The sequence below is a fragment of the Falco biarmicus genome, chromosome 5 (assembly GCF_023638135.1).
Source record: "Falco biarmicus isolate bFalBia1 chromosome 5, bFalBia1.pri, whole genome shotgun sequence".
NCBI classification, from domain to species: Eukaryota; Metazoa; Chordata; class Aves; order Falconiformes; family Falconidae; genus Falco; species Falco biarmicus.
The window spans coordinates 36,258,877-36,330,965 of NC_079292.1; the positions used below are offsets into that span (position 1 = coordinate 36,258,877).

Here is a 72,089-nt window from a genome sequence, read left to right on the forward strand (position 1 = left end):
TTGAAGTGGACAGTTCATTGCTCCTTGCCTGGTCTTTTCACTATTGCTGGAGAGGGGATGTGGAAAGTATGAAGAAGGAAGCATCAACTTTGCTATTTCAACTCAAGGACCCTGGAGACCCGGCAAATTACAACAAGTCAAAGAGTTGTCTCAGGGGACAGAAGTAGAGCGAGAAAACCACAGTGAAAAGGTTCCTGAGTAAGGACAAACAGCAAGGTAGCCAAAAGCTGTAGAAGGCTGGTGCTGATGGGTCCAGCACTGTGCCACAGCAACAACCCCCTGCAGAAGAAGGGCTGCAAAGAAGACAAAGGCTTCTCTGAACCTGTGGGAGGGTGGAAGACAGCCCCTTTCCCCAGGGAGCTGGCCATGGAGCTATATTCCCCCACCCCATCTCCAGGAGGATCCCACACCTCACATGGGCCTCAGCTAATCTCCCAGTCCAGTTTTCTCTTGCCAGGATACAAGCAGTCCTGCACTTATATTCTTGGCAGGAAGACTTGCTTCCTAAACAAGTGTTTAAAAAGAAGAAGCAGATGCTCTCCTCCTTCAGTGCAACAACAGCAAATAGCATAATCAGGGGCTGATTACAAGACTGATTTCCGCTCTGTAATTTAAGACGTGGAGCAGGTAATGGCGTGTACTGCACACCATGTGCCATAGCTTGCGTGCTGATCATTCCACGCCATAACCTCAGCTCCTGCAAGGTAAGGCTTTTTCAACAGCATTTCTCATTTCTGGGCAAGTTCTCTAAAGGCTGTGAAGAGATGGAATAATGTCCTTATTCCGCCTGCAACAAAATGCGTGTTCTGAACACATTATCCACAGTCCACAGGCTAAGATCAGAAACCCAGGAGGACGAGGCAATTTTGCAGGCTCCACTGTGAAAATGTCAGCAACCGCACAGTCTGTTCCAATGGTAATAAGCTCAAACAGGGTATTTAAACATAGCGATTTTATCACCCCAATGATAACCCTCATTATATTGTGTAAACTGTGTCACAAGTTACGCTATGGCAGGAGCAGAAAGGGTATCAAAAAAGGCAGATAACCAAAGCTGTACTTTAAACACCATTCAGAGCAAAGGAATGCAAAAGACAAGGAGCAGTTTCAATGGGAAGTATCTGAGGTTGCTGAATAGAAATAGGCAATTACATAATAAACAAAATATAACCTGAGCACAACACGGCCCTGGCATAATAAGTCAAGCAGGGGCAAAGAGGCACAACATTTTTGAAGCTTGTCAGGCCATACTAAACAGCCAACTCATCCCCGGAGTGCTGCCAGCTTGCCTGGCACAGCCTGGCAGAGGGACCTGCATAAAATGCATGGGAGCTGCTGTAAGAAGCAGAAATTCATTGCTTGCAACCAGGCAGAGAGGCTGAGGGATGGTAATCTCACTGTGCAAGCTGAGAGGTATGCAAAGATAAACAAATTGTATTTAAAGAGAAAAGCTTTACGGTTTTGTTATATTTTTAAACATAAGGCACTTCCAATAGTTTAGGACCTATCTACTAAGCTTTAGCTTCATTCTTCACTTTCAAGGGGCAAAGGATTTTGTCAGGGTGGTACATCCTTTAGCATCTCTGCTTTTCCCCCATCATGGCAGGAACAGCATGTGGTCTATGTCTCTGGCCCATGTTCTGATTTCTTCTGCTTGTCCTTTCCACCAAAACCTGCTATTCAGGCTGTCTCTTACAGTTAGTGCTTCTTCCCGTGTAACTCCAAAACCATCTCCCCTCATCCTACTGGATTTTTACCTCTTCCACACTCTTGACTGTTACCTGCTCCTCCTCTTTTGCAATTATTCTGGAAACATTGCTGTCCTTTCCTTTGACATCATGACCACCACAAGCATAAAAAAAAATAATAAATATAAGTATTGCTGCTAAGCCCATTTTTACTATACTTCCTTCCTGACTCCTTCAAGTCAGACCTCCCACTGATTTCACTTTCCACCACCCCAAATGCCAGCTTTCTGTCCTACCTCTCAAAACCCTTTGGGATACAATTCCTGTCACATTGAATCATTTACAGAAGATTACTGTCACTCCATCACCAGGAGCATCCTCAGTCACCTGAATCTCCGTTTCTCCCACAGGCTCATGTTTGCCTTCTCCCACTTTTCCCTTTACTGTCAGCAAAATCTCTTCCAGCATGCATGGAAGCAACTTTCACCCACCCACCTCAAAGCTTACTTTCCCCACAAGCTATCCGGAAGAAACAATCTGAGGAAGGATGGTCGTGCGACAAGCTGGCGCTTCCACTCCCACGGGAGGAAAAGAGGGTTCACACTGCCCCTCTTCCTGCTTCCTTTTGTTTTGCACATTGCAGGTACTTGAAGACCGAGACTGAATTTTCTACACATAACGCTGCACAGCAAGACCCCTGCCACCTCTGGTTCAGGTAAGTACTATTACGTGAAAATACTAGTGGTACATTTCTAGTAATGAGGCTTATGACAAAAATTCCCCTTGCCTTTTACACCATCTTGCTACCTTGATCTAAATCACATTAACAATTTATATTTCCTTTAACTAGAGTTTGTGAAAGACTTCAGAACTGGAATCACAACCAATGCTGCCATGTGTATGCATCATATAGGTACCCATACATCAATGGTATGTGTGTGTACGCTCATGTAGGTACCCATAAAAACCCTCGATGTTTGGACTCACAGATTCTCTTATTAAAAAGTAAGACCAGTTTTTAATAAAGATTTCTCATCAGAATTCACCAAGATCATGCATAGATTTTAATATTTATTTAAAAACTGTGACCTTTTAGAGGCTTGCTCGAGGGCTTATTACATTTTTCTATCCAAAATGAAATTGCTTTAATTTTAAGGGTTTATTGTTGTTATAAAGATGAGGAATGGCAGGGTCCAGTCAATTGTAATACAGCAGAATGCAATAAATATGGTTTAGTAAAGAGGCTGACTGAAGTGACCCACCGATATCCAGTGCTGGGTGAAAGCAAGATTTTCAAGTAGAAAGAGTAACAACTAGCAGAAGTCTTCCAGTTCGTGAAAGAAGCGGTGAAAGTGCACTCTGGGTGTTGAATTTCCCTCGTTATCACCCTTCAGAAAGCTAATGAGGGAGAGGAAGGGCAAAGGCTTTCATCTCAGGGTCTGCTGTAGAAGCAGTACAGCAGGATGCACATGCCACTGGTTTGAGCAAGATTTACAGACATCCCAGTATCAGCATTCTCCAGGTGTGTTTGTGTCGGCATTAGCCAATTAATGTATGCACTGAGGTGTTTCATTAGATTTACAAAAAATGGTTTGTCAATTATTTTTTTTTTAATTCAATTTGGTTTCCTCTTTCTTTCAAAACACAGGATCCTAGGAGATCTGAGGCAGCCTGGCAGCAAGGCAGCCAGGTTTCTGACTGTGTTTTGCCAGAGGGTTGCTGACACATTTCTGCAAAATCTTTTCATTTTCCTGCAACATTGCAGGGTGGCTCTAACAAACTGCCAGCTTCTTGCTTTCCTTGCTACTGTCTGTGGATACCCAGATCCCTTGTGGAAATACAGAGGGAACGTATACTCGTCTGAGAGCAGGGACCGTGATTCTTTCCGGCTGCTGGCAAGGAGCCTTTTCAGGGGCAAAGGCTGTTGTGTCCCCTGGAGAAGTCTTCGTCATTGCAGGGAGCAGGCTGGCCCTAAGCAATACCTTGACCTCACCTCTGGCTCTTGCTGTCAGCGCAGCAGCTGGAGCCTCCTTCAGCCTGGGGGAATAGTTTCACTGCAGATTTCCAGGGCTGGAGAGCTGCAAGCGTATCTATTTACTGAATACTAATAACCTCTATGTGTTATGCAGCTTGGCTATCTAATGTCAGTACTCATTCAGCACAGAAGATAATAATTTGAAGAGAAGAGATCCACCTCTGCCAAAACCAACAACCAGAAATTCACCTCCTCTTCTGTATTACAAGCACAATCCCATATTTTTAAAATATCATCTCTCTGTCGGGATATTTACTGCATTCTGTATTCATCCCCATGGCTGCTGAGCGCTCACCTATCAAAGCATTTGTCTGTAAAGTGATAAAGAGATATCAATTTAATTCTGACGACTAAAGAAAGCGGGGGAAATGCTTAAGTGGCAGGCTGGATTGCAAACAGGACAAAGAGTCTTCACCCTTTAGACTGCCATCTCAAATGAGTAGCTTGCAGAGGTTTTTGGTGAACTCAATCAAACGTGCAGCAGACAATCAGGCAGGCTGCAGCAGCTGTGGAAGGGCTCTAGCTCCTCTCTCCCTGGCTCCTTGCTGGCTCAGGACTGCTCCGCGCTGAGCTGGGCTGCATCTCCACCCTGAGAGGGATGAGAGGTCCAGTGAGTAGCTGGGAGGTATCAGCCTCTAATAAAATGCAGAGTTGGGTCTTTTGCACTTACTTTCCAGAGCTCAGCCCAGGGGTCAAACAAGATCACAAAGAGAGCCTACGTGAGGGGACGCAGCAATAAACAAGTTATTGCCAGAATTGTTAATGCCTTCTTCCATTTCAAAGCGTGAAGCTTAATTTCCTCCTTACACCTATGATATAATTTTGCAGTGTTGAGCGCTCTATGGGGACTGCTGATATATAAATAGCTAATTAGATAAGGCTCCATTTATCTGAGAAAGCCACAGTCTTCCGAAGGCAGGCTCACAGCAGAACAGAGACTGTGTGAGTTTTATAATGCGCTCCTGGCTTTTGAAGGAAAGCCAGGCCAAGTCCTGTATCGCTTTGTTGACTGAAGGCATACTTTTCCAAAAAAATCAAAGCTTAAGCTGGATTCCCGAATCTGTGTTTAAGCTTCAGAAGCGCAGCTGGATTTTCAACCTACAAACACCCTTGAAGTCAGCGTATGCTCCAAGTATGCTGGAAGTCAGAGCAGTTATGCGGGAGCCAAGGTCTGGCAGCACGGCCAAGATGTCCAGAATGCTCTTCAGTGTTTCAGAGGCATGCAGGAGACCTTAGCTAAAAATCCCCGCCAAGACATGGGCAACCGTCATGTTTTTCTTCCCTTCCCTAATACAAGAAGTGTTTCAGTGAAAACAGTGCTCTGACTTTCTCGAGCCCTTGTTGCCCTGAGGAATGTCCATCTCTGCTGGTGATTAACATACAGGTTTTGTTCTCTGTTTTAGACTTGGTTAAGTTTTAGACTGGACACTGGAACTTTAAGTACACAGAGGGTGGGAGAAGGAAGAGATGGAAAAGCATTAGCTAAAGTAAAGAACTAGAAAACAACTCTGGCAGCCATATATTTACCTGTCAGAGAAGGGGTTTTCCTCATGAAAAACACTCAAAAACAGACTTGAGAAAGCCTAACTCCAACCATATGCCCTCTCTGTTGTCAGAAAACACTACACTGAGTAAGGGGAGAAAATTCCCCCGCCCCCAGGAAGGTACTTCTTACCGACAAAAAAATTGCTCTGATCATTTTTGTGTGTTGAAGGTTGACAAGGCAGCAGCAGAGTCTTGCTCTGGCCTTCACAGATGGGTCTATGACAGGAATGCCTGAAATCAAGGACACTTTCTGTCTGTGTCTCTGTCTCAGTCCTCAGAGATGAACAGAAATCAAATGGTATTAGACCCCAAGGGTGTCTCTTCCTAGAAAGGTTTTTAGATAAATCCAGAGGTGGGAAAGTGTCTCCAGGCAACCTAGAAAGACCACTTTTCATGCTGGAATCAGCAGTTTTGGGAAAGATGGGACACCCTTCTGCCAAAGGCAAGCAGCAGTGAAACATCCTGCACCTTCACTACAAAAAGCCTGTGCTGAGCTTGCCCTAGGCAACTGTCCAGGGTCAGGGCCTTATGGGTGAGAGTTTTATAGATGGACAGATGGAAACCTCTCTGGTCAGTTACAGTTTATTCTGGATAAGAAGGTTATCTCTGCTGGATTTACTTTTTTCTGTATGGGCACTGAACATTTACCCAGCCAACGATGTCCCCATGTGTCTGGTGTACTGCAGTGGCTATTGGCACACTACCTACCTTCTCAAATCCCCTGAATATTTCCTACAGATTTATTTTTTTTTTTATTTTGTAGTACTATGCTACTACTAATAGGGTGTTCCATCCCTTGTGCTTCCTGTTCTGCATCACTGCAGGATCTCTTGTCATCAAGACAAAGAACAAGGAAGTTAAAAGCCAAAGAAATGATAACCAACTCTGCCATGGCAAAATAAAAATAAATTATGACTAGAGTTGAACACGGTTGGACTGCAGACTCTGCAGTGATAGCTGTTGCAGGGGAGTCTGTAGGAACCCCATTTGTCCAGATGGTTAGGGGGAAAATATCAAGATAAAATTTGGTCCAAGAAGGCAGGTCCACCCTGCAGCAATCTGCGAGATGAAGTGTGTGCAATAGTTAGGGCCAGGATACGATGTTGTGTTATTCCTGGCACTCCTCAGAACAGCAAACGAGAATACCCATGCTTTGCAGAAGGTGGGCTGGTGGGTAGATGGGTTTCACACCAGGACTGCAACCGTTCTGTTCTCTTCACTGCACAGAGGTGTATGTGATGGGATGGGGAGCGTATTGCCAACCCCGTACTAGCTTAAGGGCTAGTGTTGGGCAAGATGGAGGAGACAGATGGGCTGGGAGAACGGGTCATGTCGCAAAGCACCACTTTGGCAGCAGTCGCTGGAGCTCGGTGAGTGCCGAGGGCCAGCCTCTGGTGTTCACAGAAGGTGCTGTGATGACTGCACTGGCAAAAGGCACCCCTCTCCTTAGCAAGGGATGAAACTCAGGGTAGACACCAGCAAAGCACTGGTGGCTGCTGGCAAGTTTCCCTTAGGTCTGCCTAGAAAGAGCTCTATTGGGCATGAAGGGGATGGTTTTGTCTGTCCTTTTAGTCCTTATCTTCTTTGCTCAGTCTGCTAGAAAGGTTACAAGCTGTTCAAACGACCTTGGCAGCTCTGTGACACAGGTGCCATTACTGGACTGAGACCAACAACTGATTTCAAATAGTCCAAGTAGCCCTACAGTTAAAGAACTTCCAATTTCACCCATACAGACACAGCAAATGGAGCCTGATGTCACACTGCATGAAGGTTTTCATCCAGCAAGTTTATCCAGACAGTGGACATGAGTTGCAACAAAAGAAATTTCAATTAGACATTAGGAAAAAACCCATCACCACTAGGATAACAAACACTGGACCAGGTGTCCAGAGAGGCTGTGGAGTTTTCATCCTCGAAGATATTCAAAAGCCAACCAAACACAGCCCTGAGCCACATGATGTAAGTTAGCCCAGCTCTGAGCAGGGGATTGGCTCAGATGATCTCCCGAGGTCTCATCCAGCCTAAATTATTCTGTGATTCTGTAATCCTTCTATAATTTCTTAAAGACTCGTGATAAAATTACCCAGGCTTAAAGTAGACAGCTTGGGGATATTGGGGCTTTCCTGTGCTCCTTTTGATAGGCCCAGCATTAGAGAACACTGTCCAGCCCAAAGGTAGTTACGTGAGGAGAAGATCCTAGAGAGCTGTTTTCTCCTGAAAGCTTGAATGATGTCAGATAGAGTGAATTTTGGCATTTTTATATAGATTTCTTAAACAGGCATGGCTGTTGTCAGAATCCATGCAGGCAGGTTTCCCCTTGGTCAGCTGCATAGCCCCAGAGAACCAGAAGGATGAGTCAGAGCCTGGAAGATGCACCATGAATGATGCCAAATCTGCATCGAGCAGCTCAACCAGCACCCCATGGAGGGTGGGCTGTAGAGCAGCTGAGTGTGGGGATGGGGGCAGTGGGTTGAGGGGGGAGGCAGAGTGGCAGCCTCCTTCCCTTCTTCCCATCAGAGGCCAGGGCACATGGAGCGCACCACTGCACCCCATGTTTCTGGAGAGACAGGGGAAGGGTACTATGCCTTGAATAAGTAGGTGCAGGACACAGTAACACAGCAGAAATGCAGAGTTCTCAGCTGCATTGAAGCTTTTGTACTGTTCTTTCCAAACCAAGTTCAGTTTTGTATGGATTTTAATGTTTCATCTTGCTTTTAATATCTCAGAGACAAGATCTGAATACACTGGGAATGGCTGAATAAAAATCATCAGCTCCATGCATCTGTGGTAAAACAAACACAAGTTATGCCAGGTGGGAGAATCAAGAATTATCATTTTTAGAAGTATGCTGTTACAGAGTGTGAATGTTGATGGGACAGTGCCTTCAATGTTGCATTCATCATGTAAGTCACTGCCTCTTATTAAAAAAGGGGATAGGAAGGAGAGGGTCCCAAAAGGAGGAAATTACTTTAGTTATCACCTTTGGGATGGTAATATGAGACTCCATGTGAGAGGAGATTTAACAAGCCACCCACCAAACCAGGGAGTACACCTCCCACTGTCACTCTGAGGTGCCTGCTTGTCACAAAATCTGCCCAAGCACAAATTCTGCCAAAATGTGGTTACCTCTGGAAAAATCAGCATTGTGAACTATTTTGTTTGGAGAAGAGCTAAAGGAATACAAAACAGTCACTGATTTTTTCCATTTTCCACGGTAAAGGGAGGTAGGGGGTGAGGGGATGGGAATGTTTCATATGAGAGGAAAACATAGTATGATTTTTTAAAAGCCCACGTACATCTTGACATGACTTCTGTTCCTGTTTGCAAAGGGCAAGCAGCACAGAGACATCCTGCACCTTCAATACAAAGCCTGTACTGTATACAGTTAGTGAGACTGAAAGGAGGGTTAGGATTTCTTTTTAAAGATGTCATTTTACTTTAAAAAAAAACATAATTAATTGATTCAGACCTCTGCACAGAAGCATGACAACTTATAGTCACGGAGGAACATCTGTGCAGAAAGAGCTACAAAATGCTACTCGGTTTTGGCCAAAGAGTGGGTTTTTTTATGCTCACTGCCCATTTTTCTCCCATCCTCATGACCAATACTTCCCACCTCCAAAGTTAAGGATCAGCAATGCAAGTGTTGTAACAGCACACATGAAATTATATACAGGACTCACAGAGTTACAGTTACTAAATTACTTGATTACAAAAACCAGCATGAACAGCCCCTAGATGATGAAATCCATTCCAGCAGATCTGTGCCAGAAAGCTAACGGGGACTTGATCTGAGCAATTAAAGCAAGCCACAACATTGTTTTACTGCACTTACCATCCTCAAAAGATTCAGCTCAGTTGCTACAATGATTGCAGTTCTCAAAGGGTGAGAGTATATTTTTTTCTTCTGCAATTAAGAAGTCTTAAAAACAAAAGTTGCTCTGTGCCACTGTCTCATGTACTGCTCCAATTCCACTCATTATTCACTATTAATATATTCATTAATTTATACCGATCTTAAATTATATCAACCAATGAAGCAGATTTGCAGTTAACTTATTCAAAATTGGTTTGATAAATTAAGAAAATTAACTTAATTTTGTGTCACTCCTAGAAGTTTGTTTCCATTTAGTATCTTCAGAAAGTAAGATGTCCTGAGCTTAAGTAGGAATTCACTGCAACAGACAGTCATCAGATCTTGGTTTTCTTGGGTTTGTTGTTATTGACATTGGATTCATGTTGTACTGGTCAACAGTATACCTACCTATAAGAGGGCCTGAGCTTGGTGAAAAACAACTTTGTCAGATATATTCTGGCATGAAAATTCTATACTTCTATACATTTCAGTAAATCAGAGAGGGCTATTGTTTTATTGGTGTCGACTATCTAGCATTTTAAAACACTTCTGATGCAAAAATATTGAGGCAGATTGCAAAAGTGTAGTTATGTAAAGTGTTCAACATTCAATTGTGCTGTCTTTTACATATGATAGTAATGAGCAGCTAGATATCAGAATGATTGAACGGTGTCCAAAGTTGCTGCTTGCCAGCGGAGAATTACATTCCATATGAAGTTTTTTTGTGCTAGCTTTATCATCAGAACACTTTTAAAAAGTGGTTAATACCTTCCATAGTTTTGCTTTCCTTTTTCTTATCATCTCCTAAGAGAAGATTATATTCACTTTCCATTGTTACGTCCTAGTGATGATTATTTTCATGACTTCTGCTGTTGTTTTACATCTCCCCCTCTTTTTCATACAGGCTGGTATGTACTTACATTAGAGAAGCCAAAGTCACTTGGGGTGACCCACAATCAGGTCACCCAGCTGGGTTTGGCAGGACTCAGGGAAGCTGAAGGCAAGTAAGTGGAGCCTATCCAAGCTCTTGTGCTGTCTGTCACCCTGGGACAGTGAACACCGTGGACTCCAAAGCTGGTGGCAGTACTACAGAGATGAAGAAGTAGGTAAGAGTAGTTGGATGTTCCATAGCTGTAGCTTCACATGAAGTGCTTGTATTCCACGTTGAAAATAAGCACATGCTGAGCATGGTATCTGTGGGGAACTCTGATATAAAGCTAAATATCTACAAAAGGTTCAGTATAAGATACAAGAGTAATGCTTGTATTACTCTGAAACACAATCAGATTCCTAAACCCTAGGCATTGATTGCTTTGCAGAATGACGTGCAAAACCTCTGAAGTACATATCAAACTAGCCCTGGGGGTGAAAATAAAAAGTAATGAAATGATGCTATCTGGGGGGAGGCGTGCGCGTATTCAGGTCACCCAAACCAGTGATCTAGCATTCTGCATGGCACTCCAAGAACCTCACCCAGTTTCAGATAAAATGTTGCACCACATTGCAATGCAGATTTTCTTGTATCATCTTTCAGCAGCAGCAGCAGGAGGCACTGAGAGAATCTGCAGTCCAGTTAAAACTACTCAATATCTAACAGAGTACTCTATTATATCCTTCCTTATGGGAGTCTTCTGTTAATCATTTGAAATATAATGTATTGCCTTAGATAAATATGTGATAGAAATAGGGAGTTATTAATGCATCCTAAAAAGTCTATTCCAGCAAGAGACATTACCTTATTAACTAGGAATAGCAATCCTGAAGATTCAGTTATTTATATGATTTTAATTTAGTTCCAATTCTAAACAAAAGTTTAATTATAATTGCACCTAATTCACCCAGAGGATGAAAGGGCCCATTTAACAAAGGACATTCTGCCTTCATTAAATGATTACAAAGGGAACTAGAAATTGATGATATTTTACTGTATTCCAAATCCCAGGGGATTTGCATCAGATATGCTCCATAACATTTAAGAAAATCAATTCTGGAACCCCAGTAAACGAATCCATAAATTGCACTTTAATATCTCAAAGTGCTGCCTTCCTCAGATGGAATTTGTCACTCCCAGGATCAATACAGAGAGTACAGGGTTAGATGACCTTTACGGAGAGCAATTCATGCAACCGCATCATTGTGTCTCACGTCGCCAACACATTCATACCTAAAGAAGCAGGCACCCTATCCTTGGAGTGAAGTCTAGCTATAAAAATTTCCTACAGGTTAATCCTCTGTTTCAGAGGAAATAATGGAAATTAATGTTAATCAAACTTGACAAATGCATGGGGAAAAGCAACACCCACAAAAATGATCGAAGCACTTAACACTTCGTAGAGTGGCGGTTGTGGTCTTGGTGCACAGAAATCAAAACGAACGCTCCTTTTTAGCTCCAACATATGGAACTAGTATCTCTCTCTGGAGAATTAGATGAGCAAAATTGCCCTCTAGTAATGTCCAGATATCCTCAGCAAGTAGACAGCTTGTTTAAACCCCACACAGGGAAAGGGTTTGTTTAACTACCCTGGCAGTGAGAGCAGAGCACTGCCAGCATTTTATTCGGTGGGAGTGTCAGGTTTTTGGTGGGTGCTCTTGTACTGGGACTCTGGACCAAAGCGCTCACTTCAAAGGCGTTTCATGTGGGTAATGCTATGGGACCTCCAGAGAGGCCAGTGGGACCTGCTGCCATCTCTGTGCCAACACCGAAGGTCGGGCAGCTGGCAGCAAGGGAGACATAAATAAAAACGTAAGATGTATCATATGCTGCAGCTAGGGAGTGCTGGTACACATCCATGTGTCTGGCTGTGAAAAGGAAAAGCAGCACTATATTTTTCCACTATGAGGGCAGGAAAGGAAAGGATGTCCAGGGATGGAGAGGCAAACTGAGAAAAATACTTGTTATCTCACTCTTTTATGATTTTGTGGGTGGAACAGTCCATGTTAGCAAGAGCCATGGTCCAGCAGTAACCTACTGCTGCTGGGAGTCCTACACTTGGGTTATAAGCATTTGGGGGTTTCTACTGTGGACTGGACACAGCCCATGTCTTCTGGGACCCCCTGTGCATGTGGTGGGGCGTCCTGGTGGGAGGACACCTGCCTCACACCGACCACAGGAGCATCTCTCCACCTGCTGTTGCTCATTCAAGACCTCACAGAAAGGAAACCCCTTTTCCTCCTCTGACTCCCGCTCCTGGCTCTTTTCTGCTTGTTTTGGTTCAGGGCATTTACAAGCAATGGTTCAGTGCCTGCTAGCCCGAGGGCTCGCTGGCCGAGCCAAACAGCAGGAGACCTGTGCAAGCTGTCTTCAGTCTTATGGCAATGGCAGCAGCTGGGGGGGACCTTGGCCCCTGCCCCATACACTGCGGGGTCCTGCCACCGCCCCTTGCTCCATCAGGGCCACACTGTGATTTCTAACCTCACCCCTTGCTCTTCAAAAGGAGAGAGAATTAATGGGGGCAGACAGCAACAGCCACAGCTGGGCATCACAGGAGATGGGCAAAAGCTGGCACTGTGCTGCCTTGTGGTACGAGAGCTGAAAGTTTCCATTCTTTATCCTCATGTACATCTGCAAAACTGTCAATCAATGCCGGGTTTGTTGCACAAGAAAACGTGAGAAGAGCTCACTGGTATGTTCCCAGCAAGCGGCCTTGTGTAAGCACTCTGCTTCTCAGACTCCGCTACTTGCTCAGTCAAGAAAACATGCTCTTCTTTGGCAACGGCTGGCATCCCTCGCACAGGGCTCAGCCTCCTCTTGCTCTCTGAAAAATGGTGCAGCAGCTTTTCCTCCTTCCTTATTTTCTAGGTTATATCACCACGGAAGTGGTGCACACTTCACCTAGTGGATTAAAAGGAGTGGTTCTGAAGCACACAGAGTAAAAGGGGTCGCTTGGTTGTTCCCACCGTAGCATCAGCCTGGACAGACACCAGCATCCAGCCAAGGGCGCGTCCTATTATGTGCCACAGGGCATGTATTTATCATGTCATTCCTTCTCATCCAGCTCTGGCAATTTCAGTATAACTGACAGTAGAAGCCAGCTTTTCTTTTTTTTTGTCTTAAAGGAAAAAAACCCACCAAACCTACAGAGTCCCTTGTGTTTTTTCAGCCTCCTTCAACACTACCTGCACCTGGCACGTATTCAGTAATAAGAGAGAGGATTAATCCTGCAATCAGCACAATTCACCAGGGTATCCTTCCATTTATTTTTGGAAACTGGTACTTCATTACCACATGCACATCCTTTTTCCCTAAATCACAGCAAAACCTCTGCGTATAACAGAGAACAAAGCACTTTAACTTGTTATCTGATCAGAAAATGAGAAATGCCTCCATGTGAAAAGGTGCAAGCAGGCCAAGGGAAAACAAAGTGAGAAAGCAGCAAACCCTGCCTTTCACCAGGTTAGCACACAAAAATTTTTAACATTTTGAATGTTTTATTTTCTGATTCCCCTCACCCCATTGTGTTCAAAGAAAATTTTCTCTGGGTTACTCAACAGGAGTAAGAGGTACCAAACTGATTTTTTTTTCAGATGGCATCATGTACAGTGAGGTACCTTCCAGCCTCCTGGATTTCTGTAACAAGGGATGATCCTTCTCCCACATTTTTTTTGCTTTAAATTAATTGAGGTGATTTAAGTGTCTCTCCTTTTATTCTCATTGCTGCAGTCTGCAAATGATTATACAGGAAAATAAAGTCTTAATTTTTTTTCTTTTTATTTTTTTTCCCGCTGGGTCTGGATAGGAAGGAGACCTTTGATCTAAGGCAATATCGAAGTCCCTGGAAAAGAAAGTTTCCCACATTTAGGGAACGATGTGGAAAACATTTTATATGTGAGACCCAGCAGTTCTTAGACAGTGACAAAATGCGAATCCAGAATAGCACAAAACAAGGGCTGCTCTCTGCAACGAAGCAGACCAGCCTGGAGAAGTTATTCTGGGGACCATAAAGTGTACATGCTCAGACTCAGGGGCAGGCAATATCTCTGCATGTCAGCCTCCAAGTGACTAAATTTGGATACCCAAAATTAGAGGCCTTTTTTGAAAATATGAGCCTGGGTGGAAAATTTTGCACTGCACATAAGCAACATGTCATTTTCACAGGCTTATAACAACTTATACCTAAGCCAGCATTTCTTCAAATATGACAAAAACACCCCTCTGGTCCAGATGAAGTTAGCTGACGAGTCAGAGTTCACAAACTAAGGCAAACGTAAACCCCAAATACAAACAGTTGCCTGGTATGTGGAAAAATAGTCACCTTGTGCTAAGCAAGCTCAGAAAGAGCTTCACCAAGAAATGTTTTTAAAAGCAGTCCCAAAGAAAGAGACTTTACATTTGCTCAGCTGAGGCATTGCTGTTTTTCCTTGGGGAACTCTGAGCTGCATGGGGCATGACGGCTTTCCTCCTCCTAGAAAACCAGCCTCCAAGGGCATTTTTGGAGGTAGAAGCTGTGCTGTGGGAAACCCAAAGCCCCTCACATTGGGATGCAGCCCCAGAAAGGCACCAGGCAATGCAGCGCAATTTAGTCCATGGCACAGGCAGCAGGGAATGGCTTCAGCCACCCTGTGGGTTAGTCCCTTGCAGATGTCACCTGTGGGAGCCACAGCAATGTCCCACACTGGCACTTCCATCCTTCCCACACAGGCAGACAGCATTTCCTTACTCAGAGACATAACATATTTGGGGGAGATGAATCAGCTCCTAATTACATGTAAGTTACTGAGCTGATTATTAAGAAAACAGTCTTCTGTGTGACTCTATGATATATACATTGTGCAACAGCATGGGCCGGTGACAACTCACTCTGCTGATGCCATTACCCAGCAGGTCTCTAGCACTGTTATTCAGCACCAGTTTCAGTTACTGACATTTCTTTAATCATCCCTCCTTTTTTTTTATCTTTTGTGTCTCTTACTATGGTTCCGGCTAATTGGAACAATGTTATATTCTTAATCTACATTTAATTTTCCTGTATCCCACCCCTTTCCACCCCCACCCCACCCCGCATAGTTTGTACAAAAGCAGTCTGTCAGTTCCTCCCTTAGAGAGTTAACATTCAGGCTTTCTTCAATTTCTTTTGACCCCTACTATAAAATTCATTTTGATGAATTATTTATGTCTGGAGCTCCCCAAGGAATTATCATTTGTATCGTCTATAGTTTCTGCCTGTCACTGGCTATTACTGAATTACATCAGCTGGACAGCAGCTGCCAGGCATCAAACCAGGTTCCTTCTCCACCTTGGCTTTTTGCATCACCCAACGGACACAAACCAACCAGCTCCTGGAGCAGGTTATTTTACAAGCCTGCTCCCTTGCCCATTCTGTAGGCTAAAGTTTGGTTGATTTTATTTCCTTAGCAGGAAATATTTTCTAATTAAAAATAATTTTTAAATTATTATTAAGCTAAGCAAGATTATTACCTTGGTATGAAAGGCAGCAATAAAGAAAAAAAAAAAAAATAGATGCTGTTACTTCTGTGCCTTTAGGTGGGCAAATAATGCCAAACCCAAAATCTATCCCAGCCTCAGACCAGAATATAGTTGTATCTCGTTCATTGTCAACTAGAAACAACTGTATTGTCCTAAACTGACATAATCAAACATAATCTTCAGGAAGCAAACATACTCACAAGCTCCCTAAGCCCTCCTTGAAAAATAAAGCAAACCCTTGGGTGTGAATGTTTATACTTATTCAGCAACAGGCCTTGGTTGTCATCTCCTCAGTCATTCATCCAAAGCCAGACTGTAATATTGTCCTGTTTTCCAGCCACCACAAGAAGTGGGTTCTTCTGGCCTTAAGGTCCTTATTGTTAGATCTCAGAGCTGTTAGAAGATTCACAGAAGCCCTTTGAACATGGTTTCTAATCTACCCTGGCAATAATAAATGTTTCTGTGTATTAAGCTAAACAGGCAATAAAATCTTCATAGGACTGGAGGTTTAGTCAGATAAAACCTCTGTGTAGAGAAAATCCAAATGTAGACCTGTTTAATCTAACCAATTTTTTTTCAGTTTATTTTCTGTGTGTCTGAAAATGAAAGCTCTATGCAAAGTTTTTGCAGTGTTTTCAGTTTCCTTTAAACTGCCTTCCTCTGGCTTCTCTCACTTTTAATCTGTTTTCTCTCTCTCTCCGGGTTCCTGTGGCAAAATAAGTGAGTGCCAAAAAGGAAAGAAAGAAAAAATTGCGAAGCACGGGAAGCAAAACAAAAGCAATTCCTAACACTTAAAAATTCATGCTTTTGACAATATTTCAAAATAAATGTTCAAAATGTGCTTGAAAAATGTTTTTTCCAGCTTTAAAGCAGCCATCCATAATGCTTTCTTGCCCTTCCATTCACTGTATTCTCTCAGCTTGTCCAGGAAACCTTGTACTGAAGAGAAGAGAAGAAACAATCCCAAGCAGAAGTCTTCCTTTGCAAGAAAACTCCATTCTTCTGTTCAGAAGGGAGTTCGCTGTTACATAGAGTGAGAAGGATGGGCAGTAAAGATTTACACTGAGTTTTCCTTCCTGGTCATCAATGTGGGCTTTGATTTCTTTAGAGAAATCCCTACATTTGGGATATACATCATCCAGAACAGCTACCACTAGGGCTCAATATAGTCTAAACATACCGCCTTTGAAAACAATGCCTTCAAACCTTGACTTAAAGTCATTAGTGAATGCTACTGAAGCCCACAGTTGGCACATCCAACCCTTCTCACCAGCTGCAACTTTTTATGCGTGACACAGAACTAGGAATTGGCAAAGGCAGGGGCCAGCCTGTACCTGGCTTTCTCATGACCCATGGTATGAGCATGCGCTATGAAGTTCAGCCTCGTTATTCATTCCTCATTGGCAATAAATTCACCCCAGCAATTTTAAATATTCCCTGCTTTCCACAGCTGGTTTACTATTATCATCTTCCTTCTTTGTGCCATTTCAAGAGGGTAAGAACAGTGTACCTGAGCACTCAGTGTAAGACATTTTGATGCAAGATGGCCAGCTGTGGCACAACAGCACTACCACGTGTAGCTTGATGTCTCTCCATAAAGAAACTCTTGATTAAGTGTGTAGAAAACCAGGATTTTTGCTTCAAATCACACTACTTCACATGCTTTTGATAGTACTGAGGACTCTGAACACTCAGAAAACCTCAGCAATATTGATACATGTCCTGCAAATTCATTAGTTTAGGATTTAAATCTGCTTTTTTGTTGTTGTTGTTTTTTCTAACCTGTTCCTTTTAACTTCATAGGAATTGTTCTCTGGATTTGGGGTATAAAACATACTTCTTTCCAGATACAGCTCTGAGACTAGAAATGTCTATTTGAGTAAAGGTCAGAAAATGTAACTGTGTAATAACAATTCTAGGAGTGAGGGAAAAACACCAGTTGAAATCATGAAAGCTGGCAGCATAACAGTAAAAACATCTTTACTATTTTTTTTGGTGTAACAGCAACACCTTGATCCATCGGTGTTGATTAGAGCCAACTGCATCACATCATGAAACGTATCTTTGAAAAATGAATGCTGAATATGATTATTTCTTCTTACAGTCACATAATTTCTAATGTTTCCCTAAAAGTTCTAGCTTCTCAAATTACATAGACTCATGAGAATCGCAGGGTTTCATTTCTCATGATAAGGCAATGGAGATCTAATAGAACAAAGCCAAGCAGTTATATACCAGCCAAGAGAAATTTTGCTGTAATTTGCATCTCATCAGCTGTACAAAGCAGAAGGAAGGAGAGGCAAGGGAGCAGCCAAAGGACTGAGGAATGGCCCTGAGCTGCCGGCATGACACAGAGAAGAAAAATCCTGGGATGCACGGAGTGAAGTACCACAGTGGGCAGGAAGGGGTGTTTTTTGTACTGTATTACTCCTGGTGGGATCGCAAGCAGAATGCCATCCACAGCTCTAAGAAAGCTGAACTCAAGCTAGAACAGGTGCAGAGACCTAGTAGGATGGGAATGGGGAGTCAGTTTTACTCATGAGACAAATATAGCTTAAGAGGGTTAGCCTAGCAAAAGAACGGCCGAGGTGGATATGATTACACTTTATAAATATATGCCCAAAATACCAGCAGGGCTGAAGAATCATTTAAGCTATAAGACAATATCAGCGCAAGAACAAATAGCGTGAAAAAAGTCATCAACTATTTTAAGCTAAGAGCCCATTTCTGACCATTAGAGAAATGGTGTTCTATAGCAGTCTTTCAACAGAAGCAGTAGGTGCTAGTAAGCTAATTAGTTTTATAGCAGAAAATTAGTAAATTTAGGGAAGGGATTTTATGACATGGTATCTGCTGTAATAATGGGTGTCTCTCAGGCTCTATGCTCCTAGAACGGTTCTGCTTGTCATGGTTGGAAGGTAGAAAAGAAATACACAAATGTAAAACTCTAAAAGCTGAGGTCTACGAAGGCAGTTAAATAGCAGTCCACAGGTAACTTTTATTTTTTATCTCCTGAGTTTATGTGGCTTGAATCTGGTTTTTTAATAAATAGGTTACTCATGGCTCAAGCAGGTGGTCGTTTGCTGATACTCAAGTCCAATGCAATACAGAGTTGGATGAAAGTACTCAGAGGAAAAAAGTGATCCCTTGTTTATTGCCTAGTGCCCTTCCTTTGCACCCACTATGCTCCCTGTATCTCCAACAGAGAGGCTGGCTCAAGAGGATTTCCTCAGCTTTGGCCAAAAGGGGAGTTTGCCCAGCACTGCCAGACCCACGTCAGCCAAGGGAAAACCAAGAAAATGGGAACAAAGAGTCTTCTCTTGGTCCTCTGCTATAGCCAGAGATTAGCCAGGGATGGGTTATGTGCTCAGTTCCTTCCTGGTCAGAGCATCCCAGGTGCCTGTTATAACATAATTCCATCAGAGGAGACAACCACCAAGATTTGTATCTTCTCAGAGGCCCGTAGCAGCTGTCTCTCTCCTGCTTCTAACCTCACCCGAGCAAGCCCACTCCAGAGCCACCTTTTTGGCAAGCAGGCCGAGTGGATTCTACCAGGTGGAGAAAGGTTTCCGCTTCACATCCTTCAAAGGTAGAGGCACACTTGCTTTCAGCTTGGTCTCAGGCACGTTTCATCCCAGGCTCTGAAGAGGCTACCAGCACCACCACACCCACACACCAGATCATAAATAACCGCACGGGTAAGTATTTCACTGGAGGCCCTTGGAGTACAACCCTCTAACTCCTGTAGAATCGCTGGCCATAAAGATAATTTGTCTGAGTCAGAACCAGAGGAAGGAGGAAATTCAGGGTTGAAAAGTGTCTGCTGTGAGAAGACACCAGCATGCTCTCTGGCTGCTCTGCCTGCATTGATTTGCTGCAGGCAATTCTCAAGCAACATACGAATAGCACTGGCAGCAGTGACCTCCTAATTATAAATCATTTAGTTAATCAAAATATAGCTCCTCAGCTACATAAAGATCTTGTTTCTTCTCAAGAGCCTTACATGGAAAGAAAAATGGAAATGCTGTACCAAGAGGAGGGAAAAAGCTTTATTTAAGTGACAAGAAATGAAAGCTTCAGGATCCCATTTGTGGTGTAACTTACAGCAACTTAGGTACTTGTCAAAGCTAATTAAGACAGGCCATCTGCAAATGCTTATGATTGGAAACATTTCCCCCCGTGCCAGCAGAACAGCGTGTTACTGCCTCCTCTCATCCCACCCTGACAAGTGCTAGGCTGCTTTGCCTGATGCCACCAGCCCTGGCATGGGGAGCGCTCCCCTCTCCCTGCAGCGTGAGCACACCGTGCCTGAGCATCACCCTGTCATTCTGGAGGACAGGGAAGGACAGGGGAAGCATCCCTGCCCCATGCACACTGTTAGGGACAGAAGCATTCCACAGGGAGCAGGGCCAGTGCCACCACTACATGCATGCACGGCTCCTGGACACAGCTCCTGCCAGTGGGCTGGGACACCTTGATGGGTATGCTACGACAGCAACTTTGTCTTTGAAGCACCATACTAGCAGCCCACTGCCTCTGGCAAGCAGGTGGAGCTGCGGGCAGTGCCAGGCTAGCTTGGGAGGAGTGAGTCCTGCCAGGCCACCCCAGCACGGTGGACCGATGGGTGCTGGCAGCCCTGGGAGGTGTCTGTGGGACAGCAGGTCCAGTGGGACAAAACAGCTCACAGGACCGACACCCAGGCAAAGGGCAGCACGGAGCCCCGTTGCTAGCGTGCAGTGCCCTCGATACACAAATGTTTAGTCTCTACTTAGCAACACTGCTTTTTTTTTTGTTTGTCCATGAAGTGTTCTTTGTACCCTGAGGAAGCCAGAAGCGCTGGAAGCTTGCGAGGAGTGCCAGCCTGGCTGGGGAGCCAGAGGCAGGGCCACCAGCCCAGGGCTGTCCTGGGCAAAGCTGCCTCTGCACAGACCTTTGGAAAGCTCTTTCAAATCTGTGCGGTCATTTTGGAAGTACCACAGTTGGATGTGATGAGTAATGGGATGTTTAGATTCTATTTTATATGCTTTTATTCTAGCTGTGGGCTTTACAAACTCTGCCTTGGCCTCAGGATTTCTTTCTCAGCTGAAGTTTATCAACCCAGCCTAAGCGCACAGATTCAGGCTTTAACCCCAAGGGAGAAATTTCAGTTGCCAAGCAGGGTAAGCTACAAAACAGCTCTTCCCTTGGTGAAGGCCCACTTTGGAACATGTGATAAGGCCCACCTGTCATTAGGGTGGCACCCACCTCCTGCTCACCAAGCACCCTCTGGCTCCAGCAGCAAAGCCGAGGTTTGCCCTGTGCGTCCCACCGGTGAAACAGGTGAAACAGGGATGCAGCAGTCAGAGCTGGCTTTGACATGTGCATAGTGCAGACGTTGGGCTTATACTGAATCTTCAAAGAGACAAAGGGAAAACGAAGCCACATCTCTTTTCTTTGTAAAGCACTACAAAGAACGCCTGCAGAGTTTTTGGTTATGCTTTTCAAAGAATCATGTGTGCATGTGTATATATATATATAGGTCCTGCATATATATATCTATTTATAGGTCCTGCTCATCTGTCAGGAGATATTAGAGTAGATCTTTATACCTAGATGGCTTATCTATACTAGATACCTAGTGTAATGTCTGCAAGCACCACACACACTTGGGGGGGGAAAAATTAAATGTGGAATTTTTACTGCCACACATAAGCTGAAATAAAAATCTTATTATCTCTTTATTCAGATAATTTTTTATTAAATTAAAAGTCTTATTAAATAAATCAATACTATACTTGAAAACTGAGTTTGCCCGAAAGTCTTTATAATATAATTGTCAATTGCTTTTCTTTTCTGCTTAGTGGATGGACACTTCTCTCACACATTATGTGTCATCAAGGTTTAATACTTCACTGCAACGCTTTGCATTTAGACAGTCTTATACGGACTCTGTGGGTGCTATGCACAGGGCACTGTCAGGTCAGACAGCCTCTGAATGAGAACTTCTGGGTTTTCCAGCACCAGTGTTACTTATAAAGTAATACTTCACCGTTTGCAGCTACTCCAGACAGTACCTTTAGGTAATTAAGGTATGCATAGTCATGTCCAGCTTGCAGATAGCCAAACCAAAGCAAAGCAATGAAAACACAAGTCTACAAAAAAAGGGAAACCTGTTCCGACTCTTGTTAGCGGCAACACTGTGTTTGCCACTTCCCAGGGTGTTAACGTAGAGCTCCTAGCCCAACAATTTCTCAGCAGGACCTTTCCAGCTATATCACAAACTTTCTCCAGAAAGATGTCAGGACCTTGTTTTTGTAGTCTTTCCCCGCCCCCCCTCAGAGTGATGGACACAAGCCATTTCGTTCTGCAGCACTTGGCATTTCTGCTGAACTTCATGCAGAAGTTGAAGAACAAGGTTAACGGCTGGTGTGGAGACAGGGACCCAGCAGCTGGAGGTGAATGTTCATTCCCTGTCTTGGGAATGTGGTACTAAGCTAGACTTTCTGTTCATTGTAGGAAAAAAGCTAAAGAAACATTGTTTTTGCAGTACCCCCTATCCTGAAGTGCTCAATAGCTGGCAGAGATCCAAGACTCACCACTGCCAGAGGCTGGAAAGCACTTCTTAAAAACAAACAAAAACAAATAACAAACAGACAAAACCAAACAGGGAAAATGACACAGAGAAACCCCAGCTCCAAGAGTGGCAGAGCATTTCTGTGATGGAACAGAAACCAGTTCTACCAGTGCCACTTTTAGTCTTCTATAGCATATCTGATGGCTGGGAGAGAGTCGTCTAGTACCATGTACTCGAGACAAAGACAAGGAATATTCTTTCTCTCAGGAACATTAAAATATAAACCACAAGACTATGCTAGCAGTGTAACAGCATTATAAATCACACTTTTTGCAGAAATGTATAATAATTTTGTTAAGTTCTAGCTACCGAAAAGACTCTTTAACATTATCCTTTAATTATTATCATAGAGTTTAAAACAACAGGCTCTCCAAGAAAGATTTTTTTCCTACTGCAATAATAGGTTAACAATGGTTTTCAGACACTGAGATGCATTTAAGACTTTTCCCAATCTCAACCTGGTATTGCTGAAATTCTTGAACCTTCACTGAACCCAGGAAAGATTACGCTTACCTCAAACTTGGCCCTATTCATCTTAGAAATACCTTTTTTCCCCTCCAAATACCAACTCCTGGCCATAGATAGCCCTACACAGATACTTCCCTTTGTATCGACCTGCTTTTTCACTTCCTGAGTTCCGAGGAAAAGTAATGCTGGATCTTTCAATAAGCAGATCTTTGGGACAAGATGGTATTTTTTAGAAAAGCAGCAGCACCTAGAGGTGAATAACGCAGTACCTGACAATTACATTTCTCACATTCTTTACTTGGATTGCTGTAAAACTAGGATATGCACAGCTGACATCCAAAGGAGGCCACGATTCCCTTGGAAAAAGACGCACTGTGTAGTTCAACAGCAACTACAGACCACTGTTCAAGGTGGGATTCTTTCTGCAGGCCCCATTTTAGCCAGGGAACCGAGCATCTGTCAGAGACCAGAGGGAGCAGTGCTGGCAGAAGGCAATGCAGCTTCCCCACCAGCTACTGGGAGTCCCAGCAAACAGCACAGGTCAACACCCACCCTCCAGACAACCGAGATCAGGTGAGACAACCCCTACCCCTCTTCAGATAAAAAATACATCAGACAGAAGCATACAAGAGCTGGTAAGGACAGACAGCTGGAGGAAAGGGTGAAAAACAGTTCAGAAGGAAAAGCAATTCATAAAAAAACCCTACAATAACTAAAAAAAAAAAGAAAAAAGAAAAAAAGGGGGCCTTTCTCCTCAGAAGAACGCAATAATTAACAAAAGGTTTCAGTTCACAAAGATGTCATTTGGGGCTGTAAACTGTGCTAATCTATATGTAATCTTGATGGGTTTGGTGCTCTGGAATCTCAGATCTATGCTGAAAAGAAGACACTAAAAAGTGCAGTCAAATCCCTCGATTTCAGCCTGGGCTCACCTGAATGAGAAAGCTCTTCAGTGAAACTGCTCTGGGTGTACGTTGACCTTACCAAGAAAAGAATGTGGACAATTATTCACAAGACAGTTCTGTGCTAAACAGTGAAATTACTCCCGATGTATATGTGAACAGAATTTAGCTCAGTCTAGCCTCCCAGCTTTGTGTAGTACGTTCTCATTTCCCTGGGACTTCAGGTACAAAGTATGACAAGTTCTGAAGTATCATTTTGAACTCAAAAATCAATGCAGAAATCTGGGCTCTTTTAAAGCAGTTTTAAGAAAAAGAATACAGACTGTACCTTTCTCAATCAAATATTTCTTACAGAATCAGATCTGTTGTTACTTAAAAAAAACTTAGCAGCTAAAAACATATAGCAGCTAAATAGCAGCTATTTAATATAATATTAATAAATATTAATAAATAATATAAAATAAATAAAATAATAATATCATAATAGCAGCAAAAAAAAATTAGAACGTACATGCAGGCAAAATTCCTGCTGAAGATGTTTTCTCTCAAGTATGGGGCAAATAAAAATGCAAAGTATATTGCTTTCTAAGTCCTAAGAAGAACTTTAGAAACCTCAGGGCAAAAGCAGTCTTTGGGCAATATTCAAGGCTGTCAAGACACATGAAACAGCAGCAAAGTCATCCTCCAGCAAGGGGTAATTACTACACAGATACCAGTAAGCATGCTGAAGGAACTGCTGGCACCAACTTCTGCAGGCCCTTCCACGTTTAAGAAATGCCAGCACTCCAAGGGCTCTCTTTACAACCCGCAAAAAACCCAAACTACAGTGGAGAGAAGTAAAGTAGGACATAAAATTTTATTCTGAAATGATCTCTGGCCACAACAATAAAATGTAACAAATATTCACTAGAACAGTCTTAACTCCTGTCATCAGCTGTACAATACATACAGTATCATAAAACTGGCCACTAGGATTAAAACCCACTACAACATCTTTAATGTTAAGTGGCAACAGCAGCATCTCACAGAAAATTATACATAAATATATACACAGTCCACATTCAATCGTTTTTCACGTTTTCAGTACACACAGTTGCAGCATATTACAGTCACGTGTCTAAGTCGTTGCCCAATAAAAACCCAAGCTACTGCTTAGATGTAATTGTAGCAGTCAAACTGAGTAATTACAATTTGTAGCAGAGATGTACAAGCCCCTAGAAACAATAATTCACAAATGTTATTCTATTCAAATGCTACCATAGCATTAAACTGGGCAATATTCTAATCTTTGCTGACTGGAAAAAAGTTCTTTTTGCACTTATCATCACTTATTGATGGGAAAAAAAAATACTAAAAAATGGAGGGAGAGCATTAAATAATGCACACCCTTTCCTAAAGATTCTAATATTGCCCGATGCTACTTATGTTTAAAGTGTTTTCAACATTTCCATGAAGTCATTTGTAACTTCAAACCACCCACCAAGTTAAAAGTGGCTTAAGTGCCTTGCACCCAAATTGTAAAAATCCCTGGCCGCCTTTATAAGAGCCAGGCACATATAAAAGGAATGCACTTTGGTTCATACCAAATGCCCTGGGATTAAATCACACTATAAAACTAAAGAGTTTGAGGTAAATTTTTACAAATAGTTGATTTCTGTCTAGTGTCACCATTAACAAAAATTTATTTAAAAAAAAATCAATTTGATGTTAAAAGTACAACCAATGAAGGGCCATCTTTAACCCCTTAATGAGACGTACGACAAGAACAGAGCGTCCTCTCTACCCCAGCAGTGTGATTGCCTTATTGTTTCTATTAAGGCCTCGATCATCTACAGGATATTTTAAGACAGGTATAGCATTTAAAAATAGATTTCATTCCTACTATCCAGTATTCCAAGGGTTAAAGAGGCCAAGATGCATGCCCTACAACACGCATTTGTAACAAAAGGCACATTGTTAACACCAAGGGCACAATCCATCCTCTATTGTTAATCTACACATCTTGCATCACTCTGTTGTTCCAATACACTTAATCGGTAATGAACACTCCAGCGGTGCAAGAAACTGAGCCAAGTGAGACTGCAACCAAAGACAACACTGTGCTATTACTAAATCTGAAAATAGCTCAGACATCCCCAGACAATGGTAACATGTGAGACTAAGCACTGTTTCCAAGCCAATTTCTATCAGCCTAATTATCAGAGCCCTTAGAATAAAATCACATCAAAGCAAGAGGCAACGTCCTTTCCCCCCCTCCCTCCTTTTATACAGGTATAAATAAGCTACAATAAAAAGCAGCTACATCACTTCAAAACCTTGATGCGGCTGCTCCTTTAGTATAGAGGAAGTTCCACTGTATCTGGGTTAAAAAAATAGCTCTGCACACAATATTTTGGCCTCGAAGTTTCCGGTAGCATTTACGAAGATGGATCGTAAATGCATTATTGGCATTAAGAACTGGTTACATGAAAAAGAAAATTTAGTGGTTTTAGCCCATTAATGACCCATGAACATTATGAATGTTTTCACCTTAAACTGCCACAAAAGGCAGGAATACGTATCAATGTCCCCTTTAAAATAAATTAAGGGACGTGATTCTTCTTCCGCCCCTAACATAAGCATCTTATTTCTTAACTTTTGGAGGAAGAGTTAAGGTAGAAAGGAGTGGTAAAGCCAAGTAGGTGGTGGAGGAAGCAAAGATTCTCAGTTACTGTAGAAAAATACACATTATTGTATTCCCACAGTCAGGAGAGTCAGTTAAAATTAATACATCTATTTTCCAGACTTAGAATTTACTGACCACAACGTACTGGATATTCATATTCCAAAAGCCACTTTTCTTAGTTGTATTATTCATTTTTAACATGATTTCATACATGTTTACATATTGCACTTACACATACTGTATAAAGTTGTGAACATTTAACACTAAATAATTTAATTTGACTAGAGGCAGGAAATTAACTTTTTTTTAAAAAAAAGAAAACTGGTTGATTGATGCTCTAATTTTTACAGTTATCAATCAACAAATACCATCCTCTACTCAGAAATTATTTTTGGAGCTTCTTTAGGTGTTGACTTTTTGGCAAGAAGTTAAGTGATATGTTTCCTGAGAATTCTATTGTTTTGTATTTATTTATATCCCTCCCCCAGTCTTACATTAAATTAAAGGTAAACAAGCCAACCAACCAACCAAATTAAGCTGTAAGTGGTAAATTAATGAATATGAAGGAGAACTTAACCGGAAACTTTCTTGGCCTCTTAGGGGACCATGCTTTAAGTATTTTTTATAATTTGTACAAGTAACTCAGCAAAATCTGTGCATATAAATGTTGCTTAAAGTCATTGAGGTTTAATGCTATCTGTTCGAGTATGTCTTGTTTGAACATCCACAAACTCTTCTAGATTATGTTCTACTTCATTTAAAATTCCCTTTTCATGTTTTATACATCCAATCTAGACCACAGCCATTGTACGTGATGAAATACTGATCTTAGATCTCAAACTGTTCCTGTTGAAAACATGCTACAACGTGAATATTATTCCTCAGTAAAGCCCATCTTTCTTCCACGAATGCATTTAAAAAAGGAAAACACATTAGCACACACATGTGAACAAACCTGCACATCTCTAATTGTTCCTTCAAAGTTAATTTTCAGCTACAAATGCCAAAGATTAAATCAAATTCCAACCATTTACCTTCCCATTCATAATTCTCCCTTATTAGAAAGTATCTAGGATGCTGTCTGCCAACTGAAAAGCTTTCCATTGAAGATCTTTCCATCCATTATGCTGTCTAAGGTGAAGTACATTTCTACAGAAAGCAATGCAGTAATATAGTGTTTGCCCCTGCACGCAAATTTGATCTGAATTGTATATGTACCAGAGAGGTCACAGTTGCTCAGACAAACATCGCCAGAAAAAATAAAAGCAATCTGTGAAATCCATGTAGCACAACAGTCTGGAAGTTACAGTATAAAACAGAGAATGAGCACTTCTGCCTATGTGATTTAGGGAGACAAAGCTGCACATTGGGAGAGAAAACAGGAGAGGGGAGGGGGAAAAAAGAAGCCCAGTGTGAATGCTCAGTGTTATATACCTGAAACGAAGTTCAGATCATCACTCACTTTCAGATTCAGAGGAACAAACATAGTTCTGTATTCACTCCTCCTGAGACTGTCCATTCCTCTCACTCTACTACACAGCACGCAAGGTTAAGAGAGTCATTTTAGTACTGTAAGTTCCTATTTTTTGCATTATGCTTAAATGTCCATTTTAATCACAACCCATTACTTTTGAATACAGAAAGCATTCCATAGGAGGTGGTTGTATTGTTAGTAATACCACTACCTTCTCTGGGCTACCATACAGAAAATGACACTAACATGCTATGGCTCCACTTCAAATTACAAGTTTACAGGTGCTGAACTGTATTTCTTTTGAGTATTCTCCCTGGAATCCAGTCAGGCATAGGTGTGAGTGTTCACAGAATCAAGACCCATACCCACAAAATCCAAAAGGCAGAGTCTTACAAGTTTACCCCAGGTGAAACCTAATATGAACCTTGGAAGAGAAAGGTCAATACCTTTGACACCACGCTGCAATGCATGACAGTCATGTTGTAACCAGTGGCCTGCCACTGATGTTTATTACTGTGTCACACTAGTTACAGTAAGGCTAATTGTACTGTAGAAGACAAACATTTTAAAAAATAAGTATAAAAACTTAAAGCATTGTCCCCGTGTTTTTATAAAAACAAAATCAACATTTCTTACATTTAAAATGAGTGCTAAAAGATAAAAATGAATAAAGTTATTGAGCAAATAAAAATGTATATCTGAGCTACTTTTTCATACAAATAAGGCTCAGCCACATTGTATCTCTTTTATTAACAGCATTGGGTTATTCAAACTCAGCTAACGAGTTTTGGCAACACTGTCCTTTGCTGAATATTTCCATTGGCATCTGTCATCTGCGCCAAATTAGTCCTCAGTTTTGAAGCTGAGCTTGAAGTTGGAGGTAACTTGGAAATCGACGTTATAGCACCAGTGCTCTCTGTAATTCTCTTTGCCGAGGCCTTTTCCCCAGTCGGAGGCTTTGGTAACCGTCTCCTTAGCCAGGGATGCCGCAAAGCCTGGCTGGGTGTCATACGGATAGCAGGATCCCATTCTAAACACTGTTTTAAGAAGTCAAGGAACAGGGGATCATCACATCCCTTTAATGCATTACCCCATTCTCTGCTCTCTGGAGGGCCACGTAGCTTTCCCCTCCGAGAGCGTCCACCATTAAGTATAACAGAGCCATCAGACAAGGTTGTGATGCTGCAGTAGCGGGGATAACCCTTAGAGCTCACGAAGTTTTTGGCTCGCTTGGATGAATCTAAGAGTTTTGGAGAAGGCATGCCCAATAGCTCAATCATACAAGCCAGCTGGTCTCCTTCATCTTCTCCAGGTAGAAGTGGATAACCGGTGAGGAGCTCTGCTAGAATACAGCCCAAGCTCCACATATCTATGGGCATCCCATAACGAGCACCGAGGATGACTTCAGGTGCACGGTAAAAACGCGACTGAATGTAGGTGTAGACACGCTGATGCTCATAACAACTGGAGCCAAAATCAATCACTTTAATACCACTTCTACCCTGTTGCTTCAACAGAATGTTCTCAGGTTTAAGGTCACAGTGAATGATTCTGTTTTTGTGCAAAGCATCCAAGCACTGTAAAATTGAGTGAGCAAACTTGCGGACCAAAGGCAGGCTAAAGCCCTGAAACTTGTTTTTCTTAATTAATTCATACAGGTTCATGCTCAGCAATTCAAATGTCATGCAGATATGGCTGCGGAATGTGAAGTTTTCCAACATGTGAATAACATTCATGTTGTTATCCTTATCTTGTTTCCGGAGGTGCTCCAGGATCTTAATTTCTTCCGCAGCTTGGCGGTGGAAACGTTTTTCGTTTCTCACCATTTTTAGGGCCACATGTTGATGCATCTTGTGATCGTAGGCCTTCACCACCTGCCCAAAGCTTCCTTTTCCTATAACTTTCAGGACTTCATACCTGTATGCAATATGATCATGGGGTACTTGTATGTAAGACCCTTGGTCATCGTCATACCCACAGTTGTTTGAACCACCAATCACACCTTGCCGCTTCTTTGCATTTGGACCCAAAAAGTATATTTCAGGGTAGCTAAAAATCTCATGATGCTCAAAAGCTGTTAATTTTTGCATGTATTGCTTCATTGCCTGCTCTGGTGTCATAACAGAGGCTTTCACCTTCCCTGTTCCATCTGTAGATTTTAAAGAGCTGGTGCTCCCTTGTCGTCTGTGAGCACTCTCTGACTGTCTGTCTTGAACCACTGGCAATCCAGATTTGCCTAGCGTTGTAAGTCCATTTGGCTGTGTTGTCAGAACCGTCCTCTTGTTACTATTATCTTCAAACAGCTGCTGAACCTGGATTTGTCCATGGCTACCAACATGGAGGTGCTCATTCATTGTGTGCTTACTGCCTCCAACCTAAAATCGAAAATAAATACATACCCAGTTAACAAGAAAGGCATGAACTCTGTGCTCCACCATTCATTCTGCAATCCGCCATCCTGCCTAAATCACCTCAAGACTAAGTATTTTCTTAGAAGCCAGTTGTCTACAGATAATCCAAAAAATACAGCACATATACTGTGATACTGCTGGATGCTATTACATCTTCCAGATCCTTGTTTCTCAAACACCACTTCCATGACTCTCTAAAATGTTTGCAACAAGACAATCACAGACATGCTACCATGACAAGCTAACAACTCCTCCAAGGAATCTTCAAGGCAGCAGTCCTGCTACATAGTAATCATAGAATCATAGAATCATAGAATCTCATAGAACGGTTTGGGTTGGAAAGGACCTTAAAGATCACCTAGTTCCAATCCCCTGCCACAGGCAGGGACACCTTCCACTAGACCAGCTGCTCAAAGCCCCATCCAGCCTGGCCTTGAACACTTCCAGGGATGGGGCATCCACAGCTCCTCTGGGCAACCTGTTCCAGTGTCTCACCACCCTCACAGTACAGAATTTCTTCCTGATATCTGATCTAAATCTACTCTCTTTCAGTTTAAAGCCATTATCCCTTGTCCTATCGCTACAGGCCCTACTAAAAGCATGCTTGAGGAACATTAGACTTTACAGAACATAGTGGAAGTTTTATTGATGTTAGACATCAATATATAATGCCTGCTAGAGCTAAGGCTCTCCTAGTTACCTGAAATCAAGATTTTTAACTTGTTCCTAAATTTGCTGTACAACAAAACCTCCAGATACAATCTTAGGCAATAAGGAATGTACTGTGGCATGCACAAAGAGGAGAAGAACCTGCATATTTCTGAAGTCCAGGAGATGCCATTTACTGCTTGCAATTGAGTCACTATTCAGATCAATGAAGCACAATCATATCCTTTAGCACTTTCCCAAACCAGTCTTCTACTAACTTTTAACCAAGATGAGATTTAGGGCCTGATGCAGACTTGAGTGAGAAGAATATCTTTGCCTTGAAGAACATGCAAGTAACTTTATTTTAAAGGAATGCAAAAAAAGATTAGTTGATTCTAGAAATTACATTTGTGCTTGACAGTTTTCACAAGGGAATAAACAGCAGCATTCAGCATTTTCAAGTAAAGAAACACTGGAACTACTGGGATGTGAAAACAACTGTTGCTCAAAACCTGGGATTTTTAAGGAGAAACAAGAAATTTACAAGCATAAACTTGCCACTAAAATAGCTGTCCTTAGAATTCCTCATTTGCTCTAAAGTAAAGGATAATTAGTTTGTCTTCTGCCTGGTCTTATGCAAGCATGGGAAGAACTCCCATGCTGTCTCTCCAGCTGATTCACCAGTTTTAATATTTATGCCAAATTACTAACCAAAAGTTCACTGATACTGTCAGACAGATGATCAAGCCAGAGTTGACAGCACTTCTAATCTGAACCTTATTTTTTCTAGGCAGCTAAGGATAACACATTCCCTGTTCACTTAAGGTTGTTGAAATGAAATCAGAAAATGACAGTTGTGTGCCATGATATAAGGCAATGAAATCTGTGCTGCAGCCGCAGAAGTGCTTCCTAATGAGAAAACCAGGACATGCAACGCAGACTGTAGCATACTTTATGCTTCTTTTAAGGTATCAGTATGATACGGCAGTAGCATGTTCTTGTAAATTCAGTAACTTGTTCCCAAGGAGTAGACATCTGGACACCAGCTTCACCTTTGGATAATATTTTGAAATTTGCAGCTCTGAAACTCACACAACTCAAGAACAAGAGCTCTCAGAGATTGCTTTTGCTGAGTGCACTGCTTTTGCTGAGTTCACTGCTTTTGCTGAGTTCACTGCTCTTCTGATTCCATTTTGACTCATGATGAATAATTGGTTCATTTTATTTTGCCATTGCAGTGTACTGTGTATGTTTATTTGCAGAGCAATTTAGACTCACACTATCAAATTTAATCGATCTCATAGAAAGCATTACCACACAATAGCAATTCAGGACAGACATTTGTAACATTTAAGCACAGTGAAGGTATACCGGATATCAACATTAATTCCCTTCCTAGTTTGATGGCTAAAAAGCACCAGGAATTATATCATCAGGGAACTTAATGAGCCTATCATGCCTACATGCAATTCCTTCAGGTCAATTCTGAAGCTCACTGCAGTAGCAGTTTCCTGAAGGCTGCCCTGATCCCCTATATAAACAACAGTTACTGGGGAAAAAAATTTGGCCCCAAGAGCTGCTACATGATGCAACTCAGAAGAATTGGATCTAGTTAGTAAGATGTGTCAGAGGTTCAGCCCATGCAATACTGCCAAAGTGTGCAAATAAGAAATGCACAATGAAGCAGCAGAGTAACTGTACAGATTAAAAGCACTCAACCTAGGGAATTCCAGGCAGAAACATTTCTTCTGCAGCACTAGTTCTACAATAAAGCAGAACATATCTGGACAAACTGGGAGTAGACAATACCAATGTACAGACAATAAGGAAGAAAAAGAATAGCAGAGAAAACCATCTTGAAGAATCCCTTAACCCAAGTACTCATTGCCACAGTCCACATCTTGAATATTTTTTTTTTTTGAGTCACCTGTTTTCAGAGTTAACTATCTTCTGTCCTTCCTAAGCACTGCTTGTTTCAACAGATGCACTGGGGAATTCTTCAGACTTCAGTTATTTGCTTTTTATCAGGGCTTGGAAAGAACCCAAACATTTATCCACTCTCAACAGACTAAAGAGTTCTTTTTCCTAAAAGCATGTTTGCAAACACATTTTGAAGTGTAAACCATGTAGCTCTGCTTCCTGCACCTTCAAGCAGCCTCATGGTTTCTCCTGCTGCTAACAAGTTGGCGCTTTTTTTCCAAGCAGCAGAATGAAATCACCAGCATTATCCCAGCTTCACCCCAAATCCAAAGTGACCGGTTTTGCCAGTTTGTCAGCTGCTGCTGGGGAATGCAAATGCAGATGCAGACAGTAGCACTGTTTTAGCTTTTTTTGTGGAAGACACCAAATTAGCACAGGCTGTATTCCAAAAGCTGTGGGGGAGAAGAGAGCTCACTTTCAGGAGTTTCAGAGCTATCAGACACATCACAACCACAAAGTCAACATGAAAAATGGACTTTTCCCATCTCAGGGTACTGCCTGCATAAGAATCACCACTTCTTCTATTTCCAACCTGGATGAGGGCTGGATTCGCACCAGCATTTTGCTATGCCTATCTACTTGTGGCTACCGGTGTCTGAGATTGCTGTCAAGTTCAGGCTTGCACTGCTTACAAGCTCCACAGGCTTCACCAGTGACGTTCTAAGTTTCCTGAACCACAACTAATGGGCTTGGGAAGCTACAAAGGACTACCGCCTTCTTAGTCCAGTACCAAACTGTTGACAGTACATGGAAACTCCACCAGCCTTTCATCCAAAACCATAACCCTGAGAGGTTTATAACATACTCCCTTTTGCTTCTGCAGATGAGCCTGTAAATTCCAGAACCAACAGCCCACACAGCTGACAACCTGCATGCACTCATGCAGATCACTTATTATATGTTTTATTGCCTGTGTTGAGACACATCTACACCTTCTAAGATTTACGTATTTTTATAGCATACATCTTCAAAAACTTACTGATGTACACACTTCTCCATGAAACATACTGAAATAACAGGTAAGCTTAAACTGAAAGAACTAACCTTCCTGAGTCTTCTGGCAACCCCAATGACCTAACAGTAAATGTTACCATTTTGTTTTTCCCCACAGTAGTTTTTTCAAACTTCAAAACCACCACTACGATTTTGCTTTAACTTTGGTTTGCTCGGTTTATGGAAGTCAATGGCAATGCTGAAAACTTTCACCTAACCTGTGAAATAAAGACAGTACACAAAACAAAACCACCAGAACACACACACACACTTTTTTTTTTTTTCCTGGGGTTGGGGGAGTGTTTGGGGCTTGTTTTTTTGTTTTGTTTTCAAAAATGGGCCTAAGGACAGCAGTAGAACAGTAACCTACTATACTTAGATTACAGACCTGTAACAACATCAAAGTAGCATAAACCTGAGCCACCCTGCTAACAAGAAGGCAAATCGACTGACAACTCATTTGCAGTAACACTCAGCCAATGCAATGATCTTTTCAAGACCTTCTAAAGACCATGACTACAAGGTTGAAGATCACAGGAGCATATAACTCTTCTCAAAGGCTTCAAGACATTATGTAGTTGTATCATATTCCATCTTTGTAGAATTCACTTGGTGTGATATTAGCACCCTATAAAACTATCCAAGACAGACACATGCTTCAGCTACATACTATCATTTTATTTTGAGCAAAACTGCAGAAAAGAAGATTTTGCTGTCAATCAGAATCACAAAAGGTTTACAAAATGAATCTTAATAATAAAGCTATTACAACAGCCTGCTGCAATACTGCACAGGAATAAGATGTCTTTATCTCCTATTACTTTGCATAGATGAGAACAAGGGAGAAATAGTGTTCCAAATTGAAGAATAAATGTTACACTACATACTCCTTCCTTCACAGCATTTCTGGGCATGCCAGTTTCAGTGCTGCTGTGTCTAACACGCTAGAGGCACATGGTATCAGGTGTAGCACGCTTCGCTGCCTATTTTGTTGACTATAGCCTGAGCAAATGTACAAAAGGCTTTTTTTTCCTTGATAAAGGAATTTAGCAGCATTCCTCTGTTCAAAACTAAAACCAGTTGCTAATTAGTACGGTAACAATAATGCTGGATTATCATAATGGTTTTATTATGAGTATGCGTTTTATACACCAAAAAAGACTAAGTCTTTGTCCTAAACAGCTTGTGGCTCAACAAGAGCTGTAGAAAAAACACACCATTTGGATATTTTGTTGATGTTGTATCTGGTCCATATAAGCTTATTTTTTTAAAGTTGACTCTGACCTTATATAGCAAATATTTTCATAGATACAATAATGCCTCAAGAGTGAAACCAATTCATAAATTTTTCTTCTCCTGTCAGGACTACACAAGTGCAGTGAGTCTGGATACTTCTGGGATACCGTGCATGCGTTACATATGTTGAAACCAAAAAGGACAGTTAATGCACACTAAATTGAACCCTTCAGGTAAGCTGAAGTGTGTTCATACAAGAGATGTGCCCAGATGTACTGCAGTCCCCACAGCATAGTCACCACCTGTTGGGAGCCCAAATTTCAGAGCCTCCGCCCCCCATTAGAAGTCAAGATAGCGTCACATTCCCCCCAAACACAAGTTTTATGAGCAAAAAACATCCAAAGAAATCTAGATATAGGGAAGTCCATGACTGTATAGTTACTTCTACTCAGATGTGACAGCATTTCTGTGGCAATTTGTTACATGAAAACACCACAGTAGGAAGATATTTTCTTTGGGCTTACATGCTTTAAAGCAGCTGCCCGTAATAAAAATTTTCAGCATGTGACCCACCAGATCTTCATGTCAGCAGAGTCCAGGAATCTATGACCCATTACAATGTAAATTAGGTTTTTTTAAAAAAAAATAATTTCAAATTTTTAAGATTAAGACTGAATGACTGATGCAAAAGTATATGGATAGACATTCATCCCTGGTGGCAAAAGAAAACAGGCTTGCTGTAGGGAAATCTTCAAAAGGGCTTGAAGAGGGAGGGCACTGAATCATGTACTGTAAATGGGTGGTTGTTACAGTATTAGACAGGAGAAAAAGATTAAAACTGCTTTACTGCAAGAGAAACAGGAAGACTACAGAATGCACAGATACATGCCAAACAAGACAGAACAGAGATGGAGGTAGGCAGAAGACAGACAAGAGTCTGGGAGTGGGACTCACAGACCCGTGAGGATTTACATGAGCACAGCAGTAGGCAAGCAAGATAATCTCTACCGCAGCATGTCAAGTGGATGTAAGAACACCGCAATGAAACAGGAGAGAATGAATGGAAAAAGGTTCTAATCATCAAGGCAAGAACTTAAGGCTTCAAAAGAAAAATCAATGACTTTGGAGAGGAAAATGAAGAGGACAAGGGGTTGGAAATGAGTTCACATTTTCCATCATGAGCCAAAAAGATAGTCAGGGATGGAAGCTGACAGGAGTAAGCCTAGGATGAAGCCACAATTATTTTTTTTTTTAAATAAACCAAACCTTTCCCTGGTACAATACACAACAGCCTGCTTATCAACAAAGGTTGCTGTGATTGCAGAGACCGCAGCCAAAACCTCTGCCCTGTTACACCAAGCCTGTATAAAACAGCATCTTCCCCTCTTCTACCCATGCTACTGTATTCTACCAAACAATGCAACTTCACTTCAAAGTATTAAACCACAGTTTCACTGGAGGCTAGATCACACAAGTCACTACTGCAAGTATGGCAGGTAGTATGCTGCTTTTCTGTCTGAATTAAAAGCTTTTTAGCTTAAACAAAAGCCTATCTTCAATCTCAATCTCTCCTCACAGCCTGTGTGTATACAATGCACATGCTTACACCCAGCCACCAGAAAGTTCAACCACTTAGGCAAACTGTACCTTCTGAAAGCTAGAAACACAAAGAAAAACACTCTCAATTTTTAGCTATTACAGAAGTCACATAGATACAACAGGGATGAAAACAGAATAAGCAAATGAACACAAAGAAGGAAAATGGTTTAAGAGAACTGAAATATTCCACTTTTAAATAGGTCTGACTGGAAGAAGTAGTGGGATGTAAAACCAATGGTTTCAATCACTCAGTGTCAGCTGAGGTCAGCAGGCCTGAAGTTTATAGAAAGATCATATAAAAAGATACCTCCCCCCCTTTTTTTTTTTAATGTTAAAATCCACCATTCTGATGTCACATCTGATCCTTACCACAAAAAGTTATGTTAGCCAAACCACAAAATAACCACCTACAAAATTCAGAAAGGCAGTCTGAGGTATTTCTGTAATAGTACCCAAGGCTAAATAAATACTGTAGAGTAGGCTCTGTATCACAAAGGAAAGGCAGAGTTTGCAACAGTCAAAATCTAGAGGGACATGAAACACAGCAATATAATGCTTGATCATCCTGTGAGCTTCCGTAAGTATTTTACCTCTATGTGTATAATATACACATATGCTAAATAAAAACATATGTATACATACATATCAATATGTGTATAAAAAGTTGGAACAGAAATGTAACTTTAACATCTCTTGCATGCTTTCATAAAGACTTCATCTTTTTATATGTATGTATATATGCCCAGACACTATATATAATACACACACACCCCTATAAATCTGTGTATAAAAATAGCAACATTCTGTTCTTCCAAAATTAGTAAGCAGTCCCAGATATATAGCTGGACCACCACGCTTTCACAAATCCTAAATTAAGTCTGAGATCTTTTACATGTGGGCCCCTGTTATTTGTGGGCCCATCTGTATGTGCAGTTTCATGATCAGTATCCAGGCTGTTTGTACTACGTTCCTTCTCTTCTGTTTTTATAAAAAAATTAAGCTTCTGCCACAACCCTAAAATCAACCAGCACTGAACCGGTCGGTATATGAATGTGAAAAAATTGCCCTTCGCTGCTCAGGAACAATTCAGATATGTACCCTAGCTACATAAATATACAATGATGTTGATCTCAAGTATGCAGCTCCACCTTGAATTTGCAGAATATTCATCACTCCTTTTGACACTATGCTACATATACATATATTTTTTTTTATTTAAGCCAATTCTTGCTATAAATGGATTTGAATAAGAAGCTTTTAACCCTGAAGCAACATAGAAAGTCACTGAAACACTAATATCTAAATGCATAGTTTCACCTTCCACTAGTCCATAATCACATTACCATTTAAAGCTCTGCCATATGTTTACAAAGACAGTATGTGAGCATCCATTAAGAACTCATTAATTCTAAGAAAAATATGCCATCAATGCTTTTCAGGATCAGTATGAAATCTTTCATAATTTAAAAGGAAATGTATGCAATAAAAATTTCAGATATTTAGTGTTAACATGACAGCATATAGACCCTTCTCTCTACTCTGTCATGCCTTCAGGACAGAGATACCCTCTCTCATCCATATATAGCGGCATACTTGCAAAGTTTCATTCCTAGTAGATTAACTAGGAGTGGGAGATAATGTGAGATATCACAGAACCGGAAAATAACATCCTTTTCATACCATCAGTGCTTATTTCTTTAGGTAAACTACTGCAGCGGTAAAGTCAGATCCATCCAATCACTGTCCCTGCGTACGATAGCTATTTCTAGGGAAGACAGCTATCGGCCTGAGCTGATCAGACATAAAACGAGGCAGCAGCCTTCATTTTCACCACAGTTCATGCGACCCTTTAATCACAGCGACTAACCTCATTGCCAAAATAATGTCACCTCAAAAAATGCATTTACCAGAACAGCTCCTCTGTGTGAGTGTGGAAGATCGAATTTGTCGCTTAAAAGTAGACACAAAACCAGAGTGAAGGGGGGCTGGGGAGGGAGAAAGCTGCTTCTCAGTGCAGTCACTGGGTCTCTGCCTCACAAAAACCAGGCACGTTTAATCAGAGTCCGCTGGAATGAACCGCACTTCGCTTAAGCACCCAGCGCCTCGCCAGGCGGGACGGGGCGCCGGCGCAGCCCCTGCCCTCTCCCGCCCCGGGGTGCCCGTGAGGTCGCGGTCCCGCCGCGGGGGACACCCAGCGCAAGGGAATCGGCGGCGCGGCAAGCCCCCGGGCTCGGTCGCCCCTGCCCGCTCCCCCCCGCCCCGCCCCGGCCCCCGCCCCGTGCCCGGGCTCACCGTGTGGGAGGCGTTGCTGGCCCTGAGCGGAGGCAATGCGAGGGGCGACGGCGGGCCGGTCCCAGCTCCTGCCCGGGAGACCCCGGCTCCGGTGCCCGGGGAAGACTGCAGCGGGCGGCCGCTGTCCCCTGCCCTGCCTGCGGAGAGCAGAGGGGTGAGCGCGGAGGGCAGCGGCGGCGGCGGCCCCTCAGGCGGCGCGGCCGTCGGGGCGGCGGCGGCCCCGGCGCTTCGCAGGCACCGCCGCCCGGCTTGCTTCAGGCAGAAGCCATTAAAAGCTAATCGCCGCCGCGGCGCACTCACGCACCGATCCGGCTAATAGCGCGGGCGGGCCGCGCTCGCCAGGCTAAACCCTTCATCCGAGATTAACCCGCCACCGGCAGGCGCCTAACCGGGAGAACGAGCTGGCTCTGCCCCGCACACGCCTCGGGTCTGGACAGCCGCCCGCCCCCCCCCCCCCCCCCCCCGAGCCGTCTGGCCCGGCGAAATCCCGGCGCCGCCGGGGACTCGCCAGGAGTTCCCAAGTCTGCAGCGGGAAGAGGAGACGAGCACCGCTGCCCCCTGTCAAACGCGGCCGCTCCGGCAAACGCAGCGATTCCCAATTTTCCCTGGGTCTTTTTTCTAAGTGATGTCTCTTACCTCCCCCCTGCTTCCCCAGCCCCTTCTCCAAGGCGAACTCGCCACCCCGCACAGCAGCAGCACGCCGGAGCCGCACACGCAGCCCCCCGCCGGCCCCCCGGGCTCGGTTGCCAGGGGGAGGGTGGATCATTGTTCCCACACACACGGCCCCGCTGCAGCGGCAGATGCGGGGGCAGCAGTGGGGCGGCCGAGCCTTCCCCCCACCCCCCCCGGCCCGGCCCGGCGCGACAGTGGCGACGCGGGGAGCCCGCAGCCCGGCGCGGTGACGATCGCGGCGGCCCTCTCCTTACCGGGTGGGTAGGCAGCACCAGCGGCGGCGCTAGCTGAGGGCTTTCTGGTTAACATGGCCGCTGGAGAGGAGGGAGAGGAAAAGGCATGTCAGGGTGGCTCTCCTCCGCTGCTCCTCGGCCTCGCCGGTCGGCGCCTGCTTCTCTTCTCCGATCAGCTACACCCAGACCCAGACGCGTCCTCCGCTGCATCCCCCTGGCCCCGGGCCGGCCGGACAGACCCTCCAACGGGCCGCCGTCGTCTCCCGCCGCCGCAGCAGCAGCCGCGCCGCCGCCGCCGCCCCCGGCCCAAGCTCATCACCTCCCCCACCCCCGCCCCGGTCGCCCCGGTCCCCTCACACGGAGGAGGGGGCAGCAGCAGGCGGCCGGACAGGACCCTCCTCCTCCCGCGGCGGAACAGGGACAAACAGCGCACTGGCAGGGCAGTCCCCGCCCCATCGGCCGCCTCCCCTCCCTACGTCCCTCCCTGCCGCCCCCTCCCCTCCGCTACCTCTCCGCTGCGCTCCGCTCCGCGGCGGCGGCCGGGCCCGCCGCTCCCGCCGAGCGCCCGCCGTTCCCTGGGCGCGGGGTGGGGAGCGCGGCCCCGCGCCCAACGGCCGCCGTGCGCCGGGCCCCGGGCGTGGGGGGGGAGCGGGGGCGCGCGTGCCCGCCCAGCCGTTGGTCACCCCCGGGGTCACAGCCATCTTGGCCGGCGGCGGGCAGCCTGCACCTTGCCCCGTCGCCCCCCGCCCTGTGGGGCTGGGACCCCCGGGGGCAGCAGCCCGGCCGGCCCCCCGCCCCGACAGTGCCGGTGTGTGCGGCGGGGAGGGGGGCGATGGCGGCGGGGACGTCGGCTGGGCGGGAGTCGGGGGGAGGGGGGGGAGAGAAGCTGGGGGTTCACCAGTTCCTCAGGCAGCAGGGATCACTTCTGTCACAGTGGAAGGACAAAGGTGACAGCGTAGGGGGAAGGATCAATAACTCGAAACGTGGAATGCAGTGAAAACTTGAAAAATGGCTTTGAAGGGAAAGAGCTTTTGGGGTTGCCCTGGAGTCACAACCGAGAATGAGGGAGGTGAGAGTGCGGGGGGTGTTACTGGCCTTGTTTTCCAAAAGGTACAACGTGCTTTGTGGAATACAATGCTTTGAATTCCTGGTTTGTCAGTTAGAACGTCATTAGAGCCAAAAATAGACATCTAAACATTTGCTCAGCTTGGGACAGCGCTGAAATGAACTCTCCTACCTACGCTCAACCCTTTTTGAAGTCTGTGCAGACACACATATTTGACTTTCTGAAACAGCTGGTAGATAATGTAGGCAGACCTCCCTCCATCCCTTTCCACAGGAAAAGACAGAAAAATAAATCTCCCCTTCCCCTGTGCTTAAGACAAAAAACGAAACATAAAAAAAATCCATCACTTTGCCTCTTCCACTGCCACAGATACATGCATAAACAAAGACATTTCCTGTACTGGTACAAAGAAACAAATAATTTCCCTAAACCCTCCTGTCCCACAGAGAAAACAAACCTTTTGCTGCCCACACCCATCTAAACTTTTCCCTTCGCTGTAGCAGAAAGCAAGCTTTGTCTTCCTCAGTATCTCCCCAGATGTCCACAGGCACTCCCAATGCTCCTTGTGCCAGGTGTATAAATGCTGTTTTCTGATTACTCTCAGTATTTTCCCATAATTTTCACAAATAGCACGTGCACATCAGAAGTATCTGAATATCACACGCTATGATAATATTATTGTTCTTTGTGAGATACCTTAAATGTTTCAGGAATGGCAAGAAAACAATGCTTTTCTAGTTAGTCTAAGGAGGGGAAGGGGAAAGAAGCTTATTCACATTCAAGCTAGGTAAGAAAAAACAAAATGGATATAAATGATCTTTTCACAGGGCCTGCGGAATTCTTACCTCATCTCTGACTGTCAAAGTCACAGGCGGTTTCATCCATGGTTCTGGGGTTAGTCACACCTAAACATCCAGATAAGAGAAACCTTGTCAAGTAAGAGCCCTGCTTCAACTGCGTTCCCGCCAGGTGTACCACTCACAGTATGCTTTCCACAGTTTGTTCAGACAATCTTGGACTACTATGAATACTATGTGGAAAACGGAGTTAGCCTATCACATAGTAAAGTCTTTTAATGAAGTCAGTGGGAACACACTACACATTACTTGTTCAGCTATTCCCTTTCTAAAACTGTGTGTGTTCTAATTTTTCAGCATTAGTCTTTAAGCCTCAGGGTGGGCTTGGGCCTGCCTACATGCTTCTCTTTCTCTCCGCCTGTTTTTCCCTCTGCAATCCATCCTGGCATCTGCTGTCGAGGACAGTACCTGATGGAGTCTGAGGTGGAATTCAAGATGAAGGCAAGCCCATCCTGGTTCCTTCTGAACACAATACAAGAAACTTGAATTTATAAGCCTCTTTCATGCAGGATTTAGGTTGATAGAGAGGAAGAACATGCTAATAAAATTGTGAAATCCTTAGTTGCAAATGCAACACCTTTAACAGCCTCCTTCAAAATCATAGCTGAAGATCTACAAACAAAAGAAGAAAGCAAGGCCTAAATACTCAAAGGCAAAGCAAAGATTACTTCCTTCGCACCGAGAGTTACACTTGGGAATCTGAATCCCATTGGGTGGCCACAAAACCTTCTTCTTTCTGATACTGGCCAACTGAACGTATCAGCACTTTCCAGACTAGTACTACAAGAGATGAGATTGACAGACTTCAGTTCCCAGGACTGAAATAACTATTAGGCACCTGGCAGGAGCATGGTGCTCAGAAATTAGACAGCAAGTGAATCAGGGTTTTCTTGATCCTTCTTCCTTCTCCCTTAGCTTTTATTACCCCAAAGTGTGAACTAAGCTGTGATGGCAGAAGATTAGTCTTCCCTTTCTTACAAACTAATTACTGAGTGTTCATGAGTGTCACACTGCTTAGAATCATAGAATCGTTTGTGTTGGAGGGACCTTTAAAGGTCATCTTCTCCAGCGCCTGCCCCCAACCCCCCGCAATGAGCAGGGACATCTTCAACTAGATCAGGTTGCTCAGAGCCCCATCCAACCTGAACTTGAACGTTTCCAGGGATGGGGCATCTACCATTCCTCCAGGCTACCTGTTCCAGTGTTTCACCACCCTCATTGTAAAAGATTTCTTCCTTATATCTAGTCTAAATCTACCCTCGTCTAGATTAAAACCATTACCCCTTGTCCTATCAGAACAGGCCCTTGTAAAAAGTTTGCCCCATCTTTCTTATAAGTCCCCTTTAAATATTGAAAGGCCTCTCAAACGTCTCCATGGAGCCTTCTCTTCTCCAGGCTGAACACACAGCTCTCAGCCTGTCTTCAGAGGAGAGGCGTTCTAGCCCTCTGGTCGTTTTTGTGGCCCTCCTCTCGACTCGCTCCAACAGGTACTTGCAAGGGGCTTCTGAGGCAGTTTCATCAAAGCACTTGTTCTGAAGAGAAATGTCTGAAACCTTTCTTTACAGGTGGGTACCCAAACAGGCCTGCAGACTGGAATGTGCCAAGTCAGTGGGGCACAGGCAGTACCCGTACTGCACCACAGTGGCCACCTAAGGAAAGAGATGAAGGGCTCAGCAGCTGGAGGTGGAATCCAAAGGCTGCTTACTGCAGCTGTCTTGATTGGCTTAGGCTGGACTGTTACAGATATCATCCTCCTGTGATAAACTGCACAAAGTGTTCCAGAACAAAAATTACCAACTATTTGGTGAAAATAAAGTGGTTAAATCACAACCACTGAATGAGAAAATTAAAATTCATTAAAAAAAAAACCCAACAACAAAACAGAACCAGAATAGTCTAGAATAAGACATGTTATTTGTAAAACCTTGCCTAAAAGTATTCCTGCCCACATAGTACATTAAAATGCATTATTGAGGATAATATGCTAGTGCAATGAGGAGAAATACAGAGCATGCTTTATTTCTTGAGCCATTCGGTCAGGGCCCTTGTGACCAAGACAGATACTAATTCCAAGCAAACTGTGAGGGGTTTGCTGAGGTCTGTTTTGCTGGGCGGCCTTGGGTCCCAGTTATCCTAGTTATCCTGTTAGAACACTGTACCTGCTTAGCATCACTGTGAAATGTCCCATGCCAGTCCTCTTACCTCTCCAAAGTGGATGCTGGTTAGAGTTTAATTATACAGGGCTTTGGTATGTAGTTGCAGGGCAAGAGAGGCTGGCTGGTCAGTCACACAGCATCTCTGCCACTGTGATATTAGCAAATGCTTATGTGGTCAGACACCAAGGAATTCCTGAGAAGCCATGCATGTCCAAAGCTCAGATGATGACTCTGGGGGCTCCCACAGTGATGGGTGCAGCCGTTGCTCAGCACGTTGCTATGCTCTGACTGTTCTCACCGGGCACAGCAAACTACTTCGGCTGTAGATAAATGACCGCTAGGCAGAACAAATACGAGGCTCCTCAAACATGATGGGGGTGGAGGATGTGGCACTTAGGGACATGGTTTAGTGGTAGACTTACTAGTGTTAGGTTAATGGTTGGATCTGATGAATTTAAGGGTCTTTTCCAACGTAAATGATTCTATGATTCTGTGAAAAGGAAAGGCAAGACAAGCCTAGAATGAAGAAAGTAAAAATGTGGGTTTCTGCCACCTTTTAATCATCCTTTCATACTAAGCAGAATTTGCATAAGAAGGAGAATCGATGCTTACTCTCAGCACGTTTTAAAATGTTCTAGGATCTAAGCCATTTAAAAATACATGCTTTTCCCCATTGTTTTTGTGACACAGACCTTCGATGCTGAATTGGAGACATTAAAACAATTAAGATATGTCTCACCATCACTTAAACATAGGTCCAAGCCTGTTGTCTCAGCCAGTAATCTGTATTTTAAAAGTAAACCTTTAAGCCCAGTAAGTGGTTGTCTCAGGAGGGCCTGAACACAATCAGCACCAGGTTTTCATTAATGTGTTGTGGATAATTTAGGCATGAGCAGGACTGTGTACACTACAGTGTGATCTTTCAGCAGAACAGTGTAGGCACTTCAAAATACAGCAACCTGCAAGTGCTAGCATTGCAGATGGAAAGCGCACAGGTCAGGGCTCCACTAGCTCTCAAACATGCACTTCAGTGTGTGGTATACATGTAAGGTTTGCAACTCCACTCTCTCTGCCCTCCCCAGAAAAAAAATCCCCAGCAAAGCATCCCCTGTAACTTAGGATAAAGCTGTATTTCCATAAAAATATGAAAAATGAGGTTATGTGTTCAGAGCAAGAGTGTAAAGAATCACTGCCACAAATCAGTTTGCTAGTACATATTCATACTGACATGAGGGTATATATGAGGCTAAACTGGCTTGCCAGGTCCAGATGTTTGTTGGCCTTTATTCCAGTGTGTATTCTGTTGAGGCTAAACCTCATTCTTTCTTCAAGGGTTTGCCCTTTCTGCTCTTTAAGAACACGTAAGTCACCATTTCTGTTACAGTATTAAGACACAACAAAGGTTTTTTTAGTGGTCGGAGAGTACACTCTGAAGAGATACTCTGAGATCCTATGAGTCTGCAAGCATATGAGTAGGTTTTTATTCTTACATTATTACAGCTATTTTGTGGGAGATTATCTCACAATATATTTGTATTTTAGTGCTGGCAAATTGCTCATTAAAGAAAATGCTTTCCCTTTTCACCAGACCATACCAATTTTTCTAAGATTCTTTAATATATGTTTTCTATATCGCTTCTGGATTCTTATACCATTAATATTAATTAGATCATTAGACTTACTCCTTTGTGTAAAGCCCCAGCATGCGTAATGGGAGGAGAAAGATTCCTGTTTTCTTGTCTCATACAGCAGAAGCAATCCTGATGGAGTCAGCAGAGTAGCATTAATATAAAACTAATCTCAGGGAAGAAGCCTAATGGTGGCTGATTCTCTTAAGCTGCTGGTACACCCTTCTCTTAAGTACTCAGAAAAAAGTGAACCTCTGGAACAAGAAAAGAAGGAAATTATGTATGTGTCATTGGCTCTTCTTCTGTGGACCCTTCCCATCTCATCTGTGAAGCTCCTCCATTCCCTCAGCTACACAAATTGCAAAGACATAATTTAAAACTACTGTCTCATGTCACTTGAATGTTACTCTTTCCTAAATAAGTCCTATAAAATAACTGTTACTGCAAGTTTAGTATGCTATGATAGTTAGGATTTCTACCAAACTGTTTCAGAGAGAAACCACAAATTTGTATAACCTTGTGTCATTCTCTGAATTCAGTTTCCTTTTCTAACTACCTTGAAAATCAATATAGAACCTTGGTGTAATCTTTCTTGTACTCCTTGTGTGGGCTACTCAGTTTCAAAACCAGCTGTTCACACACAGGGTTAGTCCCAGCTGTTGAAACCCCGGTAACCTTTGCTCATCTGATTCCACATGTGTAATGAAAGAGCCTTAACTTTAAAGGATTTAGGGAGTCAGTTACTCTCCACAGCAGCATTTCATAGAAGCTGGGATTTAATTCTGTCAGGTTCTGAGAGGTTTCAGCTCCCCTGAGTCAGGGAGCCAAATATCTCACAGGGTGCACTGAAATTGAGAAATTATGTATCTCGCTCACTTGTGATAAAGCTCATTAAAATCATTAAAGTCACTGCTCTACAAAAGTACAAAAGTGAGACATAATTAATAGATAATGGGTCAGAGGAACTCAGAATCCAGAAAGAACTCTGACCAAGTTATTTTCCTCACCCAGGCTTTCTCTGGGCAGAATTTATTAATAATAAAAGGAAAATGAATCATTAAGATTAAGTCCCAAGGCCTGAGTGTTATATTATTAACTAGTATAATCTACTGTCAGGATTTACATAGTGACTTTTGAGTTAAACCATAAGCCACCTGCTGAAAAGCAAATTTAAGGCTACATGCTGGGAAAGAACTTTCTCATTAAAATATAATCAAGGTTTGTTAGGACAACAAGAAAAGAACCAACCTGATGTGCTGAATTAAACCGAGTGGGAACTGAAGGTATCGGACAGCTGTAAAGAGTTCTTCAGCTCCCCGTTTCACAGGGTGTAAGCCCTGCATGGACTTACCTTGGGAAACACGGACTACATCTGTTGAATGCACGTGGTAAGAGGAGCCCCTGGTCATGTTTCCTAAGGGTAGTGTGCACAACATACACAGTGCGTTTTCTTCAGTAATGAGCCTCCTTACCCTTCTCCATTTATCTTGAGAGTGCAAGAAGTATTTTAAGTGGGCATGGTCAGACTGATACTTGCGTAACAAGAAGGGATGTGCAGGCCTATATTTATACTGGGGAGGGAAAGTTAAGAGTGATCTCCCCAGTGCCCGCTTCAGTACCTTGCTACCGATCCTTTGGTGTGGAAGTACCTTGAGCTTCCCAGCCTCTCATTTAGATTGCTGTGTGAATGCTTGGTGGATGTGTGTATTCAGATGTGAAGAGTGGGAGAAAAAAATTCATGATGTGAAAATGAAACAGAGACTTTAATTCATTACCATCATTTGTAATCTTCCAAAGGAATAAATGCGCATGTTAACACACAAACAGTTCACAATCAGTTCAGAAAATTGCAACTTAAAATCATCGTATAATTTGGAAAATTAAGTAAACAAAGGAGAATTCCTGCAGATGTTCTACAAATAGAGAAAAAGGAGGCCCAAGGGAACACTTCAGTACGTGTGCTACTTTATTAGTGAAATTAATCCCAGTGATTTCAAAAGGACCACTCACACATAGTTCCACCTGTGATGATTTTGACTTTAAATTATAGAAAAAATATTTGCTTAGCTATGATTTTAATTTTGATTTGCAGAAAGGTGGAGGTTGCTACCTACAGGTAACTCCCTGTAAACAGATTTAGCTGTGTGTCAAATGGGTAACATTAAACATTTGGGGCTAGGTCTAATAAGTGCCTAGCTCATAAAAGGAAATCACATGTAGCAGAAAAGATAGGTGCCAATGCTCATTCCAGTGCCTGGAAAAGTGTGCTGCAAAGTGTCAAAGCAGACAGACAGAAACCACAAGTGACTGGAATTCCCTGGAGATTTCACCCTGCATGAGCTGGCCAGCTTAAGAACATCTTCTGGAGATGTCATCTGCATATTCTTTCAGGGAAGAGTCATTATCATTACAGAGTCCCCCTCTGTAAAATAAACTAATGGCAGAAGTGCTAATTTGGGAAAGTTCAGAACATTCGACCTTCAGCCTCTGAAGGTGTGCGACAAACTGCAAGTTGCTGAATCTGGAAACAGGGATTCATGACTCCCTGGGCCAGAAAGCAAATGAGTTACAGAAGATGAAGACAACAACTGTTTTTGTGAAGTTAGACTTTAAAAGTGTTTTTTGAATGTTTGTCTTGTACTTCTTGTCTTTGTTTTCTCTCCTAGCATTGTCTTTCAGTCAGTGGGGAGGCTGCCGATGGACCACAGCCCTGCACTGCAACACTTTCTGGCCATGGCTGTTCATCTCCCAACAAATGGTGCTACCACAGGGCTGCTTCTTTCCAGGAATCAGTGGGTGAAGGCTGGAGTCCTGCTATCTGCAGAACACCAGCTAGGAGAAAGGAGAGCTGGAAGTGTGAGGATGACTGGGCAGGATAAGTAGGCTTAAGAGTGCTGAGCAAAGTTTCAGAGGACTTCCCTGAATGGAAATAACTCGCTGTTCTCTCAGTTCCTTTCCTGAGGGCTCTGTGCTAGTCCTACTCCTACAGCTGCAGGATTTGTATCTGGGGCACTTACCCATGAGAGTAGAGGCAGCACGAGGAAGCACAGGGAAGCGGGCACCCAGCTAGTGGCAGCCTATTGGCAAGGCAACTGGGGCCCTGAGAGGTAAATTTAAAAAAAAAGTGACATTTTCTAAGGAACTGAAAGCTCATTTTCAGGTCAATCAATTTTTGTTAAATCCATATTTTATCCCACTTTCCATTTATTTCTAGGTCCTTCCTTCCCTCTCCAACAGCTTGATAGGTTTCTCCAGTCTGCACTTGCAGGGGTGAGTCCTTCTCATATGCTGATATCCTCCACTTCTGCTGTTTATTGTCATGGAGGATTATAAAATGAATAGTTCCCTGACAGCCAGGCATCGGATGTTCGTGGTTGCAACATCTTCACAATTAGCTTTCTGGACAGGATTTTCACCTTGCCCTTATATTGCTCGGTAAGGCACACCAAGCATCTTGTCACTGTGAGATAATCTATATAGCACAAAGGACTCCACATTCCTGAGAAATATTTTATTGCAAGTTGACAAAAACCTCAGAGCTCCTGGTTGTAATGGCACTTCAGAATGAATACACAAAGATACATACACCGGATGCATAAAGATTCATTCAGGCAGCAAAAAGATGTTGTGAAGAGAAATGGGTGTCTTCTCCTTCTGGAAGCTTTAATGGAGTGCCACACTGGCAACTATCCTAAATGGCAGTTTCAAGAATATGTACTAAATGGTCTGTTTCTGAGAGGTAACACAGGCCATGTGTGATGTGAGGTTACAGCACGGGTCTGACTAAGACATCTTCAGTACCTGGGGAGTACCACTGAACAGAGAGGTAATACATATATATTGCCAAAAAGAAAGAGAAAACATTTTTTTCAAAGCAAATTCTCCTCTCTGGCTTTTTAATGAAGTAATTCAGTATAAATACGTGCCGGTAGCTTTTTTTTAAAAAAAAGAAAACAAAAACTTGAGATAGCAAAATGCCAGAACCATGGAAGTAAACCAGAGGACCAGAGGCACAGGAGCAGATAAGAATGGACCACACTTCTTCCAAGGTTAGCTGGTTTTGGAGGTTTTTTTTTTAAATAGTTTTCTTCTTCTGGCATTCAGACAAAGTTGTAGTTGCTGCTTCCAAGACTTAAAGTAGAATTCCCAGACTTCTCCACAGATTTTCCCAAATCCTTAAGAATACAAAATCTTTTGGTCCATTTCTGGGAGTTTTCCTGTGGCATTCAGTGCAAAAGAGCTTGCTCTTTTCGGGCTGAAAGTTGGAGTGCAAAGAAGTATGGACAAAGGAAAATCATTGCTTCATATATCTACATATTTAATTGTTTAAAATGGAAAAAGAAATGATCAAAACATGTTGATCCCTTGAGAAGGCTTCTGAGTAAATATTCAGCTGTCATAGCATTAGGTGTGCTGTAACAACATCAGTTAAATATAACAGATCCCATGTGTTCACTTCTAGGGTGCTAATGGCAGTGGAGAGGAACTTGTTTGATGAGAAGGCCATTGATAGTGGCCATGAGTATCAGGCACGACACCTGACTGCTTCATGCTTTTTACAGAGAAGGCCATAAATGTTTAGAAGTTTGCTATGCAGATTAGTATGAAGAAAAGAAACTTCCTCAGTTTATTTTTACCTATCCTCAGGAAAATTTGGATGCTTTCTTTGCCATTGTGGAGTGAAATCCCTCATATTACATGAGAGGGTGACTGAGGATCACCAGAATATCTCAACCATGAAACATGACAATCTTTGAACACACCCCCAGTTGAGAAGAAACATTTGCTTGGAAAAAAAACCCCAAGAGTTAACCCTGAGCAATCAAATGTCCCACAAGGAGTCCTTTTCATTTCCCATCTTCCCCAAGCACTGTGATGTGAAGTCTTTGAAAGGACAGTAGCTGCAAAAGACAGGGGCTCAGGCAGAGAACATGCCCTAGGGACATGCTGTGGTTCCTGCAGCTGTGAGGAAGACATCAACTTAAAAAATAGCACCCAATGCAGCACCTCCGCCATGAGCATCACATGGAAGAAGGCAAAGATAATTCCCCAAAAGCCAGCCGTCTACAGTCAATGCACTTGCCAGTAACTTCTGTAAGAATGTCTATCACTTGCATAAACACTGTTCATACAACTCACTGACTAAAACAAAATTGCTTTGACTTTTCACCTCTAAGCATAAAGCATCCTGAAATCAGGTGCCTCAATAAACTCTGGGCATCGCATGTTTGTTCTCAAACGTTGCCCTTTCTTCTGAGTATTGTATAATTTAACCAGAAAATAACACTGAGGTCCAGTTTTCTTTAGGAGCAGTTTTAGAATATGACAACTTCTACTTTTGAAAGTAGATTGCTTTAGACACCTCTGGGCCTTGCTCTAAATATAAATCACCCATGCAGTATGCTTGTCAGCTTAGGCCAGACATGTCATACAAGGGTTGGTTGGGTTTTGTGTGTGGTTTTTTTTCCTCCTAGATATAAGCAAACTGTGATGTAGAAACTTGAAAAACAACGAGACTACTGTCATCTTCAGTTGAGAGAAAGAAATAGAAGCACTGAGCTTAAGCCTTTCTTTCCCATATGGTTCTTAAAATTTAAAGACTGCCATTTTCTTCTCCTAAAGTGATTTTGAGGGTAATTTCCATTTTGATACAGATCCCAGGGAAGTAGATGGAACGTCCTGACATTGCCTTTTTCATAGCAGAAGAAGGACCTGGTATGAGACTGACTCACAAGTACTAGACATCATGGCAAACACAGAATTCTTTGTGCCCCGGATGGGAATGCTCAGTACCAGCACAGTCCTGGTAGATCTTCAAACAAATGTGCTCTTCATCCAGCTCTAAGTAGGAAATGATGACATTACTTTGCTGTTCCCAGTGATATTGCACAAGAACAACAAAATTACCTTTCTATAATTTACATCTTTAAAATCTCTTTCAAATCAGTGATTTGATGTCCACTTCTTAATCATTGGTTCATAGTGCATATAGTCTGTACTTGCAAAATAGTTAGCTTTGTATCTTTAAGGGCTGCATGTTTCCTTTGAGACTGACACTAATTTCAGCAGGGCCCTGGGCAAGAATAACATGAATGCTGCAAGCCCACATGGGGGTCCCTCCTCAGCACTGCTGTGGGGAGAGCATCTTTGCCCATCCATGACAAGCTCTAACCTTTCCTTCCACCTTCAACTGTCTGTGACTTTGCCCCCTCAGGCTATAATTGCCCCATCTTTTAATTTTTGAGGCTTTGCAGTCTTTGATGCTGTTATAGACAGTGCTGGAAGCCAGAAATAGGGGAAGGATGTGGTAAGGAGAAGGTTGTGTTGAGATTATAAGAGGGGAAACGAGGGAATTCAGTATTTGCCACGTCCTGCCAGTATCAAGTCAGTGCACAGTGTGGATGGGGAGCTGTGCACTGAAGGGATGGATGGACATGCTTGTGGAGCAGATCTCTGGGAAGATGGATCTCTTTGGGGGCAAATAGACTGCATACTACAATTAAGGTTTCTTATTCCATTTAGTAATTCCAAGGAATCTTTGTCGGTTCCTGCAGACTTTTTCACAACATATGGGTTACGCTTTTCATATGCAATATGGAATGATCTGGCAGGCACAAACAACTTCAGAATGAAGTTATGACCTTGACTGCAGAAGAATGGATTGATATCCTAAACACTACAAGCTGTGAGAATGGGTCAATGAGACTCATTCTGCCTTTTGATGTGAAGAAAATGAACTATTTGGATCTCTAGTAATCTCCAGTCACACACAAGCGACGCACAAAGTTGACAGCTCTATTTGGTAAATCAGATCCTCCTGTAGGTTTTGTCTTTCTAGCCCATCTGTCAAAAAGATACAAAACCCACACATCTAACAAGATGCTGAAGAGGGAGCAGTTATAGCTGTAGGCAAGAATTAGTCCTTTCTGTTACTGTTTCTTTCACCTTGCAAGCTTTCCTAATCATTGTTCTTTTATCAATGTTGTCCTTGTTCTGTATTTGAAGATTAGCTGAGATATCCTTCGTGTAACCACTCTATCAGCCAGATCTAGATCAACCATTCTATTTTCAGCCCACAGGCATTTTTCTTGTTAGACAGCTGAAGAGCAGCTTCTGAATCTAGACTGCCTTTTCAAAGTTCACCTTGCACCACAGCATCTTACCTGCAAGCAAGAGAAAAAAGATATGAGAAAATGCCGCTATTGTCAGAAGTGGAGACAACTGCAAAAGTGGGTCACGAGAGTATTCTACAACAGAAGCTCTGAATCTAGGAAATGGGTCAAAATATAAATTACCCCAGAACTCTCAGCATCTACCTGGGACAAGTGCCCATCAGAACACTGATTTCAAAGCTGTTTCAACATGCAGATTCATAGATTTCAAGTTCAGATGGCTCTATGGTGATCATCTAGTCTGAAGACCTGTGTAATACAGGCTTTAGAACTCACTACGAGAAAGTCCTTCTTTAGACCCCACATCAGTACTTGAAAGAGAGCATATATTAAACAAAAACCCCAACAATCATATTTCCAGTGGTGGAGAATTCTTCATAAGCCCTGTGTGTTGAACTTCAGTGACTATCCCCATTGTTACGACACTTTCATTTTATTTCTGGTCTGAATTTGTCTGTCTTCAACTTCCAGCAATTAGTTCTTGTCTGGAGGATTTTGTGTCTGCTTTGAGTGCCCTCTATTACCAAATTCAGCTACCCAGCTAGATTATTAGGCTCCCCCTGCATTCATGTTTCATATCATTTCCATGTGGTCGGTAGATAGAAAATAAGATTCATGATGTATGCATTCAATAAAACTAATAAATATTTCAAGATCAATTAATAAAGTACTGCAGAATATATGTATTTTTTTTCAGAATGGACATTAACAGTCCTCACTCCTGGACCACACAGGTCAGATTTTGCTTGCTGCCTGCAATTTGTATTGTGATTGCTACTGTGTTGAACAATCTGACATTCTTTTCCTTGACTGCAAAAATCAGGTTGTTTTGATTCTTGAGAAAATATGGCACCTGCAAAAAAAAAAAAACAAACCAAAAAAAACCCCAACCCAAAAATACTCATTAAATTTGCTTGACAGCCAGCTTATATTTTGCCATCCATAGCAGAAAATAAATATGTAACTCAGAAAGTAACAATAGACCAAAACCTTGCCTCCCAGAGCTATCAGACATTTATTTCTGAGCATAACCTTATTTATTTTTGTAACCCATACTTCTATTTCAAAAGAAATTTATGTTATTGTAGTTAATTTCATCTTGATATCAAAACTAACTTACCTTGCCTTTACATGTAGCATCATTTAGCTGGAAAAGATTATTTTATTTGGATAGTTATGGAAAAAGTGCTCATTATATTAATTTTTATATATATATATAAGTGCAAGGTGTTTACCCTGCAACTTAGAAGCGACTGATTCCATTCTGTGCTTCACAGTTTTCAGGTCTGATCCTATTCCATCTGACTCTGTCAGGGATACTATGCTCCTCTTTCTAATGACAGCAGCATAGGAGGTTTTAGGCACTACATTTAAATACTTCCAGGTGGGAGGAGAATCACTTCACAGCCTCTGTCAGAGACCAAAACAGCTACAGAAAATACAAGGCAGAACAAAACCAAGCCCAGTAGGATTATTTGTGTAAATATGTTAATAGAATTGGATCTTCTGAAATGCCTTTGGATTCTTTTGGATGAAGTGAGTTATGCTCAGGTCGATGTAAGTGACTAGGATGGATCTTTGGTTTTTTTTCTGGATGATTCCAAAATACTTTTGACAGGGAAATGGTAAATTAAAAAGTGAGTAAATTCACTTGTTTGATGCTCAGGGCTGAACAGTGAAAAATACATAGATTCTATATTGCCCAGGTTAAGAGTTTAGATGTATTTTTCTTTAAGTCAATTTACCTCACCAGTGAAACAAAATCCTTGTTTGTACAAAATAAAGTATCTGTTTAGTATCTATTTTATGTGATATTGAATATAACACAGTCACACTACAGAACTGTTGAGAGTAAAGGCATAAAATATGTGATGTACATGACATATGTAATTGGATTTTATGCATTAAAAAAATTTCAGCCAATGAGAAGAAAGTGAATCTTTCCAAACAGCATGGGGCCCACCAGAACATAAATCAGAATGCATTTAAGTAGATACTATGTTTTTTGTGGGGTTTTTCCATTGGTTTTGGAAAATCTGTGTACAACATTGAGGTAGTTCCAGGTAAATAGAAGTACCAGGATACATGAAAAACATTTCCTGTGGGTTTAAACAAACTAAAAACAATCAAAAGGGGCAGCAGCAACAAAGATTGTGAATAATTACCCTCTGTGCTTCCAGAAGCATTTTTTAATGCAAAATATACAAAGGATGAAATTCAAACCCAAGTGCTTCACAGGTGAAAAATAGATTAACACACCAACATTGCTTGCCAGTGTTTACAGACATGAATGAGACCAGACAAGGTACACTGAGGCCACTTCACATGACTTCATACAACCATGGCAATGAGAAAGAATCTCACAGGGCCTATAAACATTATTTATGACCTTACTGAGACCTCTTTTCACAGTCAGGAGAGAGCTTAATATCAATGGGAGTTAGGCTTGCAAGTATCCATGGGTATACTAGGGAAACATGAATTGAAATAAAATATGCAAAGAAAAATAAATGTACGTATTACAAAAATTACAAATGCATTTCAGAGCAGGTAGTTATAAATTAATGATGTGGTTTTGGCTATTCAGGCATTTACTGGTAAATAAAGAAGAACAACACAGTGTCCTGACTGCTCAGGCTTTTTCTTACCCTACCAATGCACCAGGCATCAGGAGACCCCTGGATCCAGAGAGGCACCAGCATCTCTTTGGCTTCCCACCAGAGCTTGTCACACCCTGGGGCGAGGCTTAGAGCAGGAATGGAGTGTGATGCATGTTAACACACCAAGAGGGGTACTTGCCACATGAGAAGAAGATCCAGAGGTCTGAGGGAGTCTCACACTTGTTCTTATAGGGCCTGAGAGTTTCTGATTGAGCCTGGCCAGGGCTAACCAGGCTTGGCAGGGGAGCAGGGCAGGGCTGTCCAGCCCTCGAGGGGCCCTAGCAGCATTCTGGCAGATCGGCACACAAAGTCTCTAGCAGTGGGCTTCTGGGGTGAAGACCAATATATAGCTAGGAATTTCAGCCTTGAGGCACACAGCTTGAAAGTCCTTGTTTTATGACAAGTGCACATGCCAGACTTTCTGATATAAGATGTCTCTGGGTAGGAACCTCAAGCTGAGGGCAGACGAAGGCAGACATCCTTGTCATCCAAAGGTACATGGAAGTTGCTTGACTGCTGCTACTACCTTCTACGGCACATAGCAGGTTCCCCTCTGATGCATGTGGTGGTGGCTCTGGTGGTTGGTATTCAGGTAAAAATACATTTTGCACTTCTGTCATTTTGTCTGTTGGCGTTGGGTAGGAAGACCAGAAGTTCTGCTTAGCGTTGAGTTAGTCCTAGGGGCTTTGGCTGGCACACTTGTAAATCGTCCTTGGAAGAAGTAGGTATAGTGTGGTCCTAAAATTAGAGAAGCATGGGGTAGGCAGCAGAATATTGCACTTCAAAATGGAGAGGATCATGCAGGCACACTAAAGAGAGTAGTGACTACCAAGGAATTCACTTCTATTTTATGTACCGCTAAATTTGTTCAATAACCAGGACCTAGCCGTACAAAACTAAAATCTGCCCGCTTAAGCTGTCACAGCTACATATACAGCATTGATGGTTCAGCTTCAGGCTATGGCTATCAAATCTCAACGCAGAGCTTTTTCTCAGAAGGGTTGACTATGGGATTTTTTTTCTTATTGGATCTAGTGCCAAAGTCTGTTGAGGTCAATCAGCACAAAGTGGTACCACTCCAAGAACCAGCATGACTGACTGGAGCATGGTAGTAGTATGTTTGTCATTGGAAAGGTCCTGTTTGAATAATAGTTGAAATTAGTTGTATAAAGCATAAATATTAGGCACTACTTAGTATAAAATGTTCAGTACTGGCAAAATTCAGCCTTGTGACTTTGTGCAGCCACTTTCTAGGAATGTCACAGTTGTATGTTATTATGGACATCATCTACAGAGAACCAGGTTCTCTCCAGATTCTTCCACAGGAAATAATTTTGTTTTGATTGTTTCTGGGTTGTTGAACAACAATGCAAAATTTTGCATGGAATGTATCTTCCTAATTCCGAGGTGGGGGAGCTGGAGTTTTAGTCATCAGGACCGTAGTCCTCTCTGCCAATATTAGCCATCTTAAAGTTTGGTTCCCAGTATAAATTAACCTTTTATTTTTTCCTCAGTTAAGATAGTTTTTTGTGATTATATCTGCAGAGATTCAATAGGCTAAAACCAGGTAACTTCCCTTGTAGAGAACAGACATACTATATCCAGTCAGGCTGTACAAGTATAATGAATCAGGAAATTTCAAACAGCAGTCTGTTGGAAAAGGTTGTTTTATTTTTCTTTAGGACAGGGGTCTCTTCCTTCTTGTACTTAATGGGTGACATAAAATGGAGCCTGCAAATCAAAAATGTTTCCAAATGTAGTTCTGCTGTTGGCTTGAAGGTTGGTTGTAACACTAGAAAATGGCACTGCTTCTAGCCCTATGTGGATGACGTAATGAAGTACTTTCCAGGTGAAAAGGTAGCATATCCTCACAGAATTAAATCTCCAAGATTAGAACAAATTTAGAAATCCTTTTTGTAGGATAAAGCAGTTCTTAGCATACAGATAAAACTGTACATTTTCTAAACTAGTGAAAGGTTTTCAGTAGGCTAGCCTGGGAGCTTGATATCATGGTATATATTTAGCTGACTATATTTTTTCAGTAGAGCTGCCAGTTTGTCCATTAGCCCTGTGTTCAGGAACCAGGAGTCATTTGTTAAAACCTTAGCTTTCTATTTTTGCGCCTGAAGTTTCTGCCAAAGTTTTTGAAGACTTTCATCTCTCATCTGTGTTTTTCAGGCTAAGCATATTGCACATAAAATTTGAGGTAGATTTTCTGGGACAAGCTGTCTGGGACATTTAATTTAATTTAAATGTACTTTTCCAGTTTTATTGTCTTTGTACAATAGCGTGTAAATACTTGATAACAGTTCCACATGCATAAGCAAAACACTATCGGCCATTTCCATGTTATAATATCAGTTTTCTAAAAGACAATTCTCCAAGCTGTTTAGCCTGTGCTCAATATTTAAATGTGCTCCAATTGTGGACTGCTATACACAGTCATCACTTCCATGCACTGCTTCTGCACATAGAGTTGTTACTGCTTCAAAGCAGCTGGTCATGCATGATTATAAACAGATATAGGTCTACTTTCATCCTGTCTACAGTCTTGATGTATCTGTCCTCTGCTGAAAATGAGTAATGCGGCTTCATGACAATTCAAGTGTCATCACGCTGTGTTAACAAGGCCTTCGTATCAGCATCAGGAGGAAATGTGTTGACACCTTGTTTACAACCATCCTCTGTGGACGTCAAGAACTGACTGTCCTTTCACTCACGTGTATTTTACATCGGTGCAATTCCACTGGTTTTACAGGTACTTTTCTTTGATAGCTGTCTGAGAAGAGAATCAGACTGGGAATTCTCCAGTTCTGCTCATTCTGGAGTTGAATGTTAGTTTAAGGTCTCACAGTTGCAGAATGTTTTGAATGACTTTGTGCATAGTTGTTTTAAATGTAGAAGTGTAAACAGAATAGTGTTGCCTTAAATGTAAAAAAAAAAAAGGTGTTTAAATGTATAAATGTAAGCATAATAAAGCATATGCTTGATATTCATGTATTCCTGTGAACCAATCCTTTTTTTTATCCCTGAGTGCTTAAGGTCAGCAGTTTGGTCTGGACTTCAAATATGGACTAGTGATTTCAATTTTACGTTCATGATACATCATTTTTAGATTGAGACTTAAGAGAAATTTCATTTTGTTTTTCAGTGATTAATATCTGTTTTAAAAGTATTATCATATGTGTCAGGTGCATCTAGAAATAAGCAGCAAAAATACAGATTCCTCTGAATCCCTGGTGTCACCGCAATCACATGTCTGGCTTCAGAAGCTTCAGCACCCATCAGGACATCCCCACTACCTGATAACCAACTGCTTATGGTCTTTTACTCCTCAGCTGATCCCCGACAGGCTGGTGGTACACACTGCCTTAAATACCACTCCCACTCCAGCTTTTGGGGTTTCTGTCTTCCCTGTTTCAGACATTGTGTTTGCCAGTCACAGAAATATATGTCTACACTGCTGTGAGTGTCCTCCTCTCTCTCTCTTATGTTGACTTTCCACATTCCCTCTGCTCTTCTCACACCTTCTTCACTCTTACTCTTCTTCTTTCATCAGGTCTATTCCTCTGTGCATTTTTTTCCCCCTTCTTTTTTTTTATCACAGCCATCCATGTCATTGCTGCAGTATGGCTCTGGAGAGAAACTATAACTGTCTTTGTTCCCTTGCTCCTCCCCACAGGATTCTCTTGATTCTTTTAATGAAAAGAGATCAGGGAGGAGGGAAAGATGGGCAGCTGAGCCGTCATCTCCACTAGCATGAGTTCACTGACCTCATCTTCCCTGCAATGTAATACCTCTATTATTCTCTCCTGACTCATATAAACCGTGCCCAGTAATATCATCTTCCTTCCACATCTTGCCAACCCTACCATTCCCTCAGTATGATCCCTGCTGTGGGCTTCCCTGTACTTTCATTCCACCATGGAAAAGCTTTTTGATTTTCTTGTCATCTTGCTCTTACCTGTGTTTCACAGTGCCCCTTCTCTTGTGCTAGTGGCATAGTCAGGAGGAAACGGAAGTCCACCGGCTTCTACTTTGGGAAAAAAAGTGCTTTTCCACTTCTCCCTGCCCAGCCAGGAATGCCAAGTGAGGAATTTACGCAGCTCTTGCGGCAGCCTCCTACTCCTGTCCTCAGCAGCTGCCGCGCTCACCCCTTTGCCAGCTCCTCCTCTAGCACCCGGCTTTGCCACGCAGGACGCAGGATGCAGGACGGCTCCTCCTGCCTCTGAAGCTCCCCACTGCCCTCGGGCATCACAACCAACAATTCACTCATGGCTCAGGGGACTGAAAATGTCTGCTTACATGTAAATGTATACATAGACACATGCTCACATATATAAACATGTATATTTCCCCCCCCCCATGCATTCATATGCATATATATGTATACATGTACACTCTCACAATGGCAACACTGACGTCCTGGTTCTCTTGTTTCCCTCCATAGGGCATGTTAGCATGCTCGTTTGAAGTGCAGGCGTGGCACACCAGTTTTATCTGCCTGCTTCTTTACTGGTGGAAAATTACACTTTTGCATATGAGTGTGCATGTTTGCATCATAAAGACTTGGCTGTAGCTGATTATTCCAGACCCTTTCCATGTCACGTATTTCCCTTAGTCCTTACATTCTTTGAGGTGGGGCTTGGCTTTTCATACCTGTGGGCAGCCCAGAGAGGTTCCAAACCCTACTGGTGGTGGCAAAATATGTTTAAAAATAAAATAGTCCTAAAACTATAACCTTCAAGATGAATAAATGCAGATAGTTTCTGGGGTCCCAGGCTTGTCAGAGCACTTACTGCTAGGTGAAGAAAAAGCCCAGCTGAATACATTAAAAGTGTATTAAATGCAGCTTTAAAATTGTTGTGCCATGGCCAACGTGCTGTAATTTTTCTCAGGCATTGCTGAGCTGTGGGAAAGAAGGAGGAACACATATGAGCATTTCTTTGTGCAGGAGGCTGGGTGTTTCTCAGCAGCTCTGTCCTCTACTTGCCTGAGGCTGACAAGAGGCAAGTCTCTTTCTCTTGTGTTTCTTGCTTTCTCTTTCCCACATCTCTGCAACTCCACTGAGCAGCTCCACCCCTGCATTCTCACACTTCTTAATGTGACTATAAACAGCACCTCATTCTCTGCCAAATCAAGTTATCTGCATAGGTCATTTCAACCTAACTTTTGTGCCAATCCCATTTTAATTCAGTCAGAATACTGGCAACAACCTTTTCCTTTCCTTGGATTGCAGGAATACTGCCCAAAAAGTATCTACTACTTCAGAAACAAAGAAATGACTTAATGTTAGAAGCCTAATCTCTAAAGGGATGACTACACTGGGGAAACTGCTTGCGTTTTTCCCTTGGCTGCACAGTCTTGAGCCTTGTCTCCACTGGATCTTAATCCACCAGCATCAAGGTTTCCATGTAAAATCCCTTATGCAGAAAGAATTGGTATCACAATCAGTATCTCTTTTCATTGGCCAAAATCGCAAGACAGACTAGATCTCACCCAAGAGAATTTATTAGAAGCCTATACCAGGAGGCTTTAGCTACCAAAGCCAGAAGAAGAAGTAAACATCTATTTTAAAAAGACCAATTCAGCTTTCCTGAGTATAACCTAGAGCTTGCAGATCTGACCGCATCAGAACTGATGTTTTCATGCATCTTCAAAAAAGCCCTGATGAATAAAATGACTCATTCCTGTTAACTCCAAAGCAGCCCTGTCATCAGAACGGACACTCCCTTTTGGCAATGAGAGTCTATATGGTTGCAGTTTAATATCTAGGACATAGTTCTGCCCTCTCAAAACAGAATAAGCAGGGGACCCTAGGGTAACAGGCAACTGTATTCTTGACTTCCAAAGGAGCCTATGCAGAGGGCAAGAAGTTGTGTGATTGAACACTTGCAGTTCAGGCTTACACTGAATAGTGCACCTTACCCACACCACTGAGATGCTCCACAGTTCTGCTCCTCTCTCCTTGCCTGCTCTTGTTCATCAGCACGTTTTCCCGGTTGCATCTGCCATTTCTATTTTAAATGGGCCTCCAGCCATGGGTGCCCTTTTGTCTGACTTTCCCTGAAGAGGTCCCTATGACTTTGTTACAGCTATCACACCAAGAGCCCAGACCAGATGGCTACTAGCCTCTCTTTTGTATGTCCAGTCCGCTGTTGTAAATAATTAAAGGCAACCTGCTGATGAGGATCAGGGATAGTTCAGGCAACCTTTCCATCAATGCTTTTAAAGTTTTCAAACAATTAGGGGACATACCTTGTGCCTATAGTTAACTTAGACAATCAATTTTCCTTTGTCATTTCTCTACCCACTCCAGCTTTGTCACATGCTCCCCTTCTTCAAGGTCATTTAAAATCCCTGGGGGAGGGAGCAAATGATAGCTTCTCACAGGTGTTTTTAGTACTCGGTCAGGGATCCTGGTTATGAACAAGGCTTGTGCTCTTACAATGCAAGTCAGTCAGACGAAACAGTACTAGTGATAATAAAGAACACCATATCAGAGAGAGACAGTGGCAGTGTCTGGGTGATACTTTGGATGCTTCTGCATTCAGGTGTGAGTAATGGGAAGGTACCAAACAATTGCAAGGTAATAACATAAGGTCGCGAAGGGGAATTGTGGTGACAGCTATAATAAAACAATCTTTCCAGGAATCTTTATTGGCCCGGAGAACTCAAGGGTCAAAGACACCCCATCATCAGGAGACACAGGAGAAGCAGGCGTACCTTGTACTGTGGACAGGAAAACAGTGTGTGTCCTCTGCGGGAAGCCCTTGCCTTGGGGAAGGTCAGCAGAAACACTGCACACAGATTGTCAGTGAAGAAGAAGAAAAAGGATTAGTTATGATAGCTGTACATTTGGATTTTTTTCAGAGCTTAAATATGGCAAACCTTAGATGGGCTTAATTGTTGGACCCTGACAGTTTGCTTCAGACAGAAGCTGCCAGTATGATCTCCTCTGAACTCGTTGTCTAGCTGTATTGCGCTCCATGAACTCATGAATAAGTCAAGGAACCTCAAGTGTTCAGTTTAGCTTCAGGAAAGCTATCTGAAGCTCATAGTTCAAACTATTCATGGTTATATTTCAGATCTCAGCAACAAAAAGACCAAAAATTTGGCCACTGTTCAGATTAGGGGCTGGATGTTAGACTGTTGGATTACACTGCTGATGTTTTGGCAGAATTCTGAAAAAGGCAACATTTAAGTAAAATTAAAAGAGATGACTTGTTCAACTGACTGATACAATTAATCCCAGCAGGTTAAAAAAAAAAAAAAAAAAGAACAGCAACTCAAATTGGAATAGGAAAATGACAGGTCAGAAAGTAATTGGATAAACTAGATGTGTCCAGATTGCCTGTGCCTGGTGGAATCCACCCCAGAATAGTGAAGGAGTTGGCTGAGACAGCCTTAAAGCTGCTTTCAATTGTTCCAAAAGAACTGTGGTGGAGCAGTGAGCATCCACGAGACTGAAAGGGGGCAAGGCTAACACCTACTCAAAGGGACAAGCAAGCCACTGAATTGTCAAGCTGGAAAAAATGAACAATCGGGCTCTTTGTGACCATCTCAAAGAACACAAAGTGGTGAGTAACAGCTGAGATGGATCAGAGCAAATCTGATCTAATCCAGTCCAAACAACCTAATTTCACATGATGAAAAGTGGTCAGATGACTGCTGCTTCTCAAACTGCTGTCAGCTGAGGCAGGTGACATATGCTTGACCCACGCCAGTTGCAAAGCAAGCCTACGTCTACAATTAAGTGTATTAATTGATATATTCTTCTTCACTATTTGTGGGAGATAAAAAGGCACACAGAGAACATCTGTTCAGAGTTTTTTAATTTTTTAGAGAACAGAAGGTGTTCCATCAGTTGCAGCAAAGAGAAAAGGAATAACCTGATATCCACTTGCACTATTAAGGGAAGAATAGACAAGGAAATACTCTTTATCTGCAACAACAGGAAAAAAATCACATTATACAGAATAGAACTGTCTTTTTTTAAGGGTAATTTAGTGTTGAACTAGGCTATGCAATTACCATCATCTGAACTCTTTAAGAACTGATGAGAGAAACAACCTGCTAGGAATCACATGGTTATTCCTCATACTTCCAGTTTTATTTTCTGTGGTTTGCTGTGATTTAGAAAGACTTGTGGTCTCTTCTAGTGCTGGTGAAACAACAAAAACTTCCTCCATCCAAGCAATAAGCTTCCCTGCAGCTTGGGGGAACTTTAACTACTGAAACAGATATCCCAGACAGTATTTGCCGGCTGTCTTTCCTAGGTTCAGCTCCCAGTTCCAGCCAGTTCAACTTCTCAGGCTTTTTTGTTTTCACCTGTGCAAATTTGTGGTAGCTGGCAGACCCATGCTATGTGGAACACTGTGTTTAGGGCCACTTTCTGGTGTTCATCTTATGATGAATAAGGTAGAAGGAAGAGGGATTCAATGGACTGTAGCACCCGGGGGATGCAGCGTGCTATCAGATAAGCACCAACCTCTCTGGATGCACTGGTATCCTCCATGCACATTCAGCAAACGTTGCCATACAAAGCTCTCCCTGCCTGCTCTGCAAGTGCTTCTGGCAGGACAGGGCAGCTCCTGTCGGGCACCGGGGCCTGGGTGGAAGCTCAATGTTCTCATCACACGCCTTCAGCATCAGCTCCTTTATGTGTTTTTTTTGGGCCAAGACAGTTAATGAAACCAGTCTAGTAAAGAATGTAGCCAAGACAGCTGTAGAGACTAAGACAGCAATTTGTTTAGTCTGACACCCATTTCCCTCCCTTATTATGAACTAGTTACCCCCGCAAGCTTAGTGTATTTTTTTTAATGGAGCAACAATCTGAGTTGTGGCAGGAAGCCAGAGAGGGGACCAGATGAACCTCTGGGGGACAAACATAACCGAGATATGTGTGTGGCAAAAACTTGACCTTTTGCATCTATCCTCTGTTTTGCTGGGCAAATATTTGTAAAAATCAAATCCACTCTACAGGCTTAGCTAGAAACAGACTCTAGAGCTGAAGCGGTTATGTCCCCCACAGGAAATGCCAGCTGAGAGCCATGCAACTTCTTTCCTATTAATTTCAACTGGAAATCAGATTGTAAAACAAGTAATCCATCTAAAGTTAGTCTTTTCAAATTGGTCTTCCAGCAGAAAAAGATAGAAGCAAGAGTAATCCGCAGAGACCAGTGAAGATTCCTGTGGAGCCCGGTGGAATTTCCATTCCAGAGACAACTGCCCTGAGCTAGGCAGTCACTGTCTTTGGCAGGGAGAGGCTCGTTTTACTGGTACAGCCCTATCAACTGCCAAACAGATCGTTCAAAAGAGGGGCCAGTGACTGGCATTTAGGCGGGAAGCGGTGCTAAGGAAGCTACAGAGAAGTGCTTTACAGAAGGGAAATTGAAAACACCGAACAGGCTGTGCCAAGGGGAAAACCTGAAACAGGCTGTTCTGATCAGCAGTGGGCAGAAATAATGACTTGCAGGGAGGCGGGACATTGCAAGGAGCACATTCATTTTCCATTGTTTGAAGTGAACCTTGCCAAAGGACAGCCTCAGTAACCCTTTCTGGCCCTTACCTGCTCCCAGTAACAGCAAACCTTACCCTCTGTACTTGTTCACTGTCTGAGACATCATCCTCTTCTTCTCTCCTCCTGTCTTTTGAATTGTTTTCAAAAGGTTTCCCTGAAGGGTGCTCAATCGATCAGTGTCGTTTATATTATCTACAGGGGAAACCGGAGTGCGAACAGCTGCTTCCACTCGTGATAGGTTCCTCTCTTTAGGCCTTCTGCTGATGACCTCTGCAGTACATGTGTTGAAATCTAAAATATTTATACATTTGGGGTGACACTGTTCTTCTAATTAGTGCAAATGATGTTCCATGCCTTTCATAGCATCTCCTCTGAGACAGCATATGTGATCAGCTGTAGTAATAAATTTGTTGTCTCTCTCCCCTTCGTTCTCTCTCTCCTTCTGCCATGCTTAAAGCTGGTTTTATTCTTGGCTGAAACCCCTTCCATTTAGCACTGTCACATTTACTGAGTATCGCAGAGTAAAACTTGATCATATTCTCTCCAGGGAACCAAGTAAATGTCTTTATAATAAGTGTATGGCTAAAGCAGGAGGAATAGTGCACAGCCTTCAATGCTGTTAAGGTTGGAGCTGCACTGTTGAGTTTATTTAGGACGCTACATCTCAGATGCTGTTCCTCCAAATGATCTGTACAATGGTGAGCAGGATGGGTTGTAAGTAAAAGCAACATAAGCGATTGCATTAGGGCTCATGCTCTGGAAAGAACTCAAGCCCTGCACCGATCTGGCATTTTGCGAGCTGGAGCTTGATCTTTCTGGCTGTGACTCAGGACCTGGCTGAACTCTTGCTCCTGGAAGCCCAGAGCTCTGCTCTACCTTGGGCCTCTGCAAACTCTGTGATCAGCCCTGAATAAAAAGGGGAATTGGCTTAACACTGCCAGGTGTCACAGGTAATATTAAATTGTTGTATAACTCTCCAGAAGGTCAAGAGAGAAAATAAACAGGTCTGAAATGGTCACCATTCCAGCTGCTCATTGAAAAGTGTTTCGTAACACTTTCCTCAACACTGTAAATATGAAATCCTTCTGCCATTAGCCCTTAGAGGGAGCTAAATATTCCTATGCCCAGATGAGTAACCTGAGGTGCAGAGTGAGATCTCTGGAGGTGGGCAATGCTGGGGGAGAAACCAGCAGCCTTCTTCCAGCCACCTGCTCTGAGCACCCCACATACGTGGTCTGCCCCTGGAGCTTTTGTTGCAGCCCAGTTTTAGAGCAGGCTGGACTGAGAGCAGCTTGATCAGCTGGTCCCCGACACACAGCTCAGAGCCGCTCTGTCACTACTGCTCCTCACACAGCAGCTTCCCACCGCCATGGATGGCCAGGGCTGGTGCCCAGGGTTGCTGGCGAGGGGCTGACGTTGCGCAGCTGCATGACAGCCAGGCTTTGCTGCTCCAGTTCAGCGTTATAACAGCACAGAAGGTGCTGCTCTCTGCTTCCAGACCTTTCGTTCTGTTATGGTAGAAGCATACAGGCAATTTGGATGCTGATTCGTAAACCAGACAACTTCAGCAAAGTCCGTTTTAAAGTCTGTAGTTGAACTGACTAATAGAAGCCAGCCAGAATTTTGCCAGTAGTTTCATTTCTACCCGATTTGCCCCAGCTGAAGATTTATCAGTGAATTCAGTCCACCTTTTTGATCCTGTACTGGTATGTACTGATTGTGCCTCCACAAATTAGAGCATGTGCTGCTTCACCAAGGTGACAGCGTAGCAATGTACTTTTTCAGGACTAATGCTTGGGCAATAATAATTTGTCCATTGGGCAATATTAAAGTTTCTTACGATCCTCTCTCTGCCTCATCTTTCCCACAGAGATTTCTTCTGTTGCTGCTTTACTCTGTTCTTTTCCCTGTTGCTTCACACATGTACCTTTCAGCATCTGAATTCGGCCACCTGGGAACCGGGATGGGGGTGCAGGAGGTACCAGTGCAGAGCCCCCCTCTTCCCAGCAATGCTGGGATGCTCCAGAGGGTACCGGCTGGTGCAAGACATTGGGGTCCAGCTGGGTTGGCCATGCGTGGGGCTGCCCCCCAGGCCCATCTGGCTGGCCCATCAGCCAGCCAGGCTGACGCAGCTAATTCCCCTCACTGCCAGGGACAGCTGTCAGATGGTGCTGGCTTTGTGGTCACTGCCAACCCAGGCCAGTTTTAAACTGGTGTCCTGTGGACAACCTTGGATCTCATCATGGCTCCTGCAAGTGACTTTCCCTTTGTTTTTTTAAATTGGAGTTTATTCTGCTGGGTAGGTGGTGCTGGTGCTGGGAGGCTGAGCTAACCTGCCCTGCAGGTTTTCCTCTGGGAGCCCCAGGCTCTGCGCCAATGCCTGTGCAATACAAACAGGAGGGCGTGTTCAGCAGTTGCTCTAAACCACATCCCTGTTTATTATAGTCCTGACTGCAAAGGTCGCAAAGCATGCAAATGAAGGCTACTTCTAATTATTATCCCAGTTACAAAGAAAATTCCGCATGTGCAGTCATCCATGTAGAAGTGAAGGAAGAGAAATACGTCTTATCTAAAGCAGCAGCTTTGGGGATTCACTTGACTTTGTGTATGCATACAGATGTGTAACATTCGGTGAAAAATAATGCTCTTTCTGTTGGAATGGATATTATTCATTAATATGGTTCCAGTTTAGCTAATTGCTCTTGACTTTAAAGAAATAAAGGAAATTTCTAGTAAGTCTGAATACCTTACTTATACACCTTCAAAAGGAAGCATTTCAAATTCCCATTTTAAAAGAAAAAATGTGCCTATTATAAGGGGGGTTTATTTTTTTTAGAAAAATGTTTAAGGCAAGGAGGAAGAAACTAAAGAAAAAAGGAAGCAGATGACACAAACCCGAATTTGTCAGATATTCTAAATTTGGCCATCTGACTGAATATATCCAGCTTTCACACAGACCCTTCTCTGAGGGGCTGAAGTGTAACCTAGCCATTCAGCACAAATCTTTCACTCAAAACTTGCCTGATGGAGAAGTCTGCATACCACAGGGATGAAAGTAGGCCAGTCTTTGTCCTTTAGAAAGGCACCTGAAACTGTATCATTGAGGATTAAAATCTTCTGGGACTCTCGCCTCCAAAATGGACAGATGGCAACCTCACGTAACAATAAAAGCATCCTTGCAAAAATAAATGAAGAGCAATTAGTCACCTCCTACATATTGGGAGACCCTAATCCAGGCAGCAAGTGTTTGATGGGGATTTGAGAGTGATCAAACAAGCTGCTCTTAAGCTATACTTTTTCTACAGCATATGAAGGGTAGAATTTAGGGCTGTGCAAATCACAGATCTTTTTTTCTTTTTTGATTCTGCAACTGAATGCCAAAATCAGAAATAAATTACAATTTGGATTTAATTCCAGATTTTCACTGAAACAAAACTAAAAGAAATAATGACATTTTCACAACAGATCCCATATATTTCATTTCACTTTCAGCCATTTAAAAAGCCAGACCAACACATGGTCCCGTTAAAAAAACACTATTAATACCTCTCTCTTATTGCAATGTTATTGATTACAGTGTTGGCTCAGGATGTGGGATACCAACATTGAATTTCCTACTCTACCAAAGGGTCTTTCAGTGTACTTTCTCTCCACAGGACTCTTACCCTGTGGGTGTCCTGGAGCTTGCTTTGCTGACATTATTCTGTTTATTTATATTTCTAAGCAGGTGCTGCAGTCTGGGCAGCACCCAGTAGCCTTGCCAGGATGGTGGTCCTGAGGCAGCAAGGATGGGTGCTGGTCCCTCCTCGAGGTGGTGGGTAAGTCTGGGATGCCAGGGACAGTGCCACAGCTCTCAGAGCAGGATGGAGACCACAGCCACACAGCACTGCAGCTCTGCTTGAGCTGTGAAGGGAAGCCTTCCTAGGACATAAGGAAATGCCATCAGAAGTCCAGAGGTATCTCCACTAGTGTGTGTGTTTGCTTTTCTTCTGGCTTTCAGAGCTAAGCACATTATCATGCGCAGCACCTGCCTGAAAATGTAGCCTCTCACTCCACCAAGGGCCACTGTTTTGTTCCTCTGTACCATCCTCCCTTCGCTCTTCTCCAGTCCAGCATAAAGTGCTGCTACCAAAACTGCTTCTGTTTCGTATCATACGTGCTAATTCCTTTAGGTTCCCAGAAGCATCTGCATTGGTTCATCAGGTCCATGTGTTTTCTGTAAGCCTCACTGCAGTTTTCACCCCGCTGTTGTACCTGGTCCTCACAGCTTTAGTTTAGCCCCAGAAACCCTCCTACACTCTGCCCTTTGGGTTTTCTTTCATGTTGCTCATCAGGCCCTTCTCATGCCACAGCTCCTGCTCACATCAGTCTTGCTCCCTTCTGCAGTACATGGCCACGTTGCCTCCAGTGCAGTCTCAGCACAGTTAAAGAGGCTTCTTACACCGCTCTTGCCCCAGAAAGCCTTAAGAAAGTCACTTCCCAGAGCCCAGAAACTTCCTGGGACCTTCCAGGTGCAGGGCAGGGCTGGCAGAAAAATTTCAATATGTATTTCTTTCAAACCTCTACCCCATCCTACTGCACTCACCAGTGCAATATTGCATTGACTTCCCATGCAAAATTAATGAGTGACTTTTCTCTGCCTTTCTTCCCTGTCCAGCTCCTGATTGTTCAGCCTGCAGACTGGTGGGGACTGGTGTTTTCTCCCATCATTTCTTAGCACAGAGTCTGGCACTCTGATCTCTGCAGATCTAAGCCCTGCTGTATCAATAGGTAATTAAAGTTTCTTTCATATTTAGGCCCCTAGTCATCCTTCTACCGACAGCGCTGTGAAATCACAGTGACTGGAAATCAGATTCAGTGATATTAAAAAATAACTGACCAGACTGAACACATCAAACGTTTTCTGACCTGTTTCACTTTGTCTCCTTTATCTGAACCACATGGGTGGAATTTAGCTCCTCTATTTTTAAACCTTTCACTCAGGCACTGACCTCTCTACTGCAGTCACCCTAGGTTCCCTTTGCAATCAAAGAAGAGAGAGGCACTTCTGGGGTACAGTTTACTTGGTCTGCTTTTGGGGCCTACTTCAGGGCAAGATGAAAGGGACCCCAGAAATACCTGTTTCTCTTCACGGACTGTAAAGAAAGTTTTGGTAGTCCTGCCACATGCCTACAGTGTCAATCAAAACTGAACCTAAGTGCTCTGAGATGCCTTTTGCACACCATTGTGCATGATGTTAACTCTGAATAAGTGGATTATTCATAACATGTATAGAACCTTATACATTACATAGGTTCTGTATATAGATACATATATAATAGCAAGCCCATGTATTTGTGTGTTACTAGGAAGCTAATCAAACAGATGTAGCTATCATTGCAATATTTTTCTTACGTGAGAACTCCACCTTCAAACCATTCAAACCAGTATTTATACGAGAATAGACTGTGCAGGGTATAGATTCGCTAAGCTCTTGTCCTGGTGATTCTTTGTGTTTCTGACAGTGTCACTCCAGTGCCAGCCATAAAGTCAGAGCCGAACCCTGGGGAATCTGGCTCAGGATATTTCTTTTGGTCCTATCAGGGCTGCACAGAAGCTTGCTGGGGAGGATAGCTGGAACTGGAACTACTGAGTGCTTGTAGCATCCGCCATGAATTGGTGCCTTACCCGGGCACAATTCCCACTGAATCTTTTGGGAGTAGGGACTTCATGTGTCAGTCTGAGAAGCCAGGCTGTCCCCATGGTTTTTTGCCCCCACTGACCAAAATGAGGTCTGGAAATTTGAATCTGTGTGTGGGTCACTTGATGCCGAGACCCACAACATGCAAAATTAATAACCCACCAGTGCCATTTAATCTGCCTGATAGATGCTGTTGGCCACATGCTACACTGTAGCCATCCAAAACTGGAATTGGTACTTACAGAAAAGGATGGTTTTTAAAAAAACACTCCAAATGCTAGTCTCCAAACTAACCTTGCTGGTACATTTATTGCAGAAGGCAAGAGCTTTTGGGGGAGGCAGGCCACATATGCCTTCTTGCATATCCCTGAACAGTAGCTCTAAAGAAAGTTTTCATTTTCTGGTTCAAATCACTCTGAAAGGAAGTAATTATTTGACTTTTTTTTTTTTTTTTTTTTTTTTTTTTTACTTCAGTATGCATCTGAGAAGAACTGGTATCAGTCACAGCAGGGTACACAGGATTGATTGCGCAGACGAGGGGGGACACATGCTTCCGTACATATAAACTACATATATGTCCTAGGGGCATCTTCTGATATCACTAATTTGTTTAACTTACCTACAAGGTAGTATAAAAGAATGGAAGAGAGTAAGCTGCCACCATCACTTTTCAGCAACAGTAAGTCATTCGGTCTTGAGCACAAATATTGCGGTAAAGCCTCCTGATACAAACACTATTTTGTGATAGACAATTCCTTTTATTTCCTTGAATTGGAATGCTAATTAAATCTGTCAGTGGTTCTCCTGCCAAAGATCTGTTGCTACGTCTGTGGGCAAAGCTGTACTTAAAACACCCTTCAGAGCCAGCAGCATTTCATTGATCAGATTTGTGAAGGGGATGTAACCAGGAAAAATACATCCTGTTATCTTCTCACCTAGGAAAACAATCTGATAGGCAGATTCTTCAGTGGAGCCATCTTTTCGAAATGTGTCTAACTTTCTGTATGACAAATGAAAGTATTATGAAGAATATCTTAATGTTTCAGTGTATCTCTTTCCAGTGATGGATTGCATTAAAAATGCGTTGCAAAATATTTTCCCTTTCTTCCTGAGAGGCATTGTAGCTGTTCTATTTTATGCTCGATGGAGCCTGCAGAAGCTGTCCCGCTATCCTTTATGTACAGCAATCCTGGCACTCTCAAGTACCTTTAAAAGAAAATTGGCCCTGCTGTACTGCATTTCTTATGGAAAGCCCTGGAGATCAGTATTCTCTTTCTTGCTGGAACTGAACCCAAACCATCGATCAATATCCCACTGCATTTAGGAAGTGGGTTTCTCTGCAGGAACAGAACTTCGTGGGCTTATTAGGATTTCCCCTTCCTATACCTCTGGCTTTATGTGTGGTCTGTGAAAGATGAATAGTCGGTACTTCTACCTGAATCATGCTGAAATACTGAACTGCAGCAAAGCCTGCACTGAGGCAGTTCCTAGGCAGCCCTGTGGCTTGCTGAGCACCACTCACAGCTGCACCATCAGGCGCAGAGCAACCCTGTGTGCAGAGCTAATAACAAGAAGATATGTCACTTCAGTGTCAAATAGATCCTTGGCCAAAC

The 72,089-nt window shown here is 42.9% G+C and overlaps 1 protein-coding gene across 3 annotated transcripts; it reads right to left on the reverse strand.

Annotated features, from left to right (window-relative positions):
- Positions 1–24,368: 24,368 nt before the first annotated feature.
- Positions 24,369–40,355, reverse strand: DYRK2 (dual specificity tyrosine phosphorylation regulated kinase 2). 3 transcript variants are annotated; one of them, XM_056341220.1, is made up of 4 exons: positions 40,243–40,355; positions 39,756–39,815; positions 38,830–38,966; positions 24,369–30,045 (listed from the first exon to the last, which is right to left on the reverse strand). In XM_056341220.1, exons 2-4 carry the CDS (start codon positions 39,808–39,810, stop codon positions 28,444–28,446), a joined length of 1,794 nt encoding a protein of 597 aa, XP_056197195.1. In that variant the 5' UTR covers positions 39,811–39,815; positions 40,243–40,355; the 3' UTR covers positions 24,369–28,443. The 3 variants fall into 3 exon arrangements, with proteins under 3 accessions (XP_056197195.1, XP_056197194.1, XP_056197196.1); XM_056341219.1 differs by lacking the exon at positions 40,243–40,355 and adding an exon at positions 40,092–40,163; XM_056341221.1 differs by lacking the exons at positions 38,830–38,966; positions 40,243–40,355 and having other exon boundaries at positions 39,756–40,054.
- Between the last annotated feature and the right edge of the window lie 31,734 nt (positions 40,356–72,089).

Bases quoted from the DNA above. Each gene is read 5' to 3' on its own strand.
- DYRK2 (XM_056341220.1), bottom strand. From the start codon at position 39,810: ATGTTAACCAGAAAGCCCTCAGCTAGCGCCGCCGCTGGTGCTGCCTAC. The intron at 38,967-39,755 runs GTAAGGAGAGGG...TGCTCTCCGCAG, and splicing joins TGGTGCTGCCTACCCACCCG to GCAGGGCAGGGGACAGCGGC. The intron at 30,046-38,829 runs GTGAGCCCGGGC...TTTCGATTTTAG, and splicing joins CCAGCAACGCCTCCCACACG to GTTGGAGGCAGTAAGCACAC.